Source organism: Colias croceus, chromosome 4 (assembly GCF_905220415.1).
Source record: "Colias croceus chromosome 4, ilColCroc2.1".
Classification (NCBI taxonomy): domain Eukaryota; kingdom Metazoa; phylum Arthropoda; class Insecta; order Lepidoptera; family Pieridae; genus Colias; species Colias croceus.
The window spans coordinates 2817845-2871641 of NC_059540.1; the positions used below are offsets into that span (position 1 = coordinate 2817845).

Below are 53797 nucleotides of genomic sequence, written 5' to 3' on the forward strand. Positions count from 1 at the left end.
ATTCACTATTCCAGTTTCAAGAATAAAGCTTTCTTTTCTCACTTATCTTTTTACGTCTTGCTGAATACAATCGTTGTTATATTATCATTACCATCTTTACCAATTTTATAGATGACGTATTAAATTTACTTCTTTTTATAGTTTTGTTAACTACGTTATATGAGTGTCGAGCAAAAAAAAACAAATTTAATGTTTTGCATTTGTTTGTCGTGAATATAATAACGCTAATTCGTGTTAAATTAAAAATCAACCCTGTATATTATTGATAATTATATCCCGATACATTATAATATCGAATCGTTATAGGTAGCTAAAAGATTTTCGGCGTGTATAACCAAGATCGCTTCCGTATAGTGCTAAATATAATGTTTATTGTCTTAAAAAGGTTTAAGTTTAAGTACACGAGATACGTTTGTGCAATGTAAATACTGTCTTTATTTATATTTTATAAAATTATGGGAGCCTGTTTTTAGTTGAATATTTTTAAGGTGCTACCTAAAACGTTAATGTTTTTTATAGGTTAATATGAAAATAGATCGGGAAACAAGCATTTTTAATTAATAATAAATTCATAAACTATCGAATTTTCATCCGTTTAAGCTTTCGATTATTTTTATAGCACCTGTAGTTATAACACACTCTCTTTTTGTGTTCGATAAATATAACAATATTTAGCTAGTCTAAGTCCGATTTCAGTGTTCATAGCATTATATACCTATACATTATATATCTAAACAAAAACTATGACAAATCCCTTACATAGTAATTTGTTGTTGAATTGTACTGTACATTGAAATAGATTCCCATATTACTTTTAAGTCTCATACAATATAATTATACACTATAGCCTATCTGTTTACATAGAATAAGTCTGTTTATTTCCTTACAAATCCCACCATTTATTAAGTCAAATGAACGTTATGAAGTAGCACCTTAATATTTTGTTTGTTTGGTCGGAAACCGTTGAATCTTTGTATAGAATTCACCAAATATTTTGAACGTACGGTACGAGAGATATAGTTTCTAAGGTTTATTTTTAAAACGACTATATTAGCTATGTTTTAAGGTTATTTAAGTTTCACGATACATCTCAAGTCTGTATACAATAATAGTTCCTTTGTTGTGTCATTTATCATATACGAGTTACAGAAGATATGTAAAGGATATTTGTTTATTGTATAAATAATTTACCGAGTAATTTTATTTGCTATCTCAAATATGATTTTTTTTGAATAAACATATTATACATAGTGACCTCTTTGATTTGTAACCTTTTATCGAGATCTTGCGTAACTAACGAGACCAGTCAAATGACGCTCGGAATTCTTACGAAGAAACCTTCGAAGGGCTTAGAACAATACTAATTCTTTCGACGTCGAGATTCCATCGTCGCATATCTACTCAGTAGCGATGTGTTGTAATTAAAATGAGAGCCTCGTCTCATTTAGTAATTGTTATCAATGTTTCAATATTGACCAACAAAATAGTAAAATTGTGTTCACAATCCTTGGAGGTGGAAGCGTTGTTTTCCGCGGAGTCACACAGTACCGCGTGGAACGTCTATCAGAACGCATCGCTCTGTGGACGAGCGCGCGTTGTCACCGTCCCTACTTCCCGCCAAGTAGATACCCCATAGCAACAACCATAAACAATAGTGCAACCTGTTTACTGGATTGTGTGTGATGTTTGTGTTTTAATTTTTTTTTTAATTGGATAAAAGTTAAAAATCAAGATGACTGCCGGATCGGAAGAACACGAGCCTCTAATTACCTCCTCTGTGGATCAACAGCGGGTCACCTATAATAATTCTCCGCAGGTATATTTTTTTTTCACAGAATACATAAAAAAAGGCTTTTAGTTGCCAATTAACGATGAAAAGGTAAAAAATGTCTAACTACGATCAGTTATTATCGTAGATTTCATAACAGTTTGTAAGATCGTTTTAATTGAATCTATCAATAAAATAATTGTTATATGACATAGCGTATTTAATAGTGTTTATAATTAATTCGTATTGATATGCAATAAAACTATAAATTCTACTACATATAGGTACAATGTGGCCTTACGTCTCCCTTCATTACGTATCACCACGTGAGTAATTATATGTAAATTATGCAACTTCAAGAAGTAATCTTGTCTTAAAAACCAGAGTAATATAAGCAAGTAATTATTAATGAATACTTAAATAAGTATAATGCTTTTCACGAGAACTATTAACGACCTTATTATTAATTTTGAAAGCCCTATTTCTCAAGTCGCAACTACCGGATACGTTCCGGTTTGACTATTTCGAACTTATCCGAAAGCTCTTGTTAAGTTTATAGGTATAATATATTCCTATGAGAACTGTTTTTATGGTTTTATCGCAAGTTTCTTAGTGTTTTGATTTAAAATCATTATTTGAAACATAATTAAATTCAAATACAGTTAGATATAAAATGAAGAATTGATAGTAAAATTTTATATGTATGAAACCACTTGTCATAATGTAAGGTGACCGTTGTATAATGTATATATTTTATACACATGTCTGAGTTAACCACAAGAATTTCATACAGGAATATTATTGTGAAGGCTCGAACGGAAGTTTAAAATTTTGAATAGGTTACATCTTACACTGCAGTAGTGTAGCCGAATTGCACTAGTCCACTGTCCGCTAGATAAGTGGCGACTGTGCTTTTAATGAAGAGGCTAGGCTTTCCATTGATTGACTAAATAACTAGCTAACGTTTGCATTGCATATTCTTACATCAAATAACAGATCATCCATAATTATACTTTGAATAGGTATTTAAGGAATTTCTTTTTTTATTTCATACCCAAAAACAGGTTTCCTTCTTGTTTTTAAAATAAGCCTATTCATTACGGTTATAAAATTGTCAAGCAAAAGATGCAAAAAGTCAGGAAATGAAATCACCTGACAATCAGTTCGCGCACTAGCGTGGAATTATACCGAATCACGCTGGCCGAGGCATGCACGTTATAACCGGTTATTTAACTGCACTCTGATCTGATGATAACTGGAGTCTGGATGTAAACTTTAGTTAATACAATATGGTAAATAGCTAAGAAATCGAGGAAAAATATACTTAACCATCTATACTAAGAACCCATCGACCGTTCGCCATAAATAACTAAGTTTGTGTCGAATAACATTCAGTGGTTCTTATATCTTTAAATTATGATTGAAAGTAAGTACGTTTTAAAATTTTTAATTTTGTGGCTAGAAAAGTGTAATCAGTTTTCACACTATCTATAGGTAATCTGAAATCGATCGATCGATCTGAAAAAAAACTGGTCATTTGTCAGCTTGATCAGTCTTCATTTAAAATCTACATCCTTATCTTACTTATCTACGAAATATTCTATGATGCCTATCTGTCGTTCTGTTAAAAATAATTTCTTAAATTAAAAATGGTTTCCTATGGAAATCTCGATGAATAAATTATTATCTATATCAGAATTCGAAATTTCTCATCAACGTGGAAAAGCCGAAGATAGTAGTAGAACTAGTCTCATCCACTAATCTAAAGTAGTAAAATTCCTCTCCAAATCTAAAGTATTCTCAACTGCATTAAAAACTTTTAGCACTGTCATCCAAAGTTATTAGTTTTTAATTTGCAGCAATCAAGCAAACTGCAGACAACAAGCTAATTTTCTCTGTTTTTTGCTACAAATTGGGTGGCGCATTAAACTAACGTGATGAGTATAAATTTCTTCATTGGAAATATTACACAATAAAATATTTGCGTTATGAAATTAAACCTTAAAATTAAGTACAAAAATACCTTATTAGCATGAGATCAGTCTGATGAATAACTCAGAGGCGGAACATAGGAATATATTAATTAAAAAAGCCTACGTTGTGAATAGGTTTAAAGCTTACATACTTTGGTACACTTTTCAAAAGTTCTTGAGTTCAAGTTATATACAAACTTTTATTAACAACTAAAATTATTGGACTATGTAACTATAAAAAATCGAAACCACTGAAATTTATTTTCTCTTTTTTCACAGAAAAGTTAATTCAACTTGTTGCAATTTTTTTCGACAATAATGTGACTATTTAAAAAAAATGCCGAAATTATATTCAAAGATATCATAAAATGTTAAGTATATAATAATAGTAGTAGATACAAGGCCAAATATTCCAATTTCATCAGTCACTGGCCGGTCGGTCTATAAAAACTTAATAACTAGTTTTGATAATGCGCTCGTCCCACGAGTTTTTGAATGCCTCTCTAATGTGCGATCGTATTAAATAATTGTATCATTGCTTTGATATTTAATAAATGTATTGATTTATATACTAATTGTTTTGCTACGAGTGGTATATATGTATACCTACATTATTTCTAAATCTATCTTCAATTAACTATGATTTTTTATACATTTATTCTGAACTCTGTTAGTTACTATAATAATATGAGGCTTGACTTGTTCAAGCCAGAGTCTACCTATTTTATAAGATAAAGATAAGAAACAGGTTAATAAACGATGGGAGAGCCTCAAGCCTCATAAACCCAGAATGCGAGTCGAACCTGTGAAAAACTCACGTTAGAAATATGCACATTATAATTTTAAATGTTAATTCGTATAGGTAGTCCATGTTTTTATGTACAACATGTAGGTACATAAATATTTAAAATGCACCAATAAATATAATGTTTAATAAGACTAGAAATGAAAACTACCGTTCTTTTCGACAGAGCTTTTCAAGTGAAACTTCTTTAGGCGCGTTGTGAGCAAAATTTCAAGGTCGCGTCATGGTATTACCGTCACGTCATGGAGTAAGGCGACGATTGTGGTATCTTTGAATCTTGACATATAAGTTCCACTTCTGACACGTGTGCTCGGCACACACGCTCTTTTTTATCTAACGAATTTTTTACAGAACAGATTGTCAAATACTTATAACAATCAATATTTATTATTACAAAGTCGATTGATTTGGAGAGCGATTCAATGAATTGTGTCTAATTCAGTACAAATGCTCATTTCCTGTTCTTCAAAGTGAATGTGCTCTAAGGTTGTCGAGTCGTGGGATTTAATAATACCTATATATAATATGTTTTTTTTTATCTTTAAAGAATTCCTAGACTTACAGAACTTAGATATTATCATATACAATTTATTGTTGGAACAATGTTAATACCTAGTTTTATAAAATGTTAAGTTAACCTTGAGTTATTTCGGGCGCGAGGAGAATTGCTTTACCTAACCAAAATTGGTGAAATTACCTTTTTGCGAAAACAATACTTATTTAAAACAATATTTGTATTGAGAACAAAAATTACGATGTTTACCTATTTATGAATTAAAAGTTAGCTTCAAATTATATCCACCGAGTGTTATCGCAGAAAGGCTGAAATATTACAATAGATAGTTAGGTACCTACTTCAAAAAATAATCGTATAAGACTCATAGTCTAATAATCTTGTCCTACATTTCTATTCCTCCATTAATATTTTCACGAACATCAAAATCAAACAAAACACACCCTCGTTTTATAATTCACTTGCAAAATCTTCATTCAATATCATTCTTTGGCCAACATTTCGTCGGTCGGTCCATCGCTGTAATCGTTATAAATGATTCTCGGAATACTGACGGGTTGGTAGCTCGTAGTATAAAGACATAGTGTACAATAGAGTGAATCCATACAACATAGTATCGAACGCTTATTCTAATCCTATTTGAATACAATTTCATAAAATGTTGGAAAACACCAGAACGCTAGTAAATAAGTTTATCGTTGATTGTTGATCGTTGTTTAAAATTTTGGATGTCCGTTTGGTTAAGTAAATTTGATTTTAATTTTTAATTCTGTCTATTTTCATGATTTCATCGAAAGTGTATTTTTGTTGATCTTGATACAACATGATTTTCATAAATAGGTAAAGTGAAAGTAAGTATAAACAATTAAAGTGTATCAAAGTCCATTTAGTAATTGCAGATTGAATCTTAATTGTATTATTAATTATCGATGTGAATTGAGATAGGCACTTTTTAAATTAATTATACCAATAAACTTAACTGTCAAGGCAATAAAGACACATAAAACATTTAGAAAGAGAATGGGTATGTACAATTATTATAGTAAGTAAACAATAACAAATATAGGTAACTACCGATCCGCCCCGGCTTCACCCGTGGTACATATTTCGCAATAAAAAGTAGCCTATGTCCTTTCTCGGGTATCAAAATATCTCCATACCAAATTTCATGCAAATTGGTTCAGTAGTTTAGGCGTGATTGAGTAACAGGCAGACAGACAGACAGAGTTACTTTCGCATTTATAATATTAGTATGGATTACTAATTAGGTATCTATATGTATAGGTACGGTACGGTACCTTGTACGCCTTATCTACAATTCAATCTGAAAAATTTACAATATCCAACGATATTTCTGAAACAGAATCAAGAGACACGATAAGAACAAGTTTCAAATAAGCTCTTTCTCATACTAAATTGTAAAATACGTTCCAACCGACCAATCATAGGGCGTCGACCGCGTATTCATGCGAGGAATATATCAGGTAACATAACATAGAGTACCTTCCTATCTACAGGAAAAAAATAGACACCTGTTTAAATATCTGTGTTGGGAAAGAATTGCGCATTAGAAGACACTTGTCTCGATTTGGTGTCCTATAATATTTTGATTTGACATAAGTGACATAAGTACAGTAGTAGTAAGTAGCAGCATTATCAAAGCAGTTAATGTAGGTATCTAATACAATATATATATAAATTATAATGCAAATATAACTTTTCCTAAACAGGTTTGTTTATAAACATTTATTTTATGAACAAACTGTTTATTTTAGGTTCAGAAATTTGCAGAAATAAAGCTTTTTGCGGAAAAAGCTGTCTTTGGCTGGACTGGCTTTTATAGAATTATAGAATATAGGTACTTAAAAAAATTGTGAAATAAATCACAGAATGTGCAATGCGTTATAATTTGAATAAAATGACAAAATTACTTAATTGATTCGGAGAAAACATTGAACCATTTATCGTTAAATTAAATATATTACGCAAGTTGCAATAATAATTAAAAATTCTACAATAATGATACTTTAATAAGCCAATAATTTTGGGTGAACATTGTCATACTTAAATATTATATTTACCTATATTCTTCTATGTACTTGTCATTTATGTATAATAAACAAATAATACAATCATTAACACAGGTGCTAAATGGTATATAAATCAGTATGATATTTTTTTTCTACGGGAAACAACTGTTCATTCATCCACAATTTTACTAAAATTAGCTACCTAGTCAAATTGCACCTGCTTGGTTATTCAATATTGTCCTTTATAAAGGTATAGAGATCATTCCAAGCGATAAGGTCACACTATGAAAATTGGAATTAATGTTACAATTACAGAGATACATGTTTACATACACAGTTTAGAAGACAGAACATTCAACATATTGGAAGATTTTCTACCTAATACTCTTCATTATTAGGTATGAAAGTTAGTGATGTAAAAAAACTTTTTTTTTTATCAACATAAAACAAATTTCATTCTTATTAGGGCTTTTACGAATCGACTAATAGGGATGATAGGAATATATTGCCGAAACACCAACTCATTCAAACGACTCACTGCACTTATCAAATAAAAACAATATGAGAAGGTACATATTCTTGTGAAGAATATCATACTTAGTAAATATTCACCAAATCTGCATTATAATCCGTAATAATATAAATACCACCAGGTTACGAGAGAAGACGCTAAATCCATACGATAAGGTGCAATACACTGCAAATATAAATATTGTGTAAGTAAATATTCTTAGAATAGCAAGTTATTTGCATGAAAACACGTGTAAAATATTGTCATTCACATCTACAACTGCCTCGAGGTACTAATTATTGAAATGTTTTTCAATACCAGCACTGTCTATAATAATTGTACATGCCAACAGTTATTACCTGCTTATTTTAATGTCTGAATAATTATGTAGTATGTATTGCATTTGTGTTATTTCTTTGTAGTACCTACTATATCTCAGTATGCTAGCTTGCGTGGAGGTCGTGAATGAAGTTTTACTTTTATTTATAAGAATTCTACGTAGGTTTCACAATCAACAAAAAATAAATGAATTACCTATAGGTATGTTGATATTTTATTATAATACGTAGATGTATTGTTGATTTAATAGTATAGTTACAATACAAAATAGACCATACGATAAGGTGCAATAAAGTTCGGTCTAGACTCTAGTAGTCGTAGAGGATATGATATTCTTTAAGAAATCCATCTGTGAAGAAATTGATTAAGTTACATTGATTAACTTTATGCATGATTAATTAAGTTTGAGATTAAGTAATTTGAACTTATGGTGGTATACATGGTATGGCCAAAGTGTGGACCTTGATATTTATGTACATGCTGTTTTTGTAGTGCAAAATGAATTTTGGTGCGTGTAATATGTAAACAAGGTTGAGTACAATAAAACCTTAAAAATGCATAACATTATTAATTTAATCATATAATGTTGATAAGAAGATTAATATAAAAGTAAAATCTCATTCTTTTTCGAAGGTTAAACAAACCAGTCTGTCAATATGTTTTAAAAAGTTTAAATTTCATTTTTACACTTGAGTTACTTCTCAGGGCTTGAGAAGTTTCACTTCAATAAATTGATATTAAACATTAACGCCTAAAGGGCTAAAATGAGTAATGTGGGAAATAAAATATTTCAACTGTGACAATAATAATTAGAGCTAGCGCGCAAGAGCAACCTTTGTCTCCGCAACTATTGTGTCTCTCCCATCAACTCTATGGGGAGTTGCGTCGCTACGTGCGCGCACTTTCTTACTAGAGTTGATGGGAGAGACAAAATAGTTGTGGAGACAAAGGTTGCTCTTGCGCGCGCTAGCTCTTAAAGGTGACAATCTGTATAGTAAGTGATATGATATCGCTTATAAATGAGAATCTAATGAACACAAATTGTCACTGAACAGCCCCTATATTTGGCAAAGCATTAGCACATAATACTTAATAGTAGCTAACGCTAGCATTAGTCTTTACAGCTTTATACTAGGTAATTGAATCGTAACCATGTCTCCTTTTCCACTGTGTTCCGTGTCCCCGTCAATGACGGGGGGCCACGGGTATTGGTAGAATTCGTCCGCGACCTACCTGTCATAGCCGAAAACAAAGCCCCTAAACTTCAGACGGGCTAATCACCCTAATTTATTAATATGTCGCAAGTCAAGTGTTAAATACCTCGCATCCTAAGGTTAGTTAACTGATGTCACGTGGCGAAGGGCTTCCGTATCCGATCGATACGGCTTACCGGCTTGTCAGAATGTTGGCTATCACATACCTAATGCCTATATCCGAAGAAATATAATATAACATTCAGATAGAGTTACTGAAGTTATAATATTAAGTAATCGTTAAAAGATGATTTTCTGCAAAGAGATAATTGTAGAGCCGGAAAATAACGTACATACATATAAACTTTTTGTAGGCTTTGATTTCGAGACTGGGGATGAGAGCTAAATCTCGAAGATACCTACTGGCTAATGTGCCTCGTAATTTATTTGGTGATGTCTAAGCTGTAGTTCATGAGATTAGTTCGTTAAAACATACTCTTTAGCTTTATAATATCACTAGCTTACCGCCCGCGGTTTCGCCCGCTTTGTCTAAAACCTTGATTAAAAAACTATATACTAAAACGTCCTCTTAAATCATTCTATCTTTAAAAAAAAAATCCGCATCAAAATCCGTTGCGTAGTTTTAAAGATTTAAGCATACAAAGGGACATAGGGATTAGGGACAGAGAAAGCGACTTTGTTTTATACTATGTAGCGAGTATGTATGTACGAGCATAGATTTATGTAAACTTTAAATTCTTTATATATAATATACATCTGAATCAATAAATGTGTTCATGTACCTGTTTCTTAGGCTTCCCATACTAAATGTCATCCCGATCGAGGCCCAAATAAAAAATAAAAAAGATGCAACGGCATTGACCTTTTTGTAAACAAAAAACTACGCATTCATTTACAGACAGATATTGTCTATTGTTCGTTATCATGTCGAAAGGGAAGGGTATTCCAAAATGAAATTTTGTTTTGAACGAAAACATTAGGATAATAAAATTCTTTAATTTTTTTAAATAACTAGCTTCTAGGGTTGATGCAAGGTAGATGTACATTGTACACTCGGTAAAGTTGTAGAGTAATTTTTTTTAGTCCAATTAATTATTAAAATATTATTCCCTAGTTTTGAATGAGGTTTTCACATGGAAACGGGACATACATAAATTGTCAGTCACGTCTTTATCTATACATATAATAAAATCGTAGGAAAGTCAAAACTGTACATTGAATATTTTTTTAAAAGAATACCTGGGCCGTGATCTATAATCGATATAGAAGCCAAAAACATAGTTTTTAGAATTTTTGTCTGTTTGTCTGTTTGTCTGTTTGTCTGTTTGTCTGTTTGTCTGTATGTTTGTCCGAGCTAATCTCGAAAAGTACTGCATAGATTGACTTCAAATTTTGCATGAATATTACTAACAGGTCGGGTGAGGCTATAGGCTACATATTATCAAGCTATCACCCACGGGGGAGGAGCTGTGAACCTTTATTTTTCTTACGTATTCCGTGTATTACGACAGCGTACAATCTAAAGACTCATGTTTAAATGTTGGTTTCGAGTAAGCCATGCTATTATCTAGCTTTACAAAATAAAAACTATGTCATTTACGTAATTTGGGCAGAGAAACAGTTTAATGAATTTAGTAGTATAAAGACAAATTAGAAACAGCGCCATCTATTAAATGTTATAAAAATCAAATCAATTTACACGTTAACTATTGGAAATTAATAATCAAATGACGCATATATAAATGTTGTTTGACAATATCTATATTGACACTATAAAAATTATGCCATTTAAGTAACTTGGGAAGAGAAACATAGCTTAAAGAATGTAAGTTGTATAATGTTAATTTTGTAACAGCGCCATCTATGAGATTTCGTAAAAATCATATCAATTTACATGTTAACACTACTGAACACAATGTTAAAAATTAATAATTTAAATATAATTATGTTATTTATTTATTTAACTCTTTAACCCATATCTTCCGTTCCCTATAAGATATATTTCGTGTAAATAATAAACTACTTTTTTTTAAAGTGAGGGTAGATGTTTATTATTTTAAGTAAAAATAGACACCATTATCTACAGTTAATCTAATGATTGTGTTCCAAAGAGTATACTAATATATTGTTGTGTTCATTAGTTACAATTTTAAAAATCTTCGTGTTTTATAAATTTACTAGCTTACCGCCCGCGGCTTCGTCCGCTTTGTCTAAAACCTAATAAATTATGTACTAAAACCTTCCTCTTGAATCAGTCTATCTATTAAAAAAACCGCATCAAAATCTGTTGCGAAGTTTTAAAGATTTAAGCATACAAAGGGACATAGGGACATAGGGACACAGAAAGCGACTTTTTTCATACTATGTAGTGATATTTATAAAGCAATTGAATGCCATAAAACCAAAAATATCAAATGCAATCTTCGTGTTTTGTGAATTTTCACCATCATGCGTTCCCACAAAAGGTAAGTTGTTACTTACAGGTATTTATTGAAATGAAATGAAATGAAATGAATGATTCTTTTATTATTTTGAGGTGCATTGGGAACAGAAGTTTTTGATAAAATTTTATTTGTAAGTAGCTTTTTTTATAGATTTACAGTTAACTTTTGATTTTTTTATTTACAGATTCAATGCTAATATAAAATTATATCGCCTTTGGAAGACGATTTCTGCTGATATTTTTACTACACCACTTGAAAATTGATGATTTGATGATAAAGACAGTAGCAGCGAGGATTAAGTGGAAATTAGTAAACATCCGCTTCGTCAATTTTTGACTGAAGTTAATGTCCAACGTCCAATGGTTCAATCATTGGAATTAGTAATCGGGAAATTTTGGAGGATATTTTTCAGGAAGGAGAGGAGGGGCAGCCAACCACATATCAAACTACTACGTTTTAGTACGGAAAAAATTTTATTGCCAAATGAAACGTAAATTTTGCACTCACAACTTTACAAGTAATGTTTTTATTTTGACTTTGCGGTTATCTGATTATAATATTTATCGTTATGGCTATCGACGTACCGACCGTACTGGGATCAGAGTAGGTACATGATATACAGTTCATCATCCAGGATTGCTTAGAGCATTTTCACACTGAAAAAGATGTTTTCTTTGAATCGTAGTTGCTTCATTTATTTATTTTTAATCATTTTACATAATATGTTTTATATTTTATAAATATATCATTTTCATTATTTAAGTAGATAAAATAAATTATGTAACGGTTTTATAAGAAAACACATTATATTTGTTAGGCGACGGTGATTTCTTCCAGGCAAAAGATATTCATCAGCTCAATAAAATTGAACAGTATGTTGTTAGTTATTCTTTAGATTCACAATTGTAATGAGCATTTCCGCATGCAAGTTGTATCGTAGTTTAGATATATCATAGTTTTTACATATTAAAGTTCCAACAAAACCCTCAAATTTTTTAGTAGAGTTGAGCAAGATAATTTGAAAAATGTGCCGTGTTATGTATTATAGAAAAGGTTAGTTCGTTGGTAATTATTATTTCTTCTTCATTTACATGTTGTTAGTAAAAATAAACTTTAACTAACAGTCAAAGTAGTCAAAGTATATTTTAACTAATACTACTTAATATCTATTATACTTATGTTCAGTATTAATCTGTATTATTATTGCTTGACAATTAATATATTTTCATGTCGTATACCAAATTATAAACATAAGTTTAATATGTAATTAGCTGGATTTATTTTTACACACTCACAGACTTATATTTTATTTTAAATGTTAAAAGAGTGTTAATATGTAGTGTAAATCATAATACATTTTTTCACAATTAAAAATAATCCTTTTTCTGATGGTGTTGGCATTGAATTAAACCGCGCTGTCGTTTCGTTCACAAAAAGTGATGTTATGAGGAGCATATTCGGTCCTCATATCATAAAAAATCTGTGCGAAAACAATAAACACGTGTGAGGCCCTCACGGCAGATCGGGGCGGTCTGACGCGAAGTGGGGACAGCGTTGTCACTGTATCGCTCTAGCCACGCTGGTCAACAGACTTATTCGTTAGCTCAGTTTTGTATTAAGACCGCTGTGACATCCAACCCGTGAGACAACCAAACCCGGTCTCCCCTACTATCCCGTGAGACCGAACCTTCACTGAGAGGGTATGACGTCACACAGCTGATCGCAAACGGCATATTGTACTATCCCGTGAGACCGAAACCCTCACTGAGAGGGAATTTCGTCTCACTACTGATCACGACAGTCATATTTTATCTCGAGAATCTGAAACTTTACTCAATATGAAGACCGTTTGACAAATGATAGGGTGCATCATAATAAGATGAACATGAGCATAAGCAATGACTAGAGTAGGGACGCGAATATTACAATTATATGAGACAAGAACGATTAATAAGTTTGCTTAATGAAAGATTAAGAATTGAAACTATTCGGTCTCTGGAAACGTACGAATGGGCCTCTCGCTATTACTCTATACTACTATATATGCTCTTACTGCAGACAGATTTCGTCATAGTCTTAATGTCTTGAGGTAAACAATCTACGAATTCGGTGGTGTGGTCTGACAAATATAAAAGTGGGTTTGCTTATAACCTCACAATTGATTACAGATCATTTTCTGTATAGGCGATATTAACGTAGTATTTTCTTTTTGTAATGCTTTAAAGTGTAGTAAGGCGAGTCGGCTTTCGTTTGAAGATACACCGGAACCTTTCAAAAAATCACTACTTTTAGAGGAACATACTGTGCAATTAGCGTTTAGCTACTATTATGTATTCTGTGGTGCAATGTAAACTGTTATTAGACAATATTCGCTCTTATAGTAGTGCGTTTCAAATGATCCTTTGGTGCTCAATAATTATCAGAAGATCCGTTCATGCTTACTTTTAAGATACAAGGTCAAGTTTACCATTTGATAGGATCCCTTTTGCCTGAAGGCCAAGCTAAGTTTGTTTAAATATATTTTGTATTCGAGTACAACGAATAGTGGAATACAAGAAATCAATATTTCTCAAATTTAAAACTGAACTCATTTCACAATTTTAGAACAGGTTAATTCGTATGTATGCAGTTTTAAATCGACATTAGAAGCTTTTCCTCAAGATGGTGATATCGGCACTCAGGAACTCCCTGGACGTGTTATAACGCCCAGGCCACAGTATTACAATTTTTCCTACAGTAGGGCGACGAATGTATTTTCGCATAGCAACGGAGGGGAACTCGCGGGGGGTCAAGTGACGCGGGCCACGTACCACAAACATGCTTAGTTTGTGGTATCGAGCGCGAAAGATAGTCATCGTGTTTTTAGTAAAGTTACTATGTAAACTAACGTAATTTAATACTTAGGTACATATTCTATAATGGTGTGCTCAAACTGTTAATCTACATTTAATTTAGATTATTATTTGATACTAAGTAATGTAGAATTTAAACCACATTCATGTTTTCTTCAGATTTTAAGATTTTCTTATCAGAGTGTTCAATTTTAATGTAGTTAAATTTTATAAGAGACAATAATTAAGAAAATTTTAAAATAAAGTGTCACGTATTTTTTTTAAACGACGAATGACGAAAAACGACCTAATCGCGGACGAAGTCGCGGGCAACAGCTAGTAATTATTAAATGACCACGGGTAAACGAGTTTGAAGAATTAGTTTTATTTTCAAAAGCAATTATCGCAGATGATAAATATCAAAATTCGATCGCCTGCTGAGATAAACATCAAAACGGTATAAATCTCTAGCGAAATTTAAATTTTATTAATATGTATGTAAGCTTGTATTAAAGGAAATGACCGAGGCCAAAATCGTTACGTTTTTGTTGTTTTTTATCGTCTCAACTAGATCATTGTTTATTGATTTAAATATATTGGAAGTTTCATATTTTCATATTTATCTTATGAATAATAACACTTAAAAAAGGTATATCAATTAAAATACAAAAATATTCTCTACATTATATTAAACGTAAAATATATCTAACTTTTTTTACCAAAAGGCAAAAGGCTTTAGTTTGAAATACCAAAACTATAAATTGAAATACCCCATTACTTTAAAAAAGAACATGAAAAACCCAAATTAGATTTTCTTATTAATTATTCTGTGCTTGTTGCCATACAGATCTAATTATTTAAAATATCTATGAACACAGTTATAACTGTACACAATATTTGTGAAATAATTTTAGTCTCAAGTATGTCACTGATTGAATTTAATAGTTTTCAGAATGAACGTGCTATACGGTTAATCTTTTTTATACTTTTACAACCAGTTAAAGAAATAGGTAGGTATGTTTTTGTTGTATAAATCTTATACTATAAAAATGAATCGCAAAATGTGTTGGTAAGCGTATAACTCGAGAACGGCTGAACCGATTTCGTTAATTCTTTTTTTATAATATTCCTTGAAGTACGAGGATGGTTCTTATGGAGAGAAAACGTAAACATGTACCACGGGCGAAGCCGGGGCGGACCGCTAGTAGATATTATTATATTTTATTAACTTTATAGTAAATAATAATAAGGTCATTATCAACCTGCGTCATGAAACCCGTCTACAATTTACCCAAACTTATTATGCTTTATTTTTATGACATTCAATCTTATTTTTTATTTGTTTAAAAAAATGTATCAGGAAATGCATTTTATTCATAAATGAATATTATTTTGCCAAATTATATCTACTTATTATTGTGTTGTAAAATAAAACTACATTTAACAATTTTTTCCAAAAATGAGTTTTTAATGAATATTCGTAAATAAAGGTACATACTATTAAAAGTTCATTATGTTGTTTATGTGATACAGTAATTTTGTTATTATGACGTTTCACGTTATTAATTTTGGAACTTGGCATTTCGTAAATAATTTATATGTACTTAATCTTTTTGGATACGAAATAAATTTGCACAAATAAATTTTGTGTATTTTAATATTATCTTAATATACTTAGTTAAAATCTCATATCTCATTCATAGCAAAGACGGCAAATTATTTCGCGTACCACGGCTATTGCAAAGCTCATTTTACTTGTCAGGGCCTTTTCAAATCATAGTTATTCTACTTTTAAATATCATGCAATGATATGCTGCATATTTTCTATTAAAGTAAGCTCCACTCCAGAGGTGAAATATCTGTATTTATGCTTGTCAATTTTACTGTTCATGATGATTACTTTTTGCCTGACAAACCAAAAAAGTGAATTGCCTATTTCAAATTGCGCAACGGTGTACCAACATTAGTTTTTCCTTTTTACTGTCTACCAACATAACCAATACTGTACCAACACTATACCAATATATTAAATCAACATTTTGTTCCAGGATGGTAACTCCCCAAGTGGCAGTCCTCGTATCAGTGGTGGAGAAGTGACCCTCGCTATACCTCAAAACAGGAGCTATGGCGCGATCGGAGGCGTCGAGAAGGTCACCTACACTTGGGCGGACATTAACGCGTTCGCCACTGAAACCAGATCTAGGAACAAGAGGATCTGGAACTTCTGGAGGAACTCGTCGGATCGAATGTTCCAGCAGAGGAAGCAGTTGTTGAAAAATGGTAAGATTTAATTTGCTTTTTAGATTGTGTTCAGGGATATTTAACACGTGATCATCTTTTCATATATATTTTTGACGTGTTGGCGCGATTTTTGTAAACTTTTTGTTTTGTTATCATTTCGTTTGATGTTAGATTGTTTCGTATTTGACGTTACGCTTGTATCACCTATCTATTTTTGAAATACAATCCGATTTATGTACCTACTAGCTTTCCACCCGCGGCATCGCCCGCGCAGTCAAAGAAAAACCCGCATACTCGCATAGTTCCTGTTCCCGTGGGATTTCCGGGATAAAACCTATCCTATGTCCTTTCTTGGGTATCAAAATATCTCTGTACCAAATTTCATGCAAATTGGTTCAGTAGTTAAGGCGTGATTGAGTAACAGACAGACAGACAGACAGAGTTACTTTCGCATTTATAATATTAGTATGGATTGCATAACATTTGATTGCATGGGTATAGAACCATTCCTTTATATCTGCTGTTTATTTACCATTTTATCTTTAATAAAATAAACTTATACACATACAATTATTTAGCTTTTCAAGAAAGCTCGTAACTTAACTACAGACAACTTGCAAATAATATACAATATCCCTGTGCGTGATATTGCTAGCAATTTATGTAAGTTACTTATAAGGTGTTGACTAAATTCTAGACTATTCAGTATTCATGCTATTTATACCAGAGTAATTATATAAACATAGTAAAGAAAGTCCCATTAATACGGAATGTGAAACTGCAACATAATATAATATTAATCGCCTTATGTTTTAGAGATTAAGAAAATAGCCTCAGCGTTGCATGTCGATGCGTTCTCGCCAACTGATCGTAACGCAGTGAAAGCAAATACTTCACTATCCATCTCATATCACGTATTTGTATCTCTTTATTAATAACAACTTTATAAAGAAAATATATTGAGAAATGTGCATATTTTCAAATTTGAAGACACGCAAGCGTTAAAAAACAAAGACTCCGTCTGGCAGGATATTGAAACGTAGTCATTAACGTCCCAATACTAAATATCTTTTACATCAATTTATGAAATAATCCAAAGAGCTTAAATTTTTTCAGTTAAATTGGTATGCCACTTGAAATTACCCGAGTAATTTATATTTCCGCACTTCATTCTCCCGATATTATAATCACAATTTTATTATCAGGGGCTAATGACACTTGATATTAAGAAAATTAGTTTTGAAATAATTGACGATCATAAATGTTTTTTTTTTATGTTTTTAATGCAAGAGTTTTAATAAGTTTAAATCTTATAATGTGAAAGTATGTTTACGTATGTCCTGTTGTGTGAAAAAAAAAACCTGAATCTCATTTAAAAGAAACAAGTTGTTTGGAGTTTCAGTGAAAATAAACAATGAACCATATTTGGGTAACAGCGAAAAAGGCAACAAGGTCATTACGATTCTGTTTTTTTTTAATAGTTAATTAATCGAATGTTATTCTGCGTTGAAATACTTTTTATTTTATTATAAGTATAAAAATAATAGTAAAAATTATAAAAGTAAATATTTACCTACGTAGTTATTTTATTAACTGCACACAAAATCGATTTCACAACCAAACATAAAGATGCTCATCGACTGATTGCCCTTCTTTACACATTTTACAAATATATTCATATCCACAAACGACTATTACAACTTAATACAGGACAGGCTCACCAATAAGCGGAAATGTGCTATTAACAAAAAAAAAAGTTAATACCACAGAACATCTAAAATTATTCGTATTATCTTTCAGTAAATGGCGCAGCGTACCCCGGAGAGCTTCTAGCGATAATGGGTTCATCAGGAGCTGGAAAGACCACGCTCCTCAACACGCTGACCTTCAGAACTCCTAGCGGTGTTGTCTCTAGTGGTACGAGAGCGCTGAACGGCCAGCCAGCTACACCTGAAGCGCTGACAGCGCTGTCGGCGTATGTACAACAGCAGGATCTGTTCATCGGCACTCTGACTGTGAAGGAACATTTGATATTCCAGGTTTGTTTGATTTGATTGTTTGGTTTGTTCGTGCAGTCGCAGTTCGTGTGCCTGCCTCATTCCTAACAAGGATGGAAATGAATGATTGTGACGACTTTTTCAATTCTATCTAGTTTCCCGATAAACTAATGTTCCTTTTGATGCGTTAAAAAAATTCTATATGTAAAACAAAGGTTCGAAGGAACTATTGCAGTATAGGAAATCAATTTATTACATATTCGTTGCAAAAGTGTGTTCTTATTATTTAGCACGCTTATATTTTATAAAATAGTAATATTTCTAACTTAAGGATTTTTAATTAAAAATCATATTTGATTGACAGGCTTTGGTACGGATGGATCGGCACATACCTTACGCACAGCGCATGCGCCGTGTTCAAGAAGTTATAACAGAGGTAAGTAGTTTAGTTTAATAATATTGTATACCTAGGTATTTAATATAAACCTAATTTAATTCCAAATAATATCATGCATTTGATTCATTACAAACAAGTTACGGGTCATTGATTTAGAAATACATAGATATTTGTTAGATACCTACCTATATATTTCGAAAATTTATAATCGATCGAGAATATACATATAAATATTCTTTATTTAGATTACAATTAAAAAGTAAGACCAATGTTATTTTGTTGAGGAGATAAGAATAGATTTCGTTGCAACTTGCAACTAGGAAGCTGTTCAAAATATCATGATTAGATATTATATATTTCTTATATTTATTTGATAATATTTAAAACCTGATTGTACAATATTTAAATGGACGTCGAACACTTTGCTAAGTATATCTCTATAATCTTTTCGTGAGAACAAGGCGACGTTTTTAAATTTAAATGAGTGAATCAAATAAGTATGTGTGTTGTCAACCAGTATATTATTATCATTAACATTTGAATAAATTTATAATAATCTATATTTACCTATATAATGTATGTGAAACCTCATTCAGTATATTCAAATTCTGCATACCGAGTGTGCGTTTTAAATCTTTAAATGGAGATGTTGAAAATAATGAAATTATAGAATGGGATAACATCTTCACTGCATCACTACATAGTATTTAAAACAAAGTCGCTTTCTCTGTCCCTATGTCCCTTTGTATGCTTAAATCTTTAAAACTACGCAACGGATTTTCATGTGTTTTTTTTAGTAGATAGAGTGATTCAATGGGAAGGTTTTAGTATATAATTTATTAGGTTTGAGACAAAGCGGGCGAAGCCGCGGGCGATGAGCTAGTATAATATAATTATGTAATATTTTCTGCGCAAGAGCTTTTTTGGGAAAAAAAATTTAAAATATAGTTACATATGTTATAAGTAAGCTGGGTATTTTATTTAAAAAATCGTTCTAGTAGCAACAATAAAAACACCAAACGTTTATTCTAACACTATCCTAAATTATGCTAAAATATGCTTCATGTTCATTAGTTTCACATTTTCATTTTCATGCTACCTACTAGTAAGTATGTAGCTATAAAGAATATCGTAAAATTCTAAAGAACGTCCATTTCAATGTCCAATTTCTTCCATTATAATTCAATGTTTATTAACGTTTATTTGATAAGAAGGCTTTTCTGTAGGTTTGCCCTATAAACGACAACTTTCTCTTTACGTATTCAATTTTATATTCATACGAAATTTACGTGTTCAAGCTGATACAGTTTAAATGAAATGAAATTGATCATCAGTTTAAATCATTTTAGCGTTAATTTGCTGTCAGAATTGTATAGTTGTATGTTTAGGAGACTAATTAAAGATACTGCAAAAATCAGTCAGAGCAGTGCTTATTGTTTAATTTCATATAGGTACCTATTTATAATTGGGTACGGGGAAAATGTAATATGTAGAGATAGTTTTACTGACAAATTTAACTTTTAATTGGGCTTAGTCCTCTGCTTTTTAATGATCCAAGAAGCTTTTTGAAATAAATTAAATACCTACACTCTAAATATAAAACTATAATGTATAAAATAATTAGCTGTATAATTTCAGATATTTCTTACAACGCTAAAATTCATTAATTACTTATTACTGGTCTAATTGTGCAATTTGTGTTAGATACTATTTCAAATGTTCCAGCAATTAATCTACCACAAAATATTTGATCGATACTAAATACGATACTTATATATTTATACTGACCACAGAAGACCTTAAGTGGTCTAAAACCGCATTGGCCCAAATAAGTATTACAAGGCCGTGATTGCTGGATGGCATTACTTACTGAAATAGTCATGTAACAATAGGTCAATCACCTAATGAAGTATCGGGTTTCTTAGTAAATAATACCCAGCAAGTGATGTAATTAAATTGATAAATAGAAAGTGAGAATCCCTGTAGAGCCTAGAACTATTCGATACTCGATTGTTCCTATTTCTATTTACTTTAAAAGAAAATTATAATAAGATACTTAAATAGAAAGGATTGAACAAACTTAATCACGTGGGTGGGATAGAGATCTCATGAGTCGATAGGCAAAAGCGAAGTATTGAAATCCACCTCCCAATTAGGCACCTACATATTCGTATTCATTGGAAAACTGCGAGAGCTTAGCTTTAATAATAGACAAATCTCAAATATTTTTTAAATTGTTATACCTATTATTAATTAATTATTATTAATTTATCGCAGTTGTTATTAAAAAAACTCTGATTTCATTCAAAATATAAAAGATACGACATTCATTGCTAGGTACGCAGACTAATAGATAAACTATGTTTTTCTATTTAAAGCAAAACAATTATTCATTAACTTCATAGCGTTATTTCTTTTTATTCAGCGATGTGTTAATATCACTTTGTTCAGTGTTTAAGAGCAAAAAACATTAATGTAGCGATTCAATCGTGTGTTACTAATGGAGAATCTGTGTAAACTTGACTTAATTATCTTGTTTTTTTTTTATTCAGACTTTGGTATACCTAAATGTGTACAAGTAGGTATTACGTGGTATAATAATATGATATACTAGCGGTCCGCCCCGGCTTCGCCCGTGGTACATATTCACGTTTTCTCTACATAATAACCATCCTCGTACTTCAAGGAATATAATAAAAAAAGAATTAAAGAAATCGGTTCAGCTGTTTTGGGATTCATTTTTATATTATAGATAATGTTCTGTGCAAAAATGTTGACAGTAGCTTCAAAACTTTATTTTAAAATTGAATATTAATTTTTTAACAAAATAAACTGTATAAACTATAATCTCTAGCATAAATTTTAACTTAACGGTCCTATTTATATAATAGGTGGTAATGTAATATTTAGAGGTATATACCTGTATAATATAATACAAGGCAAAATATATCTTAGTGAACGTTGGTTCAATTATCTCAGCTAGACATCCTTGTATATAATGAGTCATTATATTATGTACAACTATTTGTACACTGGTGAATGGTAGAGAGAAATGTTGTCTACAATAATTATATACGCAGAATATATTGTTAATGCTTATTTAAACTTCTAAATACGTCATATTTATGTTAGGTATATTTTATTATAGTAAAACACGACAATTGTTACTTGTGTGACAGGAGAAAATGCTAACGAATTGATGTGTATTTATAAAATAAATATTTATTCAGAACTGAAATTAGAAGATTAGTCGATGAATGAGATTGTCTATTATTGCATTACAGAAACCACTTTGCATGAAAAGGAAATCATATAAATGCCTTCCAATACAGATTTTGTGGTTTTTCGTAGTTTTTAATACAATTAATAGTTTTATTTGATTAAACTATGTCTTCTTTATATCACATAAATCATAGATTAAATATACAGGGTTACTTGTAAAACACCAGCAACCTCGTAGGACAAGATAGCTAACATCATACGTAACAACATTTGTTCTACGACTTTTGATAATTTGTTAGACTTTATTTTCATACAAAAATAAATATTCATTTAATTTTCCGTTTGAATATTATAAACTCTACGCGCATTCCAAACCTTACGTAAACAAGAAGCGAACGAGAGGGGAAAGGGGGCGTCGCGTCTTCCTTTCGATAATGAATAGAACATAGACTTACAAATGTTAGGAGAGTACAATAAAAGCTTAAAAAAATCATTTAAAAATAATTTATTGCGTTATGCCAAAAGTCGTAGATCAAATGTTGTTACTTATAATGTTAGCTATCTTGTCCTGCGAGGTTGCCGGTGTTTTACAAATAACCCTGTATAAATATAATAATCCGCAGCTATTCACAGTTTAAATAATTTATGACCAGTTTAGTGTCAAGTTTCGTGGGCATTTAATAAATACGCTAAAGTGATATAAATCCGTTCCACTGGTTGCCGCCGGCGCTTTTCAAATCATTTATTAATTTAATAGTGCGTTTAAATCTATCTGCATTGGATGAAATTATCGACTAAGTAAACGTTATTTAGATAAATCATTTTCAACAGTAAATATTATGTAGGTAGGCTGTAGACGTTTTAAATGGACTGATTATAATGAATCTCTCTGAGACACATAATAGAGAATTACTTCATCTTACTTCTTCTTAGTTCTTCAAAGAGGAAGAAGAAATAAGCAGAAACAGACAGATATAAAACAGCCTAAAATTCATTTATTTATCAGTGAAGTGTGAACCAACCATGAAACTAACTTATGCCTCATTCTTCCAGTTGGCGCTATCAAAATGCCAGAACACAGTGATAGGTATCACAGGGCGGCTCAAGGGCATATCAGGTGGTGAGATGAAGAGGCTCTCGTTCGCCAGTGAGGTGCTGACAGATCCTCCGCTCATGTTCTGCGACGAACCCACCTCTGGACTCGACTCGTTTATGGCACAGAATGTTATACAGGTAAGATATTTCGTTTTATCAATGTAAAAAGTAGCTTATTTTTTTTGATGTCATAATGAAGATTAATTATTGTTTAATACTACCTACCCATTATATTATAATCAGTAAAAATTAGAAGAATTATTAATTTTCCGAAAGTTTATGCATCTTATGTAAGGTAAAATTTGAATTTGGATGCTATAAAACAATCGTTCTAAATTGAAAACTTCTGCATAACTTGTACAATTATTATACACTAGGTTTCCGCCCGCGGCTTCGCCCGCGCAGTCAAAGAAAAACCCGCATAGTTCCCGTTTCCTTGGGATTTTCGAGATTGCGACATTTTCCCGGGATAAAAAGTAGGGTATCAAAATATCTCCATACCAAATTTCATGAAAATTGGTTCAGTAGTTTAGGCGTGATTGAGTAATAGACAGACAGACAGTTTTTCAACTCTTCTTTAAATTCCGTATTAAATTGCCAAAAATATTGCTATAATCATTCTTCTATACGTAGGTGTTAAGCGGTCTCGCAAAGAAAGGCAAGACGGTAATATGCACGATACACCAGCCTTCATCAGAATTATACGCAATGTTCGACAAGCTCCTCATCATGGCGGACGGAAGAGTTGCTTTCCTTGGCTCACCTGATCAAGCTACGGACTTCTTTAGAGAGTAAGTAGAAAGTAAAAGCCTTTTTGATCTTAAAAATATTTATTTTATTATGCTTTGTGGCTCTTCAAATTGACAATGAATCTTATTCATTGTCAATTTTAAGAGCCTTAAGGTAAATTAAAAGAGGTCTTATCGTCATTTTAAGTATGTAGGAAGATTTCATAGTTTCGTGAATAAAAATTTGCTTAAAATTGTGAAAACCAAAAGGTACAATTTTTGCAATTTCGCAAGTTAGACTATAATATTATATATTTGACTAGAAATTTCTAATGGACCAAAAAATGACAGGTTAGGAGCCGCATGTCCCGCGAACTACAACCCGGCGGACCACTACATCCAGCTGCTGGCGGGCGTGCCGGGCCGCGAGGAGAGCACGCGGCACACCATCGACACCGTGTGCACCGCCTTCGCCAAGTCCGAGATCGGCTGCAAGATCGCGGCTGAGGCGGAGAACGCGCTCTTCAATGAGGTACGTGGTTCTGGATGAGTATTTTATGCAGTCCTTCTACCTATAATGTAAACCTAGGAAATTTTAGGAAACATTAAAAATGCATCAGAAGTGTAGGAAGCGTTGTGGAAAGCGCTTCGTGCATTCAGCAATCACGATCATAAATTCAGTCGTCCTTAACACATACCTATCTCAAGAAAACTCTTTCTTCATATAAGTACAAGTTAGTCGACCATCTTCTATGAAAGAGTCTGATCATTCCAACAAAAACAGAAAAATCAAACAACCCCCAACGCAAGGTATAGAAAAACTAGGCGGACTCTACGATCAAAACGATCATAACTGGCTCGGTTATCCTTAAAGTATACCCCAATATTGTTTCATCCCTTAGAATTTAGATCATTAAGTAATTTCATCCTGATATTACCTCTGTAACCATAAAACAAGCAGAAAAAAAGCAATAAGACCTCTTTTAATTTACTTAATATGAAAAGCAGTGGTGGCTCAGTGGTGAGACCTCGGACTTCGAATCGATAAGTCCGTGGTTCGAGACCAGGCGAGCGCGCAGGAAATAAATTGATTTTTCAATTTATCTGCGCATGTTGTAACATCACCACTGCTCGAACGGTGAAGGAAAACATCGTGAGGAAACCGACATGTCGAAGAATTAAAAAAAAAAAAGTTCGACGACATGTGTCATCCGCCAACCCGCACTTGGCCAGCGTGGTGGATTATGGCCTGTACCCTCATAGGAGGCCCGTGTCCCAGCAGTGGGAACGTATATGGGCTGATGATGATGATGAACCATAAAACACAAGATCACTTAAATAGGTATACAATACACATATTAAATAATCACTCCTTCCAGCGCAAGATATCAAAAGGCTGGGCGGACTCAGCGTGGTCGAACGCAGCCGCGTTCCGCCAACGTCGCTCGCCGTACAAGGCGTCGTGGTGCGCGCAGTTCCGCGCCGTGCTGTGGCGCTCCTGGCTCTCGGTTACCAAGGAGCCCATGCTGATCAAAGTGCGATTCTTGCAGACTGTTGTAAGTATTTACCTATTTATTATAAACATTATATGAAGTTTTCACGCGATTCGCATTTTATGGGTCAATTCAGATAGTTAACATCTATTCCGAAAAATCAATATACAAATGGATTAACTTAAACTTAAAAGTATGGAAAAATTGTTCTACAACTGTTTCTCCAAGCATTTGTTGTGTTTACAATGTGAATTTTTTCATTTATTATTTCTGTCTGTCAAGGTGAAATAGATTTTAATAGTGAGCTTTGTTTCAGATGGTTTCAATTCTAATTGGTTTGATATATTTCGGGCAAAATCTGGACCAAGATGGCGTCATGAACATCAACGGTGCTATCTTCCTCTTCCTCACAAACATGACTTTCCAGAACATTTTTGCCGTCATCAATGTAAGTAAATACAAAAAGTTTGGAAAATCCAAAAGTGCACGCCTCATAATCTCATCCTTTACAATAAAATTGATTATTTATAAAGGTGTATATAATATAAGTATGTAGATACACTTGTTCTCATGTGCCAATGCTCTTGTGCTGTCTCAAAACAGTTGGAAAAGTAAAGAAAGCGGTACCGTAATAATTGAGCTATTTTTCTTGTGGCCCCACCTAGATGTGAAACTGCGCAGGTTTAAGGGACTGACTACCAACTTATTTTTTTAAACCTTGGCTTATAGTATAAAGAATCGAGTTTATAATGGTGAATTTTGAGTACACTATAAATAAAAAAAAAAAAAAAATAAAAAAAAACGATATCTTTTTTGTTTATTTAATAACAATTAAACCACATCGAATCAGACCCTGAAAAATGAAAGGGTTCTATTCCTGAGCATACTCAAGCGTAAGAGAAAAAAAAAGACTCAATTAGTAAAGTATTTCGGTCGCTATCGTGTTAACAAGAAAATCCTCCGCACATACAGACACACGGACGTCCAAGACAGAACTTTTTTAAACTAGTTAAAAAATAACAAAAATGACATCAAAAATATCATGAATGTTAAAAATAGTGTTTTTTCTTAATATGTGTGTGTATGTATTATCTTACAAGTGCAATGTATGATACATAAAGACATTTTAAGTTTGAAAAGTCAGATGTTTTGCGCGAAGTGACAGTAGTACCCACCTCAACGCTTCGCATATGAGGCGTGCAATATAATAAGAAATTTAAAATATATTAGTCTTCTACCCTTGAGTAAATTAGATTAATTTTTCACAGTTATTTCAGCTAGCATATTAAAAAACAAAAATAACAATTGTCATTATTAACTCTACAAAGTTCCTCATCATCTTAAGAGACAAACAACCAGAATGTAAAAAACTTTCCACAGATCCACCAGGAAGTCGGAATTCATATATTCTATTCCGCAGGTATTTTGCTCCGAGCTACCAATATTCATCCGCGAGCACCACTCGGGGATGTACCGCGCGGACGTGTACTTCCTCTCGAAGACGCTCGCCGAGGCGCCCGTGTTCGCGACCATACCGCTCGTCTTCACCACTGTGGCGTACTACATGATCGGGCTCAACCCAGCACCGGAGAGATTCTTTATCGCGTCGGGATTGGCTGCGCTGATTACTAATGTGGCTACTTCGTTTGGTGAGTTCTGATTGTGTGCAAAGGTTCATGAGATGAAACTGGACAGTGATATCACCAGTCTGTTGTGTTACACAAACCCTATTCAGTACTGGTGTGGTTCTACATCAGTTTTGGATTGGCTGCGCTGATAACAAATGTTGCTTCTTTGTGGTAATTACAGCTATACAGTCCTGAATCTTGTTTGGCTTGATGGCACTAAGTAATCAATAGTGTTGCTATTACGTTACTACTACGTACCGACTGTGCTTAAAATTGGGACATTATTTCACACTGCACTCGTATTATTTAGCATTAAAGAGGATATTTATCGAGTCTCAATTATCTGCGCTGATCATCTATCTATTTCGTTTAGAAACTTGTTCTTTTTCTGGTAATTACTGTAGTCTTTAAATGCTTAAAACCGAGAATATTTATACAAAATAAATATTGTAGATTTCTTCATTCCTTCCTTACCCTCTTCGTAGACATTAGTCATCTCAAATACCACAATAAATTGTTCATAGTTATCACAGACATAACTATAAATGTAGATATGTATGAAAAATCAACCTTTAAATTTATTCCGACCATGTCCTAGACATTATGTAGAGGCTATTATGTACATTATAACATGGAATCCGGTTTTCTAGTAAAGGGCTATTTCTTGCGAAAGAAACAGTCGTGATGCCAGGGAAATAAACTTTATTGAGATAAACTGATGCAATAATTCAATTAACACCATGTTGAGCAATCATTGCTAGTTTACGATTTTATGTTGTAAAAAGTTGTTCCAGTAGTAATTGTGATGAAAAACTTAATCACTCAATTACCTATGTAATTAGTCTGATAATGAATATTTATGACTTTGTAATATTATGTAGAAGAGAAAATTAGTTTAGATTAACTATATGGATTAGTATTCTCAGCTTTTTATTGGTTTTCGCTTAAATATAATTTCAATGATAAAAATGTAAAGAATGCCATTTCGATAATAGTTTATTAATTATCATATTAAATATTTAGTCAGAATCACTTAAAATTCAATTTGTGGAGTGATGGATTGATCAATTATAATATTTATTATTAATTACTGTAAATTGTGAAATAAATGAATGCTTACGTTATAGGAAGTTATTACATGCGATTCTGGAATGCAATACAAAATTAAATAAAACATAGGTTTTCTTTGTGTTGAGCATTCATAAAATGTTATAGGTACTGTAATTATTGAATATAGTAAAATTTAAATAATTTAAATTCGGTACCGTCTTAGTATGATCCAGTACGCATTGTACGCATAGCTATACTCTTTTACATCTAGTTAGGATTGGGCATGCTGGTCGGATTTTGCAACTACCTACACTACCCCCAACCAGTAACCTACACTTCTCTTTGACTATTTTTTGACATCATTATAATATATTTTTGTTCTTTTGCTTTATTTTGGCTTGACAGATGTAAACAAAAATGTCTATAATTTTTGAAACGAACTACTTAAAATCACTGAGAATTTTCAGCAGCGGATAATTATTTTTTGTATCCAAAACATGTCAGTCTCAGTATAGATTATTAAGTTGAAAACAATAACTATTTTACACTTTATTTTAATTCATATTTATTTGAACAGGTTACCTAATATCGTGTGCCAGCAGCAGTGTGAGCATGGCGGCGTCCGTCGGCCCGCCCATCATCATCCCCTTCATGTTGTTCGGTGGTTTCTTCCTAAATTCTGGGTAAGTGCTTGATAAACACTTGGCCATAGATAATATTATGGTCCAATTAGCTTTACCTATAATATTTTAGACAATAATTATCCTTAAAATATTTTAACTGTATTTGCGATCTTGTCTTAGATGTTCAATAAATAATAAATAAACCGTTAAATATTAGGCACAACTCTTAAGATACCATATTATGCACAAACGTGTAGAAACTATCTATATCTATATAGGCTTCCGGATTCATCATATAATACACATAAAAGTCCATGAAATGTTTTCATGCACAATTGTGACCCTCTAACCCACAGAATGAACACCGTTAGACATAAACAATAAACTGTAAATGATCCTGACCTAAATTGATATAATATCTGTAAGCTCCAGCCACCGTTAATACCTGACGACCCTCATGATTTAGTCGTTTAGATAAGATAACATCATTTGCAGATGCAAGTTCGTTGCACCGTAAATATTAACAATGCTATATTTAGAAGGTTATTTTTAACCATCCCGTACAATGGCCTTATCGATTATTGCGTAAGGATATATATGCCGTTACCTGTAAATTCGCGACCGGTTTCAGGTTTATCCATGACAAGCTCATTTATCTGTACTTCGGCATTCTTGGAACTTTAACAGCTTTGAAATGAATTAAATTCTTTAGGATCCCGTCTCCTGTGATGATTTTTAAGGATTAAGATAATGAGGCATTTTTTATTTACTGTTAATTAGTTCGTGATGGTTAAAATATTATGTAGTCTTTGAAATATTTTTAAAAAGGTTATTTTTTGGCTGTTTACCGTCTAGTAGAAGGAGTTGCATTCCTGATATTAACTAGGAATTAACACTAACGTTGTTGAGGAAAATAGGGTTACCACTAAATTTTTTTGTAACTCTTTTTATGACAAAAATTCAGTCTTATGAGAGATTTTTTTTTATATCGCAAGCATTTTTAAAGATTCCTTTTCCTACCTAACTACATTTGTATTTAAAATTTAACTAGTAGCTATCGTAACCTTATTATTAGTAAAGTTTTTAATAACCAAACATTTTGTCCACAGTTCGGTGCCTCCATACCTAGGCTGGATATCGTACCTTTCCTGGTTCCGCTACGGCAATGAAGCCTTGCTGGTGAACCAATGGACCGGTATCGAGAGCATCGCCTGCACAAGGGAAAACTTCACCTGCCCTGCTTCAGGGAAGGTGGTTCTGGACACACTGAGCTTCTCGGAGGTAAATTGTTGTTTATGTTATGGTGACATGTTTCATTCTTCTAATTTCACTTTTCACAGGAAATTTTTCGTAAGCTTTCGAACGAGCTTATAAGGTTAGCTTATGAAAAAATAAAAAGTATTGTGATGTGTAATATTACGTGCCGAGAATTAAACCAAGGTGATGTAAATGGGGAGTTGGTGAGAATTAAACAAACATTTGTTTCTTTAAAAAATCTTTAATGAAATTCCAAATATCATTGAGACCAACAAAAACATATACACATTTAATTAAAATTTCCTTTTTAACCGGACGGCATTTCAATAATTTTCCATCAAACTGGGTAAAAATTTACATAATTTTATCATCTCCAACGTTACAAAAAAAAATAAAGATAATTTTGTGTTTTGTCCTTCGCTCGTTACATTTTTTTTAATCTTAAAAAGTTATCTTCATAATATTTGTTTGTTCCTCAGGATGATTTCAACATGGACGTGATAAACATGGTGCTGCTGTTCATAGGATTCAGATTCCTCGCGTACCTCGCACTTTTGTGGCGCACGCGCAGAGGGAAATAATTTCAAACGATTATCAATTTGATCCGATTTATCTGAATTAAATTTATAAATCATGATTGCGAATTTTTAAATTAATATCGGATTAATAGTTAAATTGAATAAGTCGAAAAAAATAAATGTCAATTCCTTCTGGAAATTACGAATTTATTTTTTTTATACAGAATGTGGACCAATGTAATGATAAGTTCTGTATCGTACGTCTGTGTGTATGATGACATGTTTCTTTCAATATTTTTTTGTGAAAGAAAAATTTGTAAAAATATGTTTCTTTGCATGCACTCGAATGAATTTTTATAATAATCTTAATAATGTTTTGAATTTTTATAAGGAACGATTTCTATAATAACAATTATTATTAAAATAATTGGTTTAATTCTGAAAATAAGAATTAATAATAAATTATTAACACGAAATTTTAAATTGATTTGTGAATCAATGTTTCAAGCGCATTACTTTTTGTACTGTATTTTTGTTATAATTAATGTTTTCTATTCTCTGTACAAACACCTAATATTGATTTCTGTATAAACCTAGTGTTTATTAAGTTTTTATAGATAGGTAAGTGTATATTGCTTGCAACGAATGAGTAATTCGAGCGTCTTTAAATAATTACTGTTTATTCCTTACTATAAATAAAATACATTCCTGCAATGCCATTTTATACTGTTTTAGTTTGTTATTATTTTAATAAAATATTTTAATATGATTTGCGTTTTATTGTTAAAGTAATAACTAGGCACTCGTAGGATTAAAACATTATGTGTGGTATATTGATCATTATTAATATACTTGATATTCTAAAAAAAAAAGGTTTTAATCTAATCTATACTTATATTATAAAGCTGAAGCTGTTTGTTTGAACGTGATAATCTCGGAAACTACTGGTTGAATTTGAAAAGTTCTTTCGGTGTTAGATAGCTCGTTTATCAAGGAAAGCTATAGGCTATAGACCATCACGCTACAACCAACAGGAGTGGAGCCACGGGGGTGAAACCGCGCGGAGCAGCTGACGACATTAGTTCAAAAATATAATTTGTCATTTAAGGCTAAAGTCAGATTAAATACAATTAATTTTTGACATAGCAACCTTCCTCGATGAATGGGCTATCTAACACCGAAATAATTTTTCAAATCGGATCAGTAGTTCCTGAGATTAGGTAGGTACTGCGTTCAAACAAACAAACTCGTCAGCTTTATAATATAAGTATAGATTATTATATTAAGTATAGATTTACACCACCTTAAATGACCTTAAAGCGCCCAAAATTTCGGGTCATTTGTAACAGGATGGCGGTTCTACAGGGGTCTTAGTACGCAATGACAAAAAGAAAAATGATGTTCAGAACGCTGATACCGGATACCTTAAGATACTATAACGTTTTATATTAGAGTATCTTAACATAAAATATTATAGTATCTTCACCGTGTGTGACGCGCTTTAGGAAATGTCTATCGAAATTGTCTAGAAACATGCCTGGAGTAGGCCTATTCACACGCAATGTAAATCAACTGAAATTACCTGTCATAGCCGTTCCGAACCATCAAACTCGAATGCAGCGTGTATTATTTTCACCAATTAAAGTTAGAGTACGATATACATAATATATAATATGTGTACATAAGTATATATTACATATTTATGAAGGTAGATAAATTTTATTTCATAAATGGTAAAAATTCTGAAGGGTTGATTAAACATCTACCTATCTATCATAAGTATATTTCATACCTACTCACAACACTTAAAAGAAAGGAACATTATAGGTACTTAGTAAAGGCATCCGAATATAACATACTAGCTGCTCCGCGCGGTTTCACCCCCGTGGCTCCACCCCTGTTGGTCGTAGCGTGATAATATATAGCCTATAACCTTCCTCGATAAATAGGCTATCTAACACCGAAAGAATTTTTCAAATCGGACCAGTCGTTCCCGATATTAGCGCGTTCAAATAAACAAACAAACAAACAAACTCTTCAGCTTTATAATATTAGTATAGATTTAATAAATAAAATTCACGAACTATTTAAGTCAAAACAAAAAATGGAACCAATTTTTACGTCAAATACTTAAATAAGTTACAAGAAAATGTAATTTTCTTGCTAATAATTAAAATAAAAAAACTTAATTTCAACTTATATTAAATAGCACAATAATTTTCATCTTCATTTCATAGATTAATAGTTATCTAGTTCTTGTAAGTAGACTAACCTACAATTGCTTGGTATTTGTGTAACTAGGACAAGGGTTAAACTAAAACCACTTTCCGCATTCGATCATTGACAATATTTATTAGTACAGAGAGACATTACTACTTTAGAACCACTTCATCTGCATGTAATACCTAAATTATTAAGAATTAGGAATTCTTAGTAGGAAAGTTTTTTACTTTACACATAACTACATGATTGAATTTTGCTGAAACTTCAGATGCTAGAACAGACTTTAATTGGAATTTATTAGATAATTCAAGGTTGGTATTATATAGTAAAATTGCTTTCGTGATTAACTGGTAGGTACGAAAACATATATCTTTAGTTGCCCTAAATTTCAGAAGTAACAGAAACACAATTTTTCTAATAATTGTTTCAAATCAAGAAGACGCCGCACGCAGGAGCAATCTAGAACAATCATTACTTTCACTCGATACTGTAGTCTGTAAGCGTAATTCAGTTTACAATAAGTGCTGTCACGTGAAATGACGATGCGTGACTAATCAGACGCAGCAAGGAATTTTGCAGTAGTAACACGCAGAGACAAAATAATACAGGACATGGGATATTATGAGAAATCGTCGCTGTCCACCATCAATCTATCTATAGGTACTTATATTATAAAGCTGAAGAGTTTGTTTGTTTGTTTTTTGTTTGAACGCGCTAATCTCCGGAACTACTGGTCCGATTTGCAAAATCTTCTTCGGTATTGGATAGCCCATTTATCGAGGAAGGCTAAATATCATTACGCTAAGATACCAACAGGAGCGAAGCCATGCGAGTGAAACCGCGAAGCGCAGCTAGTAGAAAATAATCAATAGAAAGTGTCAATACGCTATCAGTGATGTTATCATCATGTGATCAAACCACCCCCTTAGTTTACATGTATAGTTCTTAGATTTTTCAATAGAGCAGCAGGTTTTCAATGAAAATACGTAATTAAAAGTAACAATCAATCACTGCCGTTAAGTATAGGTGAAAGAAACCATCGTGAGGAAACTGAAGTTCAAGAATCATGTTTACCTCTGAAATTTACAAGCCAGCAATAGAACGGCGCGGCGTAGCAAGCCAGTCTCAGTAGATTATGACCATGTCCATGATTACGATTTTAAAACTATTTTATCTTAAATGTATAAACTCCCAATCGATGTTTTTGTGCGTACATTGTGAATTAAATGGGCGGATGATGATGAAATGATTTAAAAATTACGACCATTTTTAGTTTCCCAGAACTTAGTAGTTTAGTAATGAATGTCTGCATCTGCTTTTTATCTCAATATGTAAATCTATGTGACAGAAGCATTATTTCCTTAATGAACTAGTTACTAGGCAATATGTGAACTGTGATTAGATTATAATCTTACTAGAATCATGCGTGACGTGGGTTCTAGTTTACGACACATTTTACTACACAATATTTGCTATTTGATTATTTTTTTTCATACAATATAGCTGCAAATAAATATGATATGGTATCTTATTATGTTGTTTTATTATTTTATGCTCCCTTGGAAGATAAAAATATGGAAATTAGAAGGAATGTTTCACATTTATAGGATTAATATTGTACATAATATTACAAAATACAATCTATATAACATGATATTAAAAAAGCCTTTTGTTAATTTTTAATATTTACCTACCTAATGCTGTTGAGTAAGATTGCGTATCAAAAACCTTTGCATTTAGAAATCTAGTTTAAAACAGTTTAAAATTAAAGTTGTGGTCGCAGAATGATACAAGAGACAACTGACCCTATTCACATGCCGGATAATAATCCTTAGAATAACTGTTAGAAATTTTGTACATTATATTTTTTTGACTTGACACGCAGCTGCAGTGGAAAAGGTGATGTTAAGAGCTTAATGTTAAGAGATAACCAACCGTGAATACAAGTATCACTGGCCATTTCTGGACACATAGGTTATTTTCTTGAGGACCACAATGTTATATTTGGGAACACCGCAGATGCTAAATCATTCCAAAGCTTCATCGAACGAGGAAGGGTCTGTCTTTACCAATATCATGTTCAGAACCAGCCAATTGCGGTGTCCCTTATTTTGGGGGACTTGTAACTAATCGTTATCATAGCTTAGAAGCCGCTGACCCACTATAGAAACGTATCAAATAACTCGTCGATCCATTTGATATAAGCACATATGAACTCTATATTATACGAAATAAGATATAAATTAGAAGTGTAGATGATAAAATGATATATTGAATGCATGAAGCCCAATATAGCTATTGTCACTTGGCTTTATTCCGAACAAATTGTTAACAATGCCAGCTAGTTGCTAAGGGGTATGTTAGGATACAAAAAGAAGAATAAGTATAGAGATTTAGAACTGTAGAAATTTAGATTATTATCTATGCGTAAATTTGTGATAATGTAATACATATTATACCTTATAGTAATATCGTTGATGAGGAATATTACGTATTTCATTCAAGTCACTCTCTATATATTTATCTTTCCTAATATGTATGGTTCAAAATGAATTTATGCGGTTTTAAATTCGTTAATTTATGGTAGTCTGGAAGAGATCGCTTTTTATAAGATAATACCGCCATTTGTACGTGTTCTTTTTCTTATGTTCTGTCTGTATTTCTTATTTTTGGGCAATAAAGTATTTAATTAATAAATTAGTAATTGTTGTACCTAGTCTCATGAATTTAACATTTTTATTGTTTACAAAGGAAATTTTGGTATACACGGTAGGCATATTACGTTGGGTTCAGTGACATAAAATTTTTCCTCTTATGTCCATTTGAATACAAGAAATATAATCCAAATAAAATAATTATATATTATTTTATTTTAAAACATGATTGAATATTATATCGCTATAGATAAGGCATTAATACAATTTCAGGTTCTTATTGTAAATTTAAATTATTTCTTATCTGAGTTTTTTATTAAAATTTATTTCATATTGAATTTGTTAAAATTAAAATATTATAATGTATAGGTATTAGGTACCTATTCGTAATATTATCGTAGCTTGATGTTTTTTTAAGGGAATTTAAACCTTTTTTACAATCTATGTATGCAGATAGGCATTTGCGAAGGCATTTGCGAAGGCATTTGCGAAGGCATTTGCGAAGGCATTTGCGAAGGCATTTGCGAGGGCATTTGCGAGGGCATTTGCGAGGACATTTGCGAAGGCATTTGCGAAGGCATTTGCGAAGGCATTTGCGATGGCATTTGCGATGGCATTTGCGAAGGCATTTGCGAAGGCATTTGCGAAGGCATTTGCGAGGGCATTTGCGAGGGCATTTGCGAGGACATTTGCGAAGGCATTTGCGAAGGCATTTGCGATGGCATTTGCGATGGCATTTGCGAACGCGCTTGCATACGCGCTTGCGAACGCGCTTGCGAACGCGCTTGCGAACGCGCTTGCGAACGCGCTTGCGAACGCGCCTGCGAACGCGCCTGCGAACGCGCCTGCGAACGCGCCTGCGAACGCGCCTGCGAACGCGCCTGCTAACGCGCCTGCGAACGCGCCTGCGAACGCGCCTGTGAACGCGCCTGCGAACGCGCCTGCGAACGCGCCTGCGAACGCGCCTGCGAACGCGCCTGCGAACGCGCTTGCGAACGCGCTTGCGAACGCGCTTGCGAACGCCCCTGCGAACGCGCCTGCGAACGCGCTTGCGAACGCGCTTGCGAACGCGCCTGCGAACGCGCCTGCGAACGCGCCTGCTAACGCGCCTGCGAACGCGCCTGCGAACGCGCCTGCGAACGCGCCTGCGAACGCGCCTGCGAACGCGCCTGCGAACGCGCCTGCGAACGCGCCTGCTAACGCGCCTGTGAACGCGCCTGCGAACGCGCCTGCGAACGCGCCTGCGAACGCGCCTGCGAACGCGCCTGCGAACGCGCCTGCGAACGCGCCTGCGAACGCGCCTGCGAACGCGCCTGCGAACGCGCCTGCTAACGCGCCTGCGAACGCGCTTGCGAACGCGCTTGCGAACGCGCTTGCGAACGCCCCTGCGAACGCGCCTGCGAACGCGCTTGCGAACGCGCTTGCGAACGCGCGTGCGAACGCGCGTGCGAACGCGCGTGCGAACGCGCGTGCGAACGCGCCTGCGAACGCGCCTGCGAACGCGCCTGCGAACGCGCCTGCGAACGCGCCTGCGAACGCGCCTGCGAACGCGCCTGTGAACGCGCCTGCTAACGCGCCTGCGAACGCGCCTGCGAACGCGCCTGCGAACGCGCCTGCGAACGCGCCTGCGAACGCGCCTGCGAACGCGCCTGCGAACGCGCTTGCGAACGCGCTTGCGAACGCGCTTGCGAACGCCCCTGCGAACGCGCCTGCGAACGCGCTTGCGAACGCGCCTGCTAACGCGCCTGCGAACGCGCCTGCGAACGCGCCTGCGAACGCGTCTGCGAACGCGCCTGCGAACGCGCCTGCGAACGCGCCTGCGAACGCGCCTGCGAACGCGCCTGCGGACGGACGCGCCTGCGAACGCGCTTGCGAACGCGCCTGCGAACGCGCCTGCTAACGCGCCTACGAACGCGCCTGCGAACGCGCCTGCGAACGCGCCTGCGAACGCGCCTGCGAACGCGCTTGCGAACGCGCTTGCGAACGCATTTGCGATGGCATTTGCGATGGCATCTTCTTTACCTTGAAAACTTTTTTATAACACTCACTTTATTCTGTGTAATATTTTCTGAAAGTTTTTTTTTCTAAGGCCCATATTTTTTTGAGTTTTGTAACTAACTGTACTACACTCATTTTTCTTACAGTTTATGTAACATAGAAGCCTCAGCTATTTTCTTTTTTCGTGTGTAATTCTTATTCAAAACACCTTATTGTTCACCTACCACATCACGAAATAGATCCAAAATGTGTCCCTATCTTCAGCCGTTTGGTCGCTGGGCGTATGACAATTATTTGTTAATCAGTCATTGTAGAGGTAAATAATACTAATGTTTTGGTCTCATTTTCTGTGTCGACTGTCGACTTTCGAGAATCGAGTGTGAAATTTCTTACGGATATTAAGCTTAGTAGTTAGTACCTGGATAATTCAATTTTTAGATTTGGTTAGGTACCTTCCAGGTCAAAGCCTAGGTGGGGCAAGCGCCCCACCCTGCCCCACCGTGGCTACGCCCATGTTATTGTTCATTCGTAATTTAGATTCGGGGACCATTCAAAGATTGTGACTAAGTATTAGAAAAGTATAACGGACTACTTACCTAATAATATTGAATATTTATTTAATTTGTGAAGAGATGTGTAGCAAGCTACAATATTTATTACTTAATTAGTTAGATATATACTATATTTAAACCAGCCCTAATATAAATAGAATCAATTCAAAAATATTTTTTTCCAATATTTTTAGTGTAAACAGAAGTAACTAAGTAGAGATATTTCGGCACGAATTACGGCGCCAAAAGCTCGCTATCTTGAAAGCGCGCAAAGCCCACGCACCCAAGAAATTGGTTCTCCTAGCAGCATCCACGGCATCCACCGTCCACCTCAGCATTGTGATCTCGATGTTATCGCTCCTCCGTCTTTGTCTACAGTGCCTGTCCTTGTCTGCCGCTACGCACGCACGGCACCACGCGTATCCTATAGTCATTAAAGTTTAAACCGCCGACGGTCCAGCGAGCCTCGTCACTTGACGCCGGAAAATGTGCCGATTAGTTAAAGTGTGCATGAATTAGTTCTGTGTGTCCAACATGAGTATGAGCGATGAACATTCGGTACACTCTTCGGGATTTTCGGATAACTCCAACGCCGACCCCGGGGATAGCCACGTGAGTTCTATGTATAAGAGACGATTTACAGAGATTTCACATCTTACGAGATGGGTATTTCATTAATAATTCAAACTAATTTATGCACGCGAGTCGCGTGTAGGCTTCGATTGTTACGGTGGTGGTTACCGATAGATTTCTTAATGTTGCGCAATTTTTTATTTTATTTTTTATTACTTAAAAAAATGTCGCAGTAAAAAATGTGTAGGGTAATTAATAATTAATAATTAATATCTCATAGAAATTCTTTTAACTGTAGCACTCTAAAAGCCGGTTTTTATGTTTTAGTTATCAATTAACCTAACGATGCCGATAATGTATTGTAACAAAAAATAGTTATGTACGCATATTAAATCATTTTATAGGTAAGTAGTTTCATTCTGTACCTACTTTGCTAATGCTAGTTACATAGATCATATTTTACACCTAGAAAGATCATATTTTTTTGCATTTGAATGTTTATTGCAATACCTATTTGAAATAAACACGCAACGCACATGCCAGAAGAACTTTTTCTTTATAATTTTTATTTATTCAGTCATTAAAAAATCATTCTACGACATAATTGCGGCACTGGGTGTTAGTTAATTATATTGTCACTCAACAAATCGTATTCGTAGAATATAATTTATCAACGACTAGCTTAGTAAAAAATGTTAATTAGATTAATCAAGAAATACAGATAAGAATACTTCAAATATAAAATCGTGTTAAACATAGGTAACTGGTACCTAAACATGTAAACATAAAATAAATTAATATTTTACAACTTATAGATTTCACGTTGTACTAATAACTTAACTATATAGGTACTACAAACAAACAAAAAAATACTCGTTTATATTCAATTAAACATGGCTCAATAAATGAATCTATAAATAAAACAATATAGGTATTATTATCTAGTATCATTAAGAAACTCTTATAAGCCAGTGTCAATAAAATTGTGTATTTGAATATGGAAATCATTAAAATGCTTAAAATAATTTCATTTATACAATTTTAAAGTGAGATGTCATTCAATAAATTACACAAATAATTACATTGCTGCAATATTTTTAACAGTCAAGACGTTCGGAACATATCGGAATTTGAGCTAATTAAAACATTATAGAGGTACATATTGGAAATGGTCACTAACTAATATAGTTTTAAATTCATTATAATATTTTGGCACGCCTTCCGGAATGAAGAAATACAGGTATTGTGTCGAAAATAGCGTTATAAAAATAGATATACCTAACAGGTATGTAAATAGAAAATAATATGTATTGTCATAAAAGTGAAGTCCCGTGTCCCCAAGTTACTCATCACGCGTCTACCCCGACGCGTGATGAGTAAGATGCATTATGCATTCATATTTCATTGATCGGTTTTCTATTGGGACAAGTAGATGACAACTTTTGTGCCAGATCGAGACGTTGATTTTTTCTTCGTCTCCACCGGGAATCGATCCCAGGAATCCTCGGTTTTACTCTCACGAGTTAACCACTGTACCAAGGAGTTGCCAGTATCATGCTATACCTAATGAAAAAAAAAAACAGCAATTCAATCAAGTGTTAAAAAAATAATTATCCGACGCGACGTGCAGTCACGCTCGGTTATTATTTCTGGTTGGCTTCACATTTTACAGAATTCCAATATAATTTTGATATCATTAAATAAATTACCTGCTAATTGCATGCTAACAAAGTATCGTATAGTTTGCTTTATTCCATGTGAAGTATAACATAATAATAAAAGTGGCGCATGCAAGCAATAGGAAAGTAGTCTGAAAATAGATAAATTCATTTTTCAAACAACAATTCGGCCACTAGGGATAAAATAAACCAAGGGCTGCAAATGCGTATAAATTAAATAAAGTGTGAATTTACAAATATGACTTTTTATTACTCGATGGAGGGAAAAACGAAAATGCATGTAGATTAGTAATTTACCTCATAATTCATCGTTCCTGACATGTAAGATAAAAAAATAAGAATGCTTTTTTGTCTCAAGAAGTATGAAATTACAACAATACCTCGTTCAAACACATAAGGTATCTTATAATTATTATCTTCAATCGTTTTGTGTCTTTATAAAACAGTATTGTACTAATTTTACATGCTATTATGAACTTTTATCTTAATTAATAAATAATAATAGCATTCGATACTAAGTACAAGCGATATTGTTAATGATGATGCAAGCGATATTGTAATATGTCGAGAATTCGTAATCAGTAATTTTTCGTTTGGATAAGGGGGTGGGTTAGGTTAGGTTCGTGTTTTTAGGAGCCCCGCGAAGTGGGGCTCCGACGGCTCGCAATCGTCTTTTTGTAGAATTTTGGAAAAATCACATCCATCATTTTACAAAATTCCGAGCTTTTGTAAACGGCGAGATTATACAATTTGCCTGCGAAATACATAATGTATTATTACACTCACCCCGTCTCCGTCCAAATTGACGTTGCGTATGAGGAGAAAGAAAATAAAGAAAATCAAAGCCTCTTGACTACTCGGGAATAATTTAACTTTATAACTAAAAAAAATATGAATCTACGGATGATAGAAGTTTCATGTGAACAACACTTCATTTTCAGCTTATTTTCCTCGAATAAATGCAAATACGAAATTAGTAGGACAGTTTAGTTGCACAGAATAGTTTAACCTGTTTGTAGAGTCTTCGCTTCCTCAATAATCGTGAATTGATTCACCATTATTGAGAAAACGATGAATTTCTTAAAACTAGAACTAATGAAATATTTACGAAGTGAGCCTCAAGGATCCTTATGCTACTTATTCATGTTACAGTATCGGGTTACTGACCGCAGACATTGAGTATTGTCGCAAGCTATCTATATGCCTGGGTAACGTAAGGCTGCGGTCTAAAACTAGGCACTGTCGTGTCAAAACTAGGCACGTTCACGGTTACTTGCCAAAATTTTACGCATTTTTAAGTTAAACTTTTATGAATAAATTAGCTATCACTTTGTTGTCAATTAAAACCGTCGGCTTCATTCCCTTCTCTTGAACTTTTTTCTACCTCAAATGCAGTTAAAAAACATTTTCAGAAATTGCATACCTACGAATTGAAGAGTGATATTGTAGATGCATTCCACATTCACTAATTTACTGATTTAAATAATATTTTTTAGTTTGAAGTATTTTATCCAAGAACATAATATAAATCTATATTCTATATAAATCTTCACATCAAACATATTATAAATCGAACTGCATTGCTGCACATTTTTTGTACAGAATAATTTATTCCCATTTAATAAAGAAGCAAAAACATTTAAACATATGTATTTCCATGGTAATATGACATAGGTATATTTACATGGGATACATTTATGAATTCAGCATTTTGCGTGGTATTTTCATAAGTAATCATATTTCATACTTATATGGAATGTGTTTATGAATTCAGGATGCTGGGTTATTAAAAACATAATATGAAATATTTATTGTGTCCCTAAAATTGTTTGCGACTTAAATAATGATCTTCGGAAGTTAGTGTCATAAAGGTAATTTAGGTAAAAGTAATAATCGCAGCATGATGCAAATTATTATGAAAATGAATGCGGCGAAGAATGCAATCAAAGTAGTTTTAACTGGATCTTTTACTTTGAGACTTGCATTTCATTATCGATTTTAAAAAGTGTCAATGAACCGGCTATTATGTTATTGGTAACTGCCTTAATATATCAGGGAGAGCGGAGGGCTCTTTAAATTAATGTTTATATTATATGCATGGCTGGAAGACTTTTTATATTAGATAATAATTTTCAATAGTCTTATAAGATTATAAAATATATCTGGGATAACAACAAACACAGTAAAATTTAACAGTCTGTTAAATGATTCTTCCACAAACATCTTAAAAAAAATAACATTAATTAAGAAGTAAATCAGAAAACGTCAGATCAAAACGACAAACAATTCGATCAAAGCGGATAAAAAGACGTTTTTGAATTTATCTTTAAAACCTTATTGATTATAAAGTGCATTTTCCTTTAACAGGAAATGCAACCCGCCGATATAATATACGTAGATAGTGGAATCATGCAGCCAAAGTATAATGAACCTTTAGAATTCGCGGAGGTTGAGGAACTCTTGGGGACATCTCCCGCGCCGAGGCCTTGCACGCTGGTCTGGAGGGATCTAACTGTACATATCAAATTAAAAGAGGGAAAACTGAAGAGATTAGTCAATAGTGGTATGTTGTGTTATATTTAGCATTATTACTATACATTTTTCTTATAGAATTTTATGAAAGTGTTCACCCCACATTATATGTTCAAAATAATTTTATTGTATCATTACAATAATTGTAAATTTTATGTATATAATTTTTAATTTTATTATAGCTATGTTGAAGTTGGTCTTTATATATTATTAATGTAATGTACCTATGTACATGATCTACTACGTAATAATATGTAGAGAAGTTTTTAACAAAAACCTTGACTAACTTAAAATGATTGTCAGTTAGTTTGTAAAAGTAATTTTCATTAGAAGAAAAGAAAATTAGATACATATACCTGTAGTGCTAAATAATGTTTAATATAGAAAATTAATGGCAGTTAATTTAAACGTGTTTGTTTTTACTGCCACTCATAATTAATTTAAGTAGTATCTGCATACATTATATTTATTGTTTATATGTTTGTATGTATTATTGCAAAGGTATGCAAATTTATGCATTAATTATTAACATCATTGCAAAGATTCACCTTATATTTATTATTTAAATTAAATACCCATAGTTTACAATATATAGATAATATATTACAAGGTTAAATATGAAGTGATATTCAATAAATTACAATATTAAATTTAGTGCAATTACAGCTACGTACAGAAATAAAATAAATCATACCTAATTCGTTACGTGTACAGTAGCTGTGTTTTCTGCACTACGACAACTAGAGATACCATATCACGATATTTAAAATTAAAAAATTGTATTGTTTATAATATTATAGGTAAATGTACGGAAATACGATACGACTCAATATTTCTGTGAAATAGAATCTGTGTCATCTGTTATCGAACATATTGATTTTATACACTGGAACACCCTAATATTTCGATCGATTTATCTTAAACTAGTTTTCCGACTATGAAAATATAGCAAATATCTGAATTATGTAGAGCATACATAACTTAACAAGAATTAATCAAAATCTTATAGGTATACCTACTATAAAAATACACACATCCTATACATTATGTCAAGACTTGGAAAAGCACTTTTGATTAATTATATATTATTGTAAATAACCGAAGCGTGATAAATAATTTATTCTTTTCATAATATGCTAATTTTGTTATTCATAAATGCTAAGCGTATGTTGATACAAAATCAACAGTAAATATACTAAATAATCATAATTTGTATTAAATATCTCGTTTTTTTATTTACTTTAATCGCATCAACAAAGAATTTATAAACGTTCAAATTATAGCATTAAGTAGGGCTTATCCTATGTCAGGAACAATGCAGCTTTATACATTTGAAATAATAAATGATATTTTTTTTGTTAATAGTAAATGGAATTGCAAAACCTGGATCATTGGTGGCACTAATGGGACCAAGGTAAGCTTAAAAAATATTTATTTTTGAACACGAATCCATTCCTAATGCTGGAAATGTGATATTAGAAAAATCTGAATATAATATTTAGCATTCAAATTTTTGGTAGGTTTCAGTAATGAGATTGAAATCAAATCTTTGTTAATTTATGGAACAAAAATATCAAACATTTTATTATGAGCTATAATAAATATGATATTATTTAGCACCATTGATATGATAATATACTTTAGATTTTTATTGTATTCATTAAATCGTGTCCAGAAATTCTACTAAAGTTATACCTCAAAATTCTCTACAGTTTGTTTTTGAAAAATAATGCTAAGAATTTGGTACAGATTGTCGAAATAACTACTGGAGATACGTAATAATAAAATAAGTGTTTTTACAGTGGCGCCGGTAAAACTACATTAATGACAGCCTTAGCACATAGGAGTCCAAGTAAGTTACTTTTTTGTTAATGTTATCGAAAAACATAAATAATAAATGGAAATGCAAACAATTATCTCTATTCCAAAGCAATGATCGTTACTTATTACTAGACAAACGGAAATTTAGTTAAATAATAAGCTTCATGATACAGTTTGCAATTACATTTCTTCAATGAGTTTCATTCCTTTATACATACTCAAAAATACTTATGTGTAATCTTATTTGAAAATAATTATGTCATCATCATTGCAATTATTTAAAGCAAATTTTGATAAACAATGACATCAAAAAAGATTTTTAAACCTTCCTAGTTACTTATTGTACTTTGTCATTAAGTTGGCACGGTGGTGGATGGAGCCATAGCAATGAACGGTCGGCCGGTAGGAGACTTTATGCATCAGGAAAGCGGTTACATGCACCAAGATGAGCTCTTCGTTGAGAACCTTACTGTTATGGAACATCTTACTATTATGGTAAGATATCTTTCAGATTTATGATTAAAATGTCATATTAGATAAAGTTTACAGAAATAAAGGCCTTATTGTTTAATAGATAAATAACTGGACAGTGAATGCTGTTTTATTTTAGTTGAGAGAGTCAGTGATGACTATCTCAACTAAAATAAAACAGCATTGTGCATAAAACAGCAGCAACAGTGATTGTCGAATGAATTTAATTTGATTGTTCATACAACGTTAACAAACTAGTTTAAACATCAAGTCTTATACTATAGTACTATAGTAAAACTTAATAAAAAATGGATCAGTTGTAAATCTGAGATAAGACAGGAAGAGAAAATTTAATAACCATTTGGGGGAATTCGGTCAACCATCAAATGTTACATGTAAATTAATTAGAAATAATTTGGCAAAAACAGTCAATGACCCAAATTAAAGTGGGCGTTGTGCCTAATCGCCGATAAGCTTGTTACCTTATTAGGAAACTAAATCCAGGTGACGTATAGGTATGTGATAATGTTCGCATAGAGACAAATAATTACCAAATAATATATTGTTAGATAACGTTTCATTCAAGAAAATGGATCACCGTGTTTGTTTTAGGAATTAAGTATAAGTAGGTAGGTAGTAGTATGTACTTTACTATACTTAATTTCTACACCTTCTACACCTAGGTACTGCAGGTGCAATTTATCTCACACAGCTATGTTCATTCGTTGTATTGTCTGCACATTGGCAATTGGCAGTTTAGATGCCTACATAGTTTTCCAATAAATTGGTATATATAAGAAATAGCATAATATCTGACTGCTAAGAAACCCATCGTTTTTTAACTTTTATCTTTTCTCATATAACGCATAATTATTATTTTTATAAAAATAAGTATAATGAGATGGTTCTCATATCCATGAAACCCACCTCATTATCGATTTCACGTATCCTCAACAGGCGCGCTTACGCATGGATAGGCGAACATCATCATTGGCCAGGAAGAGAAGAGTGAATCAATTGCTTCGCCAGCTCTCACTGTATGGAACACGACATACTCGTATAGGAGGGCTGGATGGGAGAAAAACCCTCTCTGGTGGTGAGAGAAAGAGACTCGCTTTTGCTACAGAGGTGAGATTTGAGTTTCAGAAACATATATTGTATAGTTAATACATAAAAGCCTTGTTCGAAAAAGGCACAGCAGAATTTCACACTATCGTGTGGATAAGATTTCCCTGTTTCTATTTCTCCTTAAAACAGCAGAGCAATAAAGCATCTGTTTACCTTTGCTTGTTCTGACCAACCAGAACCAGGATATATTTTTGATATTAATTTTTAGAAAATTAAGAATTGTCAATTACTAATTCGAATTTCGAGGTCGTCAATCTTTTGGGTAATATTGCGATATTTTCTTTGCTGTAATTACTTAAATACTATTTTTATCTTTTTAATCATGTTTCATTCATAAAATACTCCTTATGAATATAAATGATTGCCGATAGATTCGTTATCTATATTTAATGTCTTTTGCACGGGCTAACACGAAACATTCTGAGGCAAATATGCTGATAATAATCTTTTGATGCCCAAATTAAATTTATCTTGTTATTTATCTACGTTAAAATACATTTACTTCAGAATTCAATTCAAAAATCAAGACACTTCATATCTTTATGCAAATATATGAGCCCTTGAATCTGATATTTGAAACACTAAATATGATAAAACACCATCACGATCGCTTATCTAATTTTATAAGTTTTTATAATATTATAAGTCATGAAAATTTTTAAGCTTAAATGACTTGAGTAATATTCATTTGGGATGTATTTTTAGAAATCAGTAACCAGTTTTACGATTTGTAGTTCAATTCATGATAAGGCTTCCACAGCCTTATATAAAATTGTGACAATATCGGACGCATCTGATTATGAGTATCTGATTTAATGAGCTCTTAAAACATTTTTATTTAAACCTTTTAGAACCGGAGACATTACGAAATGATAATTTAGCTGGTATTTAGTTAACCATATGAGCTACAATAATATGATGGATGTTACAACTCCTTGAACATTAATTTTTATACTTTTTAACAGCTTCTAACCGATCCTGGACTTCTTTTCTGCGACGAGCCGACGACTGGCCTGGATTCTTCATCAGCCCAGAAGTTAATGACCTTATTGCGTGCGAGTGCAATGCAAGGCAAGACGGTTATATGCACGATACACCAGCCGTCTTCTGAGTTAATGGCTCTGTTCGATAAATTGGTGTTATTGGCTGAAGGAAGGGTGGCATACGCTGGCAATGCGTCCGGCGCGTTAGGGTTTTTTGAAAGGTGAGTGAATACTCTTTAGAGGTTTGAATGAATTGTTTTATTTAACAAAAAATATAAAAAAAAACATTGCTTTTTAGTATAAAAACGTGTTTCAAAAAAAACAAAGGGTGCTGTACCAAAAATATTTGGCTAGAAATCATTAATTCTCTATAAAACTAATCGTAATTCTTATTATTAAAATATAACAAGTGAAGTTGAATAATAAGAAATACAGAAAGAAATCTACCAACCACGACACAGCTTAGAGTATTTCCACAACAGGCCACTATGTAAAATAAAACGCGATGTAAGGCTTCAGGTCGAAGCCCGTCTCAGTATTAATTTGGTTTAATTCCTACACAGAAACATGGCTGTAAACGTAGGTATTTTTAATTTATGTATTCATAAAATTTTGTTATACCATTTAAAATTGACACCAAATGTTTATTAAGTACCTAAAATGACAATAAAATATCGAACAAAATTGCGTTTTTCTCCACTTTAGCATTTTATAATTAAATCACGTATTTATTCCACCATCATTGTGGTTTTAGTTCAATAGGTCTAAGTAATTCGTCCTAACGATCTAGGCTAACCATTGACCCTAATAAGTCTTTCCGACCTGAATAGACCAATAGTTTCTTTCAAGGGCTCTGTACGGCTTGTGAAGTTACAGACAGTTTAATGAATGCTTATGTTTATGCAATTTACTGACAGAATTTTCTAAGATGTGGTAATCACATAATTCAGATTATCGGCATCTTCAGAAAGTCCTATAAAATTTTAAAAGCACTTCGAATTTTGAATACTACCTCTACGAAAAATATCGCTAATTATATACGTTACTTCAAATTCCTTTCATTTTGCATATATATTAGTGACATAAAACCTATGTTAAATCCCATACATTGAAGCTTGTATTCTACTATCGTTTGTGCTATTTGACGATGCCTACTATAATCTATTTTCATTTTCTAGCCTCGGCTACCAGTGCCCCATCACATACAATCCCACGGACTACTTCATCAAAGTGCTGGCTCTCACCCCCGGGTCGGAGGGAGCGTCACGACATGCTATCAAGAGCGTCTGCGATAGATTCGCTGTCAGCGACGCTGCTAAGGAATTGGATATGGAGATTCATCTGGAATTCCATCTGATTGATAATCAGGATCAGGTAATTGCTTTAATACGTACCTAGAGACTTGTTATGTACTTGGAAGTAGACCTCTTTCTAATGTGTCTATTTTACGTTATCAATGTTATCATTATGTTTTTGAAAAATGTTACTTTCACGGATACATTGAATTTGTAATGTGAACCATACCTACACGATACACGAGAATTTAAATTTACTTTTTGACTTTAGTCTTTAGATTAAATAATATTTTTGTGAAATTAAACATTATATGATTATATCACTTAACAGTAATTGCATTTCAAACTCGATGTGCAAAATTTTGGATTATTATAAATAAATCACATTGTTATCTGAAATGAAGTTGTTAAAATTCCCAAGAAGATATATGACGCTATTAAGTCGGTACTGCGATCGGTTAACAAGCAAAAAATCTTCGTCCTTACATTTATAAGTATTACAAAACTTTCCTGTATAAATTGGTTACTTCCAGATCCCTAATCGAGTTCAGTAAACCTTATTTAGATAAACAACAAATCCTTGAACTTGTCTTTATATGCAATGACAATATTGTTGTTCTGGAAAAGGTATTCGTGATCAATTAGCGATATTTTTAATTCCAGGAATCAAAGCGGACCAAAGTGAGCAGTTTTAAAGCACCGTTTTTCCACACAAAGATTGTATGGCTGGTTTATCGATATTTGTTGATGGTTTTGAGGGATCCGAATGTGCAGTTGTTACGAATAGTGCAGAAATTGGTGAGTATCGTGTACATACAGTATATAGAATCGCCTAGAATTTGTATCTGGCTACTTGACCCTTTCACTTCTTCTATAAAAGTGTTCATTAAAACCTAGAATTATTTTGAATTCAGATAAGAGTATTCTAATCGCCTACGCCCTACAGTATTCACCTTATTAATTGGATTAGAGAAGTTGTGATTGAACCCGTGTTTAAATAAAATACGTATAGTTTTTTTATATAGGTATGTACAACAAAATATATTAAACACATAGATAGGTATTAGGTACCCAAAATTACTTAAGTAATTAACATTTCGGAATCATTCAGACATTTCGGAGCAAACTCACAAAAATGTGTCAAGTCCTATTCCAAACTGGTTTTCACATCAAGATTCAAGAGCCCTTTTTTCTATTTAACTATTTTATACCGGTTATAAAAAACAATTTTATCATAGAATAAATAAATACTGATTAGTTAAGCTTCATGCCACTAGAACTAGGTAAATATGTGTTACATTCCGTTCTAAAATACGTATTTGCATAAAGATGAACTACTAAAATGTTGCTGCGGAAAAACATTATCTTGAATGGTAACGAAATTTCTACTAGTGAAACAAATTATCTAGTGCTGATTTACATAGGGTCAGTAGACAAGTCAGTCGCGGCGCCGAAATTCTTACACTGAAAAACTGACTATCTGATTCTATATTTTGAAGTCTAGTCTAGAGTATTTTCTAATTTATTTATACCGATTTAAATATTTATTAAAATTTAATATTTATTTAAACGAACATTACACAACATTTTTGAAAAGGATGGCTCTTTGTCGCGGTCTTATAATTTACAAAATATAACTTTAGGTACATTAAATTAGGTACTTACCACAAAGTACGTTATAGAGCCTCTGAAACATGCTTTTCATTACCATATACTTCAATATTTTGTCTCCAGGCTATAGCTCTAACAGCGGGCCTGTGTTTCATCGGCACCGCACGCCTCACGCAGGCCGGCATTCAGGACGTGCAGGGAGCTCTTTTCATCATCATAGCAGAGAACACCTTCAGCCCCATGTACTCCATGCTGCATATATTCCCAGAGGAATTCCCTTTGTTGTATAGGGAGTTGCGAGCGGGACTGTATAATACACCCGTGTATTATGTAGCAAGGATGATTGCGTTGGTAGGTTGTTTTATACTTGTTTATGGTCAATATATGAATTATAGACGTAGTATAATAACAGTATAATTATGTAGTACAATAATTATATAATAATTGCTCTGTATCGATCAAACAAGATTTACTACTTTTCATTGAATTTTTTTTCTTAGTGGTAAGAAAGCCAGTTATAATTGTGTAAGAAAAAGCGTTGTTTCAAATACGTACATATGTATATTGGTTAGAACAAGAAACATTTAAGTGGTTAGGCAATATACCTTGAGAGCGAAGGCGTTATCTAAATGAGACGATAAAAATTCTAAACCCGAATAAAAATCCGTTGAGAAACCTCAAACTTCGAATTGAGTACTTGCAACATTTAGAACATCGGTTAAAAAGACTCCTTTGCGAATAAATGATGATGTAAAGTTACGTCGGTTTTTATAAAAAAAAATAAAAAAATAGTGCACGTTTAATTGAAACTGGTTATGCAAATTGGGTTACAATTTTGTGTCTCTTATACGCGCTGTAAGGTCCATAACCTTATGTTTGTTAAAGAGCTTAATGGCTTATAAGGAACTTACTTAAAAATATGTTGATTTACATTACGTCACAATAGAACGATAATAATAGTTTATAACACTTTATTTATATGCAGTTAAATGTAGTACCTATTTTATTTAATTAACCATTAAAATTAGTAATTCTAGCCATTATTTTTTTATGCAAAATTTTCAATCTTCAGTTAGTGGCAAAATCCGACGTCATTGTTTTCTAGCCCCAAAGGCTCAAATCACGATTATGATACAGATTTTTTTGCAATCAAACAGTAGGTAAATGATATTAATTGTTCCCTTTTATTACCTACATGTTATAATATTATTTTCTTTTCTTTTCAGTTCCCAGGCTTAGTAGTAGAACCAACTCTGTTCACGCTCGTGGTGTACTGGATCGCTGGTCTCCGCAGCACCTTCTACGCGTTCGGCTTCACCGTGTTCCTGTCCATCTTGGTTCTCAATGTCGCTATTGCTTGTGGTAAGTTAATTACCTATTTATTATTATTTAAGTGAAGTGTGTAATATTGTGTTGATTTATAGAAGCTGCAGTGTCGAATTCATATTTACTTCTTTGCATCTATTCTTTAGTTATTTCGACGTTACAATTTGTATGTTCCAGGTTCCTTATTCTCATGTGCATTCGGTTCGATGCCCGTCGCGATCGCATACCTTGTGCCTTTTGACTACTCTCTAATGATGACGTCGGGACTCTTCATCAAATTAAGGTAAATTTTAAATCATTTGTGCAGAATACGGTCTGTGTATAATTTCACCTATTTTCTTATTTTAATGTTTTATTTATAGATTGTTAATTCTTTTAATATTTGAAATTAAAATCAGTGCATATAATGCAATTCCCTAAAACGAAATTTTACAATTTCTAGTTATACAGAAGTTTGTAATAATTAATATATTTTCAGCTCAATACCAAAGTACATATCGTGGATTCGCCACCTCTCCTGGTTGATGTATTCCAATGAAGCTATGACCATCCTCCAGTGGGACGGAGTTCAGAATATAAGTGAGTTTCTTATTACTTAGTAATTGTTATTTTTGCTTTAAAATACTTTATTTTTAATTTGAACAAAAAAAATGGCACGTTCAAGTGAACCAAAAGTCAAAACTCTGAGTGTTAAGTAGAAAAATTAAAACTATCTGGATTTATCAAATTCTTGTCTAAATTATAAAGCCGAATCTTTAAATATGAGTTTTTACATCGAAAACGGATATATTACAATGAGGAGCCTAAACAAACAATTAAGTATTTCATTTACATACATATTATACACACTTTTATCTTCAATCAGCAATAAAGTAATAATGAGTGATTGTTATCTCATCAAATGGAATGGCGCCATTCATTATTAAAAAGCTTTTTGTTATCACGACAATAATTCATTGGCATAGAACTTTGTGACTGGTTTAAAAAGGGACATACGAGATTCTAGGAAGGTTAAAAAAACAAGCGCCAAGGGAAACCCCAATAAAAACAGTCAGGTAGAAAATAACAGGTGTAAATTAGGCAACGGGTTTGGATATTTTTACTTGGTATTCATGAAGGGAAGCAAACAGTTTCGGCTTTTGAATTTTATTACTATTATTACTCGGTATTGTTAATAGATAACAATAACGTGAATATTATAACACATTATTTAGGTAAGTACAACAATGTGCAGTAGAATAAAAAAGAGCGCGTGTGCCGAGCACGTACGTATCAGAAGTGAAACTTCTTTGGCAAGATTCAAATATACGAAATTCGTCGCCTTACTCCATGACGTGAAGGTTGATGACGATCATGAAGCGACCTTGAAATTTTACTGTCAAAGAAGTTAAAGTTTCACTTCAAAAAATATTTGTGCTACATACTTAGTAATCACTACATAGTATAAAACAAAGTCGCTTTCTCTGTCCCTTTGTCCTCTTGTATACTTAAATCTTTAAAAGTACGCAATGGATTTTGATGCGGTTTTTTAATAGATAGAGTGATTCAAGAGGAAAGTTTTTAGTATATAATAATTTATTAGGTTTTAGACAAAGCGGGCGTAGCCGCGGGCGGTAAGCTAGTAGGTTATAATCTAAGCTTTTTAATAACTAAATTTTTATCTTTTTCTAGCTTGCGCGCCAGAAGACAACGGGGCTCCATGTTTGAGCACAGGCGACGAAGTTCTGAGCATGTACGACTTTACTAGCAACGAATTTTGGCCAGACATTGTCGCCCTTGTTATATTATACGTAGCCTTTCACCTACTAGCCCTTGTAGCTCTAAGATACCGCACTAGGAGAAAATAAATACCACACTCTAGATAATAATATTCATTGAAATTAATAGCGAATGGTTTCTATACTCATTTGATTACATTCAAATCTGATTAAATAGAAACTGATTATGCATGCAACTCGAATTTAAAATGTATTATTTTTTGTTTAGTTTATTGATAGTTTTGAGATGATTGTAAATTAAGTATTATGATTTTTTTTTCATTAAATAATTCTGTTCATGGTCTGTATGTACATCTAGAATTTTTAAATTACAAACATATGTAGGTATGTAATTTTTGTGTTCAATGCAATGTTTTACGTCCTGATATTATAATTTTGTATAATTAACTTTACCTATAGGGATTCGTTAGGTTACTGAATAGTGAATTGATAAATTCTACACGTGTTTCCTTAATACATATTTAATTGCATAAACAAATTGTATCATTCAAATTAT

General features: G+C 33.0%; 2 protein-coding genes across 2 annotated transcripts; both read left to right on the forward strand.

The window, feature by feature from the left end:
- The first annotated feature begins 1386 nt into the window (after positions 1–1386).
- Positions 1387–31447, forward strand: LOC123691056 (protein white). The gene is made up of 13 exons (XM_045635260.1): positions 1387–1816; positions 16478–16709; positions 18471–18709; positions 19032–19103; positions 23340–23519; positions 24015–24172; positions 24461–24641; positions 25489–25665; positions 25919–26050; positions 27023–27251; positions 28858–28963; positions 30013–30184; positions 30640–31447. Exons 1-13 carry the CDS (start codon positions 1733–1735, stop codon positions 30739–30741), a joined length of 2064 nt encoding a protein of 687 aa, XP_045491216.1. The 5' UTR covers positions 1387–1732; the 3' UTR covers positions 30742–31447.
- Positions 31448–38489: 7042 nt separating this feature from the next.
- LOC123691057 (protein scarlet) lies at positions 38490–53539 on the forward strand. Its single transcript, XM_045635261.1, has 14 exons — positions 38490–38716; positions 42724–42919; positions 44254–44302; positions 44691–44740; positions 45068–45204; positions 46138–46308; positions 47274–47512; positions 48470–48665; positions 49250–49384; positions 50321–50548; positions 51424–51559; positions 51701–51806; positions 52002–52102; positions 53195–53539. The coding sequence occupies exons 1-14, from the start codon at positions 38639–38641 to the stop codon at positions 53368–53370; spliced, it is 1998 nt and encodes a 665-aa protein (XP_045491217.1). The 5' UTR covers positions 38490–38638; the 3' UTR covers positions 53371–53539.
- The last annotated feature ends 258 nt before the right edge of the window (positions 53540–53797 follow it).

Bases quoted from the DNA above. Each gene is read 5' to 3' on its own strand.
- LOC123691056 (XM_045635260.1), top strand. From the start codon at position 1,733: ATGACTGCCGGATCGGAAGAACACGAGCCTCTAATTACCTCCTCTGTG. The intron at 16,710-18,470 runs GTAAGATTTAAT...ATTATCTTTCAG, and splicing joins GAAGCAGTTGTTGAAAAATG to TAAATGGCGCAGCGTACCCC. The intron at 25,666-25,918 runs GTAAGTATTTAC...GCTTTGTTTCAG, and splicing joins TGCGATTCTTGCAGACTGTT to ATGGTTTCAATTCTAATTGG.
- LOC123691057 (XM_045635261.1), top strand. From the start codon at position 38,639: ATGAGTATGAGCGATGAACATTCGGTACACTCTTCGGGATTTTCGGAT. The intron at 42,920-44,253 runs GTATGTTGTGTT...TTTTGTTAATAG, and splicing joins GAAGAGATTAGTCAATAGTG to TAAATGGAATTGCAAAACCT. The intron at 47,513-48,469 runs GTGAGTGAATAC...TTCATTTTCTAG, and splicing joins GCGTTAGGGTTTTTTGAAAG to CCTCGGCTACCAGTGCCCCA.